The 71,445-nt window shown below is 44.8% G+C and overlaps 6 protein-coding genes across 7 annotated transcripts in view; 4 read left to right on the top strand and 2 right to left on the bottom strand.

Moving 5' to 3' along the window:
• Nucleotides 1-9,850: 9,850 nt before the first annotated feature.
• gda (guanine deaminase) lies at nt 9,851-22,470 on the top strand (the record flags this gene model as incomplete). The annotated part of the gene is made up of 12 exons (XM_080003496.1): nt 9,851-10,022; nt 10,129-10,216; nt 17,773-17,878; nt 19,418-19,445; nt 19,747-19,854; nt 20,279-20,386; nt 20,549-20,646; nt 21,222-21,289; nt 21,670-21,816; nt 21,932-22,050; nt 22,225-22,252; nt 22,397-22,470. The coding sequence occupies exons 1-12, from the start codon at nt 9,861-9,863 to the stop codon at nt 22,468-22,470; spliced, it is 1,134 nt and encodes a 377-aa protein (XP_079859622.1). The 5' UTR covers nt 9,851-9,860.
• A 3,532-nt stretch (nt 22,471-26,002) lies between these two features.
• On the top strand, nt 26,003-30,123 carry LOC307233046 (uncharacterized protein; the record flags this gene model as incomplete). The annotated part of the gene is made up of 4 exons (XM_080004258.1): nt 26,003-26,024; nt 26,870-27,036; nt 27,138-28,198; nt 29,627-30,123. The coding sequence occupies 4 exons, from the start codon at nt 26,003-26,005 to the stop codon at nt 30,009-30,011; spliced, it is 1,635 nt and encodes a 544-aa protein (XP_079860384.1). The 3' UTR covers nt 30,012-30,123.
• Nucleotides 30,124-32,870: 2,747 nt separating this feature from the next.
• zfand5a (zinc finger, AN1-type domain 5a) lies at nt 32,871-41,159 on the bottom strand. 2 transcript variants are annotated; one of them, XM_080003544.1, is made up of 6 exons: nt 41,006-41,159; nt 36,877-37,038; nt 36,112-36,214; nt 35,907-35,992; nt 35,273-35,401; nt 32,871-35,112 (listed from the first exon to the last, which is right to left on the bottom strand). In XM_080003544.1, exons 2-6 carry the CDS (start codon nt 37,034-37,036, stop codon nt 34,964-34,966), a joined length of 627 nt encoding a protein of 208 aa, XP_079859670.1. In that variant the 5' UTR covers nt 37,037-37,038; nt 41,006-41,159; the 3' UTR covers nt 32,871-34,963. The 2 variants fall into 2 exon arrangements, with proteins under 2 accessions (XP_079859670.1, XP_079859671.1); XM_080003545.1 differs by having other exon boundaries at nt 35,060-35,167.
• Nucleotides 41,160-50,608: 9,449 nt separating this feature from the next.
• tmc1 (transmembrane channel-like 1) lies at nt 50,609-58,248 on the top strand (the record flags this gene model as incomplete). The annotated part of the gene is made up of 21 exons (XM_080004259.1): nt 50,609-50,645; nt 50,850-50,905; nt 52,712-52,809; nt 52,995-53,159; nt 53,236-53,421; nt 53,561-53,651; nt 53,735-53,816; nt 53,955-54,061; nt 54,148-54,246; nt 54,346-54,488; nt 54,574-54,718; nt 54,844-55,038; nt 55,126-55,305; nt 55,394-55,550; nt 55,665-55,792; nt 55,980-56,047; nt 56,227-56,466; nt 56,565-56,690; nt 56,798-56,876; nt 57,725-57,857; nt 58,049-58,248. 21 exons carry the CDS (start codon nt 50,609-50,611, stop codon nt 58,246-58,248), a joined length of 2,715 nt encoding a protein of 904 aa, XP_079860385.1.
• A 2,120-nt stretch (nt 58,249-60,368) lies between these two features.
• tmc2b (transmembrane channel-like 2b) lies at nt 60,369-70,640 on the top strand (the record flags this gene model as incomplete). Its single annotated transcript, XM_080004260.1, has 22 exons — nt 60,369-60,408; nt 61,179-61,310; nt 61,621-61,659; nt 62,324-62,523; nt 62,656-62,792; nt 63,498-63,641; nt 65,010-65,100; nt 65,228-65,309; nt 65,416-65,522; nt 65,624-65,722; nt 65,925-66,067; nt 66,160-66,307; nt 66,418-66,612; nt 66,759-66,938; nt 67,419-67,577; nt 68,174-68,302; nt 68,932-68,999; nt 69,417-69,656; nt 69,759-69,884; nt 69,984-70,062; nt 70,193-70,322; nt 70,420-70,640. The coding sequence occupies 22 exons, from the start codon at nt 60,369-60,371 to the stop codon at nt 70,638-70,640; spliced, it is 2,889 nt and encodes a 962-aa protein (XP_079860386.1).
• A 221-nt stretch (nt 70,641-70,861) lies between these two features.
• The window catches only part of LOC307232707 (aldehyde dehydrogenase 1A1-like), a 7,089-nt gene continuing 6,505 nt past the window's right edge, over nt 70,862-71,445 (bottom strand). Inside the window, exon 14 of the mRNA XM_080003834.1 lies at nt 70,862-71,445. This exon is cut by the window's right edge and continues 38 nt beyond it. Within this exon, the coding sequence (XP_079859960.1) occupies nt 71,411-71,445 (35 nt within the window). The 3' untranslated portion in view covers nt 70,862-71,410.

Here is a 71,445-nt window from a genome sequence, read left to right on the forward strand (position 1 = left end):
TGAAATGAACGAAATATACAAGTATGCCCAAATAATATCAACATGCTACAGTGGTTAAGCCCGATAACATCAAATACTTAAAATGTCAAACTCAACGCTGACTTCAGGCTGAGTAGAGGCTGAACTCCGGACCTTTACGAGATTTCCATTTTAACCGATAAATGACATTTTAAATGCATTACACTTATCTGGACGCATACCTTTGTGTGTCATTGTTGCATATACGCAATTTTAAACACCGCATACAACAATGCCGAGTTTGGTTTCAAGCTGTACTCCAATCTTTGACTGGCATTGCCTTTATATTGTTCCTGCAAAAGCGAAGCCCTCAAGAGGGAGCATCCAGTCCCGTGCGTGGACAAGGAGGGTGGCGCCACCAGCTTCCGCGCCTCGCGCATCAGGTGGCCCATTGGAAATTGCAGCGCAAGTGAAAATTTGACAGATTCCCACTTCCCCATTATGAAGCATAAGACGAACATGACCGAACATTATCCACATGAGCGGATCGGGGATGATGAGATCACTCGCTCTGCTTTAATTTGGGCTCTTGTGAAATCCTCACATGGCGGGTGCTCCGCATGCTTGTGACCGGAAGCGGGGCGAGCCGGCCTCGACAACGTCGGAATAAACGAATGCAGCCACGTGCAAATGGATGCGATTATACGCTGCTATGGCAACCACTCTGCGACGAGTCCAACCGGAACGCCCACAGGCGACAGCGATCCCCTCCGGTGGAGGGCTGCGATTGAGCGTCCGGCGGCAGGGCGCCGTCAGGGTAGCCGCAATAACGAAAGTACCTCCGATAACAGCCTTCAAAGTAAGGGCTCCAAGCGAGCGTCTGCCTGTCTGGTTATGGTCAGAAACACATACAGTATACATCACTCCATCCAAAAATGAAAAACAAACAAGCCCACAAATCTGTAATGAGATTTTTGAGAAAAAAAAAAAAGAATAAATACACGGTGTATGTGTCTGTGTGTGTATATATGTGTATATATTATTTATAATTGTCTTATTTCTACATCCAATAATTAATAACGCATTTATTGTATTGTGGAAAACATTTTGCTAACGAATGTAGCATGATTTATATGTGATTAAAAATACTTATAAAGACTTAATAAATATAACTTGCAACAATTGATAAAAAAAAAAAGCGTGATCCGTCCATCTGCCCATGGTTTTAACGCCGCTCCAGTCAGACGCGTCCATTGGGCAGGCTTTAATTCTGAAGGGACGGGAGGTTTCATTGTATTACTGCCGTTTATTTGACGAAGGTAGCGCAGGGATAAAAGTAGTGGCCGCCTGCCCCGTCGCCACACTGCGCGGTGAACTCTGCCCAGTTGATTGTGATCTCAGGCATCATGGAAAACAAGACAGAAACCGGCCGCATCACGCACGTCTTCAGGGGAACTTTCGTGCACTCCACCCCGCAGGCAGCGCTGCTCTACCTGGAAGATGCGCTCCTGGGAGTGGACATGGAGGGAAAGGTTTGTTACACGGCAGTTTTTATGATGATGATAATAATAATAATAATAATAATAATAATAATAATCATAATAATACATGAGTAAAGAAAACAACGCCACTGAAAAACATTGGTCAAGTAGACCTGGATATGTCCAGACTCCGTTTTGTCATTGACAATTTGACACAACAAAAAACAATAATAATGGTAATATTATAATGATAGATGTACAATAATAATAAATGTGAATAATGTGTTTAGAAATAATAATCGCAGACATATAACATTTATAAAGTCACCGTTATGGACACAGGCTCATCAAAACCCATCTCAATAGTCTGCCGACAATACAATATTGTATTTTAATGTTTTAAAATGTAAGGTTTTTTTAATAGCCCCTGTGATTTAAACCCATAAAAATCCCCCAGTCACTTTACTTGGATAGGCAAATATACTTGACAAAATTTAATAATTCTGATTCTGATTCTGAAAAATCTAGTCCGCGTTATGTTTGTATTTTATTTTTTACTATATTTGTTAATTTCGGAGTCTGATAACATGAAAATGACTGTTTAACGTCAAGGGATCAGAATTAAAAGCCAGCAATTAATGGATTTGAAACTGGTTTTACCGGTTCCACTGTGAAGGAGGCGCTCTGCAGTATGTGTGCGTACGTTCACTTTTCAAAAATTCACAACATGTATAAAAAAACAAAAACGTAATTCTGTCGGGTCAATTTTGAGTTAATTAAAAAACTGCGATTAATTGCAAAACTATCATGCGATTAATCACGATAAATATTTAAATAGTTTGACATACATACATATTATTTTTTTATTAATATAAATAATATATTATGTTATATTTTTCTATCAGACCTGTTTTAATTATTATTTTTTTTAGTAAGGCACACATTTAGACATTCAACTTTAATTGAACTTTGCTGGAAAAAATGCAAATCTCACACCAATATACCAAATCCACCACCATCATTATTGAGGTTCAGTATGTACTGTATTTTGTGAATTTATTTAATATCTTTGAAAGAAATATGTACAAATGTCAAATAAAATAAATGTATAAAAATTATTTTGCTGCAGACCCCCAGTAGTTCGTTTGAGTGCTTGATGGTTTTGCCCTTTAATTGCTTTTTTCCATCCTGTTATTAGATTGCCTTCATTGGAAGCGGCCAGGAGCTCGACAAGCTGTCTAAGAGCTTTGGATTTAACGTAAAAGGAGTCACTCAACTAGGACCTCTGTGAGTACATGGCAGTAAAAGATTATACTGGATAAAGAGAATATCGCTTTTACATTTTACACTCTTACATGTTCACCACATTGATTTTGTCAGACGAAGCCTCATAAATTCAGATTTTTGCTATTGTTTTACTCTACTTCAAATAATTTAGATACATTTTGATATTTTCTTTTGGACTATGGGTGATCATTTGATGTTATAGTTTAGTGGATTTTAGTGTTATTATATCATCACAAAATTATGGTTATAATGGGAAGTACTTCGGCTTGCTGCTCAACCTATCATACAATTCAACATTTTTTTTTACCAGTATATTTTAACCATATTTAAGTGGTGATCGTACACGGCAAAAGCCCTGGGAAAACGGCAGCCCCCAGTTGCACACTCCTGAAGCCCTCCAGTTGGGAAACGCATCCAAAGCACTGGAAGTTTTGGTCTGTCCTCCATCTCCGGTATTTCCTTTACAATCATTGCCCACAGTCAATGCCCTGGATGAGCAGGAGTTCCCCCCCTCTGAGAGGTGCTCTTCACCGCCGCTAACCTCCTCCTCTGTGACCATGCCTGGGTGGTCTGTTCATCGCCAAGGGAGGCACACACGCTGTGACTCGCTCTCACCTGGTGGCCGAGCATCACACGGGACCTCCGCCTTGTTCCTCTGTCGGTGTGTACCCTGGGACATCCACCAAGGCGACTGTTCACCCGTGCTTGTCGTTGGGTCAATTTCACCACCTTCTACAATAAGACGGATCTTTATAAGAATGCTTGCCTCGATCCAAACCATTCAGTCACTTGTCTGTTATCTATGAACATTGGACTTTCCGCACTCCTGCAATGCATTAACCATCTGAGGGTCAGTGAGTCTATATCCTAAGCATGAAAATTTCACGCATGCCTACACTATTCCTGTAATAATAACAGACATAACAACAGACATAACCCTCATAAACACCACTGGCCTATGTCCTGTACAAGTTATTATAACCCTGAAAATGTAATAATCATAACACCCAAACACGTTCCAGGCTGTTATCTTGAGATTAAGCCCGACGATGACTGGGAAAGTGTTATTTGACCCACTTGCCTTTTTATTCTGAAATGGTCTGGGGTTGATGTATTAAACAAACATCCAAGGCCTGCGTAAAAAAATTCAATTATATCATGTGAGAACCCTTGTATCATAGACTGACCCCAATATACTGGTTCTAGCTTAAAAAGAGTATGCATAATTCTGAAGTTTCCCCTACATAACAGAATATACAGAGTTGGAAGAGGGGGTAGTGTAGATATTTATGTGAAATCATGTTTGCTGTCACTCTACCTCATTCTTTCAAATGTATTGCTCTGAAAGTTAACTTATCTAGGAGGGATGGGAATGATTAGTCGACTAATCGATTAGTTGACTTGGGCAGCGACGTCGACTATTTTTTCTGTTGATTATTGATTTATTTTATTTTTACAGAACTTGATTATTGAGATGGAGAGGAAACTTGGTCCCTAAGTAGCTCACAGATAGCACACCTTAGATTGCGCACCTTGCTGCTTGCACCTGCTGGCGTTTGTCCTGTACCACGAGCCTGCATCTCTGAGACAAGTAGATTTGTTCCACACTGGTGCGTGGCCCCAAGGCCAAGACCAGTCCTCCCTGACTGCACTTGGTCCACAATGCCCCTGTGCTTGAGCGCCACCTTTGCCTGCTCAGTTTTTTTCTGATGGGGTCCATTTCCTCCCAGTAGCCAGGATGGGTGTAGCTTGGGCTACAAATAGATCACTGGACTTTGTTAGTCTTACTTGAGTGCACTTGTACTCCTCTGAGAGACTGGAAATGGGAAGCTCTAGGGACTCCATTGCCATGGAGCCCTATGCCGCTGATGCACCTGGGAAGACCAAGCCACTTACTTGCATATGAGCTGATCAGTCTCTCCAGCTTTTCCACCTTTAAGATTGGAGCTTCGTATAGGGTTAGTGGCCACATGGGGCATGGAAGTAGCCCTAATTGCATACACCAGAGTTTTAACTTGCCAGGGAGTGTGGTTCTGTCGATTCTCTCCAGGCCACTGATGGCTTCCTTCCTGCGCTGATTTACTTGCTCTGTGTCTTTGAGGGATGTGTTGTACCACCAATCTAGGCTCTTTACAGGCTTCTCTGAGACTGTTAGAATAATTTCATGCATCGCCAATGTAAAATTGTTGGTCTGACCGCTTCCCCTTGACAATGCTTCTGAACCTGCTTGGCTTGATCTTCATCTGAGCCAGCTCAATGTTCTCTTGAAGCGTTCTCAACAGCTGTACAGTACAAGCCTTATGCGCTGTCCTCCAACCACCTATCGAGATGCTCTAATGATCACCTCCATGGCCATGGTGAAGGCCAGTGTGGAGATGGTCCAGCCGGCAATGATTCCCACTTCCAGATGTTGCCACGCTGTGGTGCAGTCTGCTGTTGTCAACCATAGCTGCACGTCCTGGAAGTAGGCATTGATGAGGCTTGTAAGGGCCGCTGGGACCCTGAAAAAGTCAAAAGTAGACCAGAAGAGTCCTTTGACCTTTGATGACTGTAATAAGTGTTTTTTCTCTATCATGTTTCAATTGATTGGCAAGAAATTTACCTGATTTGGCATTGAATTCAAAATAATTTGCTCTTCGTCGCATAAGGAATAGTGTCTTTTGATGGATGATAGTATCAAGTTGAGATGTAATTGTCCTGATCTCATTTCGGATTTACTCAGAAGATGAGTGGGCTTGTTGGGAGTGCAACTCCATGAGTCGCTTTTCGAGTTTATTTTGGCATTCTTGTCCTTTCTTTTTCTTGTGAGTGGAGAATGAAATAATACTCCCTCTTAGAACTGCCTTAGCTGTTTCCCAACGTAGGCATGTCGATATTTCTGGGGAGGCATTCAGTTCAATGAAGGAAGTCCATTCTCTTGAAAATAAATGGTTAAATTCTTTATCTGTCAAAAGTGAGGTGCTAAACAGAACTGTCACTGCTACCACCTTGGTTGTGAATTATTTTGTTCCTTCTGTTGACAAAGGGACAAATATTGTGCTGCCGTTTTTTGTCGATCTATCAAAAGCATTTGACGATGTTGACCATGCTATTCTCCTCCAGAGGTTATTTGTTATTGGCTTTGGTTATAATTCCTGTAAATTGTTTCAGGACTACCTGTCTAAACAGCAGTGTTTTACCTCTGTCAAAAGCAGTTCCACAAGGTTCAATATTCGGTCCTATCTTGTTCACAATTTATATCAACAATATTACATCCTTTGAAACAAGTTGCAATGCCCATCTTTGTGTGGATGATACCGTTCTGTATTGCTTTGCTGATGCACACTCAGCCACTGAAATCCTACAGCAAGACAAATTGCAAGTCACACTTTTTAATCTTGAATTAGTCCTGAATTCAAACAAGATTAAATTGATGCTATTCTCTAGAGCCAGAGATATTGTGGACAATAGTTTTCATATTACCGTCCTGAATGGACACAATATTGAGAGGGTCTCAGAGTATAAATATCTTGGTATCTGGCTGGATCATTAAGTTACTTTAAAATTTCACATTGACACACTTGTCAGCAAGCTGCAACAAAGAATGTCATATTTGTACGGAAACAAAGCAAATTTTCCGATGTTCAGTAGAAAGTTAGTTAATTGGGGCTGTCTTCAAGATTCAAGATTCAAGATTTTTATTTGTCACATACATATACATACTTCCATACATATATGCAGTGAAATGTAATGCAACGCACCCGGTGATAGCACACAAGAAGTCCTAGGAAAAAGTACTAAAATAAAATAAAATAAAAAGTAGAAAATTACTTTCTAATAGACCGAATAACTGACTCCTAAAACGTAATACAGTAAGTGGAATACTTATAGAATAAGATAAAAAATATATAGAATAAAATACAATAAAAAATAAGTTGAAATAAAATGGAATAGGTTGAAGGAATATGGCTATGTATATACAGATATGTGCATTTAAAGTGGCATGTGAATTAAAGTGGCATGTGAATGTGAATAGTGTGAGGTAGTGTTTGGGATAATACAGCACAGTATACAACAGTACGGAGCAGCAATACGGCATCACGAACAACCCTGAACAGTGATACAGTATGCGGTACAGTATGCTACATACAGTACAGTAGGTAGTGGAGCCTAGTGCATGGCTCAGTTAGGACCCCTGGTGAGGTCAGCATTGACAGTTCTGATGGCTTGAGGGAAGAAACTCCGTCTCAGTCTCTCTGTTCTCGCTGCGTGACTGCGGAGGCGCTTGCCTGACCGCAGCAGCTGAAACAGTCCGTTGTTGGGGTGATGAGGATCCTTCATGATCCTACGGGCTCTGCTACTACACCTCCTGGTGTATAACTCCTGCAAGGGGGGGAGGGTAGTTCCAGTGGTACGTTCAGCTGAACGCACCACCCTCTGCAGGGCCCGCCTGTCCTGGGCAGTACAGTTCCCAAACCAGGCAGTGATGTTGCCTGTCAGGATGCTCTCCACTGCTCCAGAGTAGAAGGACTTGAGGATCCTCACCGAGACCCGGAATTTCCTCAGCTGCCTGAGGTGGTAGAGACGCTGCCTCGCCTTTCTCACCAGAGTGTCTGTATGAACAGTCCATGTTAAGTCCTCTGTGATGTGGACTCCCAGATATCTGAAGCTGCTCACCCTATCGACAGAAGTCCCATTAATCCACAACGGCGCGTGCGTCCTCGATTGTGATCCACGCCTAAAGTCCACAATCAGCTCCTTGGTTTTGCTGACGTTCAGGTGGAGGCTGTTGTCCTGGCACCAGAGTGACAGGTCAGCCACCTCCTCGCGGTAGGCCTTCTCATTGCAGTCGGTGATCAGGCCCACGACCACGGTGTCGTCAGCAAACTTGATGATGGTGTTGGAGCTGGACCTGGCCACACAGTCATGTGTGTACAGGGAGTACAGTAGGGGGCTGAGGACGCAGCCCTGGGGGGATCCTGTATTCAGGGTGAGGGAGCTTGACATGTACTTCCCCACCTTGACCACCTGGGGGCGGCCTGTGAGGAAGTCCAGGATCCAGGTGCACAGCGGAGCATTCAATCCTAGCTCCAACAACTTGACAGCCAGTCTGGTGGGAACTATGGTGTTGAAAGCTGAACTATAATCAATGAACAGCATTCTCACATAGGCCCCCTTCTGGCCATCCAGGTGCGTGAGCGTGGTGTGCAGTACCTGAGAGACCGCGTCATCCGTGGATCTGTTCTGCCGGTACGCGAACTGCAACGGGTCCAAGGTGCGGGGGAGGGAGGCGCAGATGTAATCCTTAATCAGCCTCTCGAAACACTTCATGACCACCGAGGTGAGGGCCACCGGACGGTAGTCATTCAGGCAGGTTGGAGAGGCGATCTTCGGGACAGGAACGACGGTGGACCTCTTGAAACAGGATGGGACCACTGATTCAGCCAGGGAGATGTTGAATATTGTGGTGAACACCGGAGCTAGCTGGTTAGCACAGGTCTTCAGTACTCGCCCAGATATGCCATCTGGACCCGCAGCTGGACTTCTTGTCTGTTTTGGATTATGGTGAAATTATTTAATGACATGCCTCTGCCTCCACTCTTAAATCCCTAGATTCAGTTTATCACTCCGCCCTAAGATTTATTACCAGTGACAGTTATTCCATTCACCATAGCATCTTATATGAAAAGGTTGGGTGGGCATCTCTAACAGTTAGATGTGACAGCCATTGGTTTTCGTTTACTTATAAAGTCCATAACGGGAACTTCATCATATATCAGTTCAATATTAAATTGGTCCTATAGTCATGATTAAACTCACTCAAATAATTTGCTAATGCCCATGGATCAGGCTTGTTGTTCCAGCACATTCCACAGATGCACGATCAGATCGGACTCTAACCCCAGCCATCCACAGAGTGTAGAAAAAACGTGATTCATCAGACCAGGCCACCTTCTTCCATTGCTCCATGGTCCAGTTATGACGCTCACAGCATGGGCACACTGACCGGCCTGCGGCTACGCAGCCCCATACGCAGCAAGCTGTGATGCACTGTGTGTTCTGACACCGTTCTGTTATATCCAGCATGAACTTTTTCAGCAGTTTGTGCTACAGTAGCTCTTCAGACAGGTTGGACTTCACTCCCCACACGCCTATGACCTTGTCACCGGTTCACCAGTTGTCCTTTCTTGGATCACTTTTGGTAGGTACTAACCACTGCATACCGGGAACACCCCACAAGACCTGCCATTTTGGAGATGCCCTGACCCAGTCGTCTAGTCATCACAATTTGGTCCTTGTCAATGTCGCTCAGATCCTTACGCTTGACCATTTTTTCTGCTTCCAACACATCCATTTCAACAACTGATTGTTCACTTGCTGCCTTATATATCCCACCCCATAACAGGCGCCATTGGAACAAGATGATCAATGATATTCACTTCACCTGTCGGTGGTTTTAATGAGAAGAAGATTCTTTATTTATCACACACTGCAACACATGCAATCATGTGGCGACCAACACACACACACACACACACACACATGCTTTCAAATGGTGGCCGGTGAAATTAATTCCCTGCTTTAACTCATCCTAGCTTGTCCTTCCTCCGGTGGGCAGCCAGGAGCAGTGGGCAGCATACAGCGCCGCACCCAGGGACCAATTACAAGTGTCCATTGCTGGTCAGACAACGATGTTCTACACGTTTTAGGTGGGGGTCCTTACTGATGTTACAAGAAGGAAACCCCATGTGAGCACGGGGAGAACATGCAAACTCCACACAGAAAGGTCCCTAATTGGGAAATAACCCAACGGAGCGCAGTTGCCAAAGGCGCCCCAGGCGGGAATCAACCCCAGGACCTTCTTGCTGTGAGGCAGCAGTGCCATGCATAATGGGAAATTCATAATAATTCTACCAAAGTGAAATTGAAAGCATTAGTACTGTAAGCACCAAAACTGGATTTGCTAGATGTCAGCAATGATGTTGTCAACAACATTGCTGACATTTCTGACATCTAGCAAATTCAATTTGTTGGGACAATGATGTTGTCAACAACATCATTGTTACAAAACAAAAGTCATCACTGTATTTCCCAATGCATCATACTAATAAACAGATGTGTCAAAATATATTGTGTAATTGCAGTGAGTTCTTCATGCCTGGAATGGTGGATACCCACATCCACGCCTCCCAGTACAGCTACGCCGGCACGGCTCTGGACCTGCCACTGCTCCAGTGGCTCGACACCTACACCTTCCCAGTGGAGTCCCACTTCCAGGACCTGGAGTTCGCCCACAAGGTCTACTCACAAGTTGTGGTGAGACGTACAGCATAATTACTGTGTTGTATTTTGTGTTAGTACATAACACAAAAAGAGGATGGAATGCAGCCCTTATGGCGTTATTCTACGTGTTATATTTCAGAAAAGAACATTAAGAAATGGCACGACTACCGCCTGCTACTTTGCCACCATCCACACCGATGCCTCTCTCCTGCTGGGACAGATTGCAAGTAAGTAAGACGAGCATACAATTGAATTAAGACTTAATTCAAATCTATATTTCCACCATACTGTGCCATGCCAATTGCACACAGAAGGATTTGACTCCATAATCACATTCCGTACATATGTTCATATACTGTATGTACAGTGGGGCAAAAAAGTATTTAGTCAGCCACCAATTGTGCAAGTTCTCCCACTTAAAAAGATGAGAGAGGCCTGTAATTTTCATCATAGGTACACTTCGACTATGAGAGACAGAATGGGGGGAAAGAATCCAGGAAATCACATTGTATGATTTTTTATGAATTAATTGGTGAATTCCTCGGTAAAATAAGTATTTGGTCACCTACAAACAAGCAAGATTTCTGGCTTTCACAGACCTGTAACTTTTTCTTTAAGAGGCTCCTCTGTCCTCCACTCGTTACCTGTATTAATGGCACCTGTTTGAACTCGTTATCAGTATAAAAGACACCTGTCCACAACCTCAAACAGTCACACTCCAAACTCCACTATGGCCAAGACCAAAGAGCTGTCAAAGGACACCAGAAACAAAATTGTAGACCTGCTCCAGGCTGGGTAGACTGAATCTGCAATAGGTAAGCAGCTTGTTGTGAAGAAATCAACTGTGAGAGCAATTATTAGAAAATGGAAGACATACAAGACCACTGATAATCTCCCTCGCTCGGGGCTCCACGCAAGATCTCACCCCGTGGGGTCAAAATGATCACAAGAACGGTGAGCAAACATCCCAGAACCACACAGGGGGACCTAGTGAATGACCTGCAGAGAGCTGAGACCAAAGTAACAAAGGCTACCATCAGTAACACACTACGCCGCCAGGGACTCAAATCCTGCAGTGCCAGACGTGTCCCCCTGCTTAAGCCAGTACATGTCCAGGCCCGTCTGAAGTTTGCTAGAGAGCATTTGGATGATCCAGAAGAGGATTGGGAGAATGTCATATGGTCAGATGAAACCAAAATAGAACTTTTTGGTAAAAACTCAACTTGTCGTGTTTGGAGGAGAAAGAAAGCTGAGTTGCATCCAAAGAACACCATACCTACTGTGAAGCATGGGGGTGGAAACATCATGCTTTGGGGCTGTTTTTCTGCAAAGGGACCAGGACGACTGATCCGTGTAAAGGAAAGAATGAATGGGGCCATGTATCGTGAGATTTCGAGTGAAAACCTCCTTCCATCAGCAAGAGCATTGAAGATGAAACATGGCTGGGTCTTTCAGCATGACAATGATCCCAAACACACCGCCCGGGCAAGGAAGGAGTGGTTTTATAAGAAGCATTTCAAGGTCCTGGAGTGGCCTAGCCAGTCTCCAGATCTCAACCCCATAGAAAATCTTTGGAGGGAGTTGAAAGTCCGTGTTGCCCAGCGACAGCCCCAAAACATCACTGCTCTAGAGGAGATCTGCATGGAGGAATGGGCCAAAATACCAACAACAGTGTGTGAAAACCTTGTGAAGACTTACAGAAAACGTTTGACCTCTGTCATTGCAAACAAAGGGTATATAACAAAGTATTGAGATGAACTTTTGTTATTGACCAAATACTTATTTTCCACCATCATTTGCAAATAAATTCTTTAAAAATCAGACAATGGGATTTTCTGGATTTTTTTTCCTCATTTTGTCTCTCATAGTTGAGGTGTACCTATGATGAAAATAACAGGCCTCTCTCATCTTTTTAAGTGGGAGAACTTGCACAATTGGCGGCTGACTAAATACTTTTTTGCCCCACTGTATGTATATATGTCCAGGGAAACAGGCAGATGTTTGGACGGAAGGTACAGGAATCAGGTTGTAGTACAGGAAAGCTGCAGAACAAAGGGAAGTGGACTGGTATGTATTCTGAGGGACTAAGGAGGGAATGAGATTCAGGCAGGGGAAACCAGGTGAAGGGAAAGGAGTGACAGCCAAGCAAAAGAGGAGGGGGAAGATCTGAAATTACATGGAGGTTACTGACATGGCGTGAGGAGATGACCAAATGAAAGGAGATCGGGAAGGATTCATGACAGGGAGGAAACGTTTTATTCGTGTGAGTGTGAGAGAATGAGGAGAAGGTAGTCCACGAGCATATTTTTCTGCATTTACTAACCCTAACCCTGATATAGGGGAGGATTTTTATTTTTTTTTTCTTAGTGGAGTGATCGTCCATCTTTTTCAGAGTCATGGACAGACCACGGGGACATTCAAACGTTCCAAATTGAAGAACATATGAATGCACCAGTGTTCCTGATTCACTGCAGGTTTCGCCCCCGCACTATGGTGTACTGTTACCTAATAGTCTTTGACTAAAAGGTACAAGATCAATAAACATCAACTTGGACTTTTTTTTTTTTATTACCTCCACAATATATTTTCCATAACATCCCAAGTAAAACGGGTGGGAAACATTTGTCCAACTCGCAAAAAAAAAAAAAAAAAAGGGGTTAATTTGTGATTCCTAGAAGAACAAATGTTAAAAATGACCCTGTCTATTGCATAGGTCTGCAGTTTCAACTCAACCCTCTGCGACCACTATCAATATAAAAACATTCTTGTCGCAGTTTCGCCTGCCACGCTGAGTGGCGTTTTCAGGGCCCTCTGACACAGACGATTGGGTTGAAAACACAAGTTTATTTTAGAGAGTGGGCTGGATGGAACGGGCCCTTGAGTACATGGACTTGTGTCATGACAAGCGCTCCTCTCCTGAGTGTGTGTGGGGATGTTACAGAAATGAAAGGTGAGGAGACCCCTCTTGGAACCCTGAAGGCATAGACACCGGGGGCGTTTACAGATTGTGTTATTTTTCAGTTGACGTGGGTGCAGTTTATCGTGCAGTCCCAGACGTGTGGTCATGTGTATTTCATTGGTTGTGGGGTCGCAGATTTGAGGACCCCATTATCTATTAGCGGTTGAGCATAATGCCACAGTATAGGGAGTGCTATTAATGATGTTATGATTAGTATGAATGCTAGGGTCCCTCTGACCCTACGGAGTCGTTTTAAATGGGTTAAATGGGTTCAATGTGCTTTGCCAGCTCAAGGTTTCTGCTGGGTGCAATCACTGGGTGTGAGTACTTAGCCTTTCTTCCTCGGTGGATGCAGCGCTAATTGCGCTGGTGTCGTTTTGTCCACAGGTTGGCAGAGAGGTCGGTAAGCGAGGGAGACGGTTCTGGTGGTTCAGTTGGTTCCGTTGGGGTCAGCCGTGGTTATATATGGGTTTTAGTTAATAATCAGCACTATTGTCTCTGCTAAATGTGTGTAGCTTGGAGTGGGTGGAACTCAGTGTTATAATCTTGCTGTGTGGTGGCTAAGCTGTGGATCCTGGGTTAGTCACACACACATATTCACATGTCATCAGCAAAGCGCATGCAGAAGGAATCTCTTCCGGAAACTTCTTTCAGTATGCTCCAACCCTCGAGCCCGTCACTTCCTCCTTATCCGTTCGTGACTTTTCAATTTCTCATCCACTTTTCCATCACGTTCTATTTCCCTCACAATACAACAATATTTCCCTCGTCTTTGTCCCAACAGCACTCAAACAACATTCATTTCAGCAATAATGCTTTAACACAAAATACAGTGCACACGAGGAGGAAACACACATTCTACAACTACCAAAGTCTTACCACATCCCAGACAGTCAACGCGAATACAGATTTTCAAAATGGCTCTGCACACCTTAGTTCCTATGGGCCCTGTTGACTGGCCGAGTCATGGGTCAGTCAGACCATGCAACAAACCTCCATACTCTCACAGATTCTGTTTACACACAAAACACAACAGTAATTCATACAACACTTAACACACAGATTCTATTCTCTGCACAGGAATGTTACCACTGTATCTGCATTTTTACTGTATGTTTGGCTGGTACTGAAAAGGTTTTTGGTTCTATGACAATTCCGCTGCTGGGAGATTGTTGATAAAAACAAACTGTGAATGGTGCCAGTGAGCAGATAACAGTTGGCTCTGCACTCTTGGTTGGAAGGAGAAATAAAGAGAGAGAATCTTTATTAGTCACGCGACACACCACACTACAACACATACACACACATGCTTTGGATGGTGGCCGGTGGTGGTCTCTGCATTTGACCCATCCTGGCTTGTCATTCCTCCGTGGGGGCAGCCAGAAGCAGTGGGCAGCATTCGCCGACTCGCCCGGGGACCTGGTTCCATATGTCTATCGCTGGTCAGACGATGATGTGTGCATGGTTCTTTTTGGTGGGGGTCCTTACTGATGTTAGGTGGAGGAAACCCCATAACCCGCCAGAGCGCGGTGCCAACAGCGCCCCAGGCGCGAATCAAACCCAGGACCTTCTTGCTGTGAGGAAGCAGTGCAATGCACATGGCCTGTACTCACTATATTCTAAGAATTGTATCACTATAGCTAGAGCACTATGATATCATCTTGTGTTCCTCTGACCTTGCCACATGCCACAAAAACTCACTTATTTGACTCTTTTGGCACGACAAGGGCATAGTTAAAAGACCACTGACTGTGGACCTGAGCGTTCTTGCTGGTTCATGTATAATTAACATTTATTTTATATACTGAGGTGCACGGCCATTTATAGCTTTATTTACAAGTAGCAGAATTTAAAAATCAATCCTGGTTTTAACAGGGAGCCAATGTAGAGATCTAAGAACAGGTGTGATGTGTTCAATGTTTTATTTTCTGTGACGTCAGTGGGGGCGAGTAGTGTGGCTTGATTGAGTGGGGAACAGCATTGGATTTTTTATGTTTGGCATGTCAAGCAGACGCACATGATAACGCAAAAATCTTTGTGGTGTCATTTGTGTTGGTTTACCAGTTTGTAGGATCAGTTCTAATTTAGAAGAGAAATATGCCATTCGTCCATGAACTGATCCGCTGATCCATAAACTGAGTAAACGGGTCTATAGTCAGGGAAACCGAGTGTGGGTGCGACGGTAAGGGAATGTTTCAGATCAGTGAAGGCCACCCGTGTGTGTGTGTGTGTGTGTGTGTGTGTGTGTGTGTGTGTGTGTGTGTGTGTGTGGGTGTGTGTGTGTGTGTGTGTGTGTGTGTGTGTCTGTGTGTGTCTGTGTGTGTGTGTGAACATGCACCTAATCAGGTTGTGCAGAGCCATGGCTTGGGTCGTTCCCTGGGGTCCCCTCCTCCCGGCGTCAATTCTGATGATGTCCAGATTCCCCTATTTGACCCCAGTTGCATGCGGTTGTCTCTTTGGCGCTGTGGGACAGGCGCGGGCCCAGTGTCCTTCCTCGCCGCAGCGATAGCAGGTGCTGCTGCCTAGGTTGTGACCTCCTCGGCCTCGGGTGAGTGCGACGGCTTCCACGGAATCCCCCGCCTCGTTGGGTCTGGCCTGAGGTGTTTTGCTGAGGCTGTGTTGGCCCTTGCTGACCTTGAGTGATGGCCGGAGCGAGCATGGTCGTCTGGGTCTGGGCCTCACATTGTTTCTTTTGATCTTGTTTGCGGTCTTTGTCCCTCAGGTGTGTCTCATAGGCGTGTTCAGTGTGGAGGATGGTGTCGCCGCGCGAGGGTCGCCGTCTTCCAGGTGACAAACGAGCGTTTCAACATGTCCCCAAGTGGGTGCATGAGTCCGTGTATGAACGCGGACCGTAGATGAGTCTCATATGGTGTCAGAGGAGGTTCTTTTTTTGCCGTCTTTAGGCGGGTGGGGTGGAGGTGGAGGTAGCCATATCTGTCGTCGTCGCTCTTGAGGTCGATCTCTCTGTTTATGACGTTAGGCTCGTTGTGGTGGATGGGGTGGCTTGAGTAGCCACACCTGATGGATTTGGAGGTTGACGCCATACGGGAGGATGGGAGTCCAGGATCAGATCCAGTATTTTCACCGGTTACAGGGATACAAAGAAGTATATTGATTAGCAGTATACGGTGATGGTGCTGATGCTTTCTGCTTTCTTTGTCCCTTTTCCTGGCCCTGTCTCTCTCCCTGATTCCCGTCTCTGTGTCCCTTTTCCCCTCCCCTATTAGCTTTCTCTACCCACTCTCCAAAAGCCCACCAATCGGCCTTGTACTTCCTCTTTTTCTTTTCTCTGTCTTGTAATCTAACTATCAGTTGCTGTCGCTGATTTAGACTAAAGCTTCCTCCTGAGGGAAAACCTAAGTGTTCCCATTCGACCAAACTTCTCACTGTTCTGTCATCTTGTCCCTTCATACATTTGTAACATTCCTTCGATTCCCTTACTTGTACTGTTACTTGTTCTGTAGCGTTTTACTATTACTGGTACCCATGGTGTTATTAGGCTACTTTAAATTATAAAATGTTATAAAAATGTATTTATTTATTGATTTATTTCTTTATTAATTTATTTAATGATTGCCTTATAACCTAGGGATTTCCTTTGTGTCAGTTGGTGTTTTCTCCCTTTTTTATCTATTTCATGTACCTATTTACCGTCTCAATTGATAAATCACATTCTATTCACATACTTAACAGTCTCAATAGAACTGTGGAAACCACATTTCATTTCACGTACTTTACGGTCTTAATAGAAGTAAACATAGTCGTCACTATATTTCCAGGTTTCTTCTAAAACTTGGTTAAAATGAGAATAAAACACTTCACTTTAGGAAAATCCATTGGTATTTGGATCATAAAATAAATCCTGATTTTAGATCTAATTTTAGAATAAGAAACCTTCTTTCAAACACTCAACATCTATCTTACCCCGCTATCAGGAACCTAGATCGAGGCGGCACCCCAGAGTCCCACCGAAGAACGGTCCTCCAAACGAGGATTTTAGCCTATGCTGGCTCCGTCGTCAGTGTTCCTCCCGGACGCAGCTCCTAGATCCTGTTCCATGACGCCAAATTGTTACATAAATTAATGGGTCGCTTTAATCCGCAGTTTGTCAATCGGTGGTCTTAAATAAAGTGGCAGACAGACATTGGTTTTACTTGTACAAGGGTCGGATCAGAGATGTGCTAAGGCGCAGCTCTCTGAGTCGAACAGTTTATTTTCAGGGAGTCAGAGAATATATGGTCAGTTCAATGTCACAGATACAAAGAATATACTGTCAGCTTGACCTCACAGGTGCAGAAAATAATTGGTCAGGCAGATGATAAGGCAAGCTTTGGGGACGGGGCAAGCTTTTTGGCAGGAACCCAAGGGAGGACACAATCTAAAAGGTTTGTGAAATAATTAACCCTGTGTGCTGAAATAAAAGTGTGTGACTGAAGGCTACACAAAGTTGAGTTCTTCATTATGTGTGTGCATATGTGCTTATGTGATTACATGGATTTAGATATATTGTTGCAGGGGTTTTACCTGTTACTCGTTAGACCAATCAACGAGCAACAGGTATACAGCCACTCTGATCCTGGGCCCAATTACCTCGACCCAGGACAGGCGTGGCTGCTCAAATTCTGGTCCACCATTCTGAGGACCATGAAACACGCCCCACCGCCCCTCGTTTCCCAAATTTGCGTAGTATCACATGTCGGGACCTTCTGCCTTCAATCCATAGTCCATCGTCTGTATTATCTCTGCAAAGGTTTAAGGTTTGTGAAAAGGCATTAATCATTTACTTGTCCTTCTCTTACTAATAGTTTTTTGTCCTTGTCCCAGACGAGCTAGGGCAGCGTGCTTTGGTGGGGAAGGTGTGTATGGACATAAACACGGCGGTGAAGGACTACAAAGAGACGGTCCAGGAGTCCCAGGATGAAACCTGTCGGTCGGTCAAGTCACGTTTATATATCCACTGTGTTTTAAAACAAGATCTGTAAACATACATCAATGTAGACCATACTATAATAATAAATATAGCTGAAGGCAGCAATACACTCCATTTAGTCGTGTTTGATACGTAATACTTATAATACTCTATGTATTTGGTATACTGTGGAGGGCTCTGTGTGGGGACAGAGTACACACAGTGTAGGTTTATCCCAGTAAACATTATTAAAACACAAATTAATATAATTTAACATTTATTTGGATCAGCAGTTAGTAAAAGAAAAAAAACGCTTTTCTGAAGGAAGGTACCGGAAGTAGCCGAGCTAAGGGACCAAAAGTGTTTGGGCCCTGAAACGCCAATCGCAGCGTGGCAGAATACACACACTCTGTGACATAATATATCAGCTTCAGAGAGGACGGCTATTATTATTAATATTATTCTCCTGGCCATTATCACATGTCTCACATGTAAAAATGTCCGGTGCTCAAACCGTCAAACCCACGGACACAAATTAATACGATTTGTATTCGGGGCAGTCTACAGACGCCGTGGTCAAATTTTGATCTAAATCAGACTATATTTGTAGGAGTAGTTAGTAATAAACTGTTTTTTTCGGAGATGACGTACGGGAAATAGACGAGCAAAGGTACAGGGGCGGTGGAGTGGGGCACTTTGTGACATCATCATCATCATCCAGGATGATATTGTGCAGGGTGTGGCTCTGGGGGGCATTTCACATGGGACACGGTGCGCGCTGCCCTGGAATCTGGACTCCATTGGTGTGTGTTGGTTGCTCCACATAGGATCTGTGCGGGGTCGAGACAAGAGACAGCAGAAAGTGATGCTGCATTCCATGGGAACCCGGCAAAGTGTAATTTGTGTCGGTATGAAGTTATGCTGCATTTCATGGGAACTCAGAAAACTAATTTGTGTCGGTAGTTCCAATGTCTTTTATCGTGGCGCTTTTCCACCGCATGGTACTGGCTCAACTCCGGCAGAAGAAAGATTAGCTGCGACTAAACTGGACCCTGTGTATTGCTGCCTGCAACTATATTTATTATTATTATTATTATTATTATTATTATTATTATTATTATTATTATTATTATTATTAATAATAATAATAATAAAAAATATAATAATAATAATAATAATAATAATAATAAAAATTATAATAATAATAATAATAATAATAATTGTAATCACAAAAGTAACCATATGTTATTATTTATTATGTGTTACTGTTATAATTTGTGTTGTTATTATTAGTATTTTTATTATTGATAAGGCATTACTATGTGCGATCTGATATATTCATATTAATAACTCACTGACAAGCCTTTGGAATGGTCAACAACTGATGTCCTTTGCTATGTAAACATTTGTTTGGTGATCGCCTTAGCCAGTGGTTAATTATCTAATGGTTATGTTGTGGTACAAGGTCAGGTCAAGATGGAATTACTGTTTGTGAGGTTGTGTGTGTGTGGTGGAGCGGGTTGGATGTTGGGTTATAACCATCGTCTGTTTCCTTCCTAGGTTCGTAGGGGAGCTTTTAAAGAAGAAGGTAAGATAAAGTATCTCTATTAAGTTGGTGTAACGTTTTAACTTTTCGTGTCTTCATGTTGGAAGAAAAAAAATTCTGAATAGTGTTGGAAAAAAAAAAAAGACCAATATTCGCAAGACGTCAAAAAGGTCAAGGCAGGGCTGCGGTGTCGCAACTGTTTTTTCCTTGTGGAGCCGACCTCATAACTTTGCCTGCCTGTTTCACGAAATGTGGCTGAAGCGTCGACCTTTCATCATTAAAATTGGAAGGATTGAAATACCTCGTTGACAGTGTGTTGATGAACCTGTGAACGTGTCGGCAGTATCCCCGGGTGAAGCCAGTGGTGACCCCGCGCTTCGCCGTGTCCTGCTCTGGTGCCCTGCTGGGAAAGCTCGGGGAGGTCGCTAAGAACAACAACCTGCACATTCAGGTGAGCTCAGAGAAGCCCCCGGTTGCTTGGCAACCCTGTCAGGTGACGGCTCCCCCCGCCCCCCTTCCCAAGGGTCTGTAGGTGTTTTGTTTCCAGAAAGCTTTCGTTGATTATCCAGTAAAACAGGGTGATTAAACTGGCTGTTCTGGGGCCAAATGTGGCCCTTTGAAAAAGATCAACTGTGAATATATTAAAGAAAAACCAACTGGAATAAATGTCCTCCAATGAAAAGAGAAAAGAGAAATATATTTTTTGGTGTTTGTGCATTATCTTTTTCATTGCTTTACACTTTTTAAATCCCGCCGAAAAGTCTGAACAAATATCCCCCCAGAGACATGTTTTTGCTGATTTTCTGCCCAGACTCAGGTGACGTTCCTCAAATCTATGGCTGAATCCATTTTTATTCGCATGTGTTTATATTCAGAGCCACATCAGCGAGACCACGGAGGAGGTGGCGCTGGTCAAGCAGATGTTTCCCGACTCTGAGTCCTACACTGACGTCTACCGCAAACACAACCTGCTCACTGACAAGGTTGTGGGACATTACACACACATGGACACACACACACGCACGCACGCACACACAAACACACACACACACACACACACAGACACACACACACAGACACACATACACACACACGCACGCACACTCCCTCTTTTCGTCATGGTTGCTGATATGGATGTTCCACAGACAGTGATGGCTCACGGCTGCCACCTCAGCGACGATGAGCTGATCCTGTTCAGGGAGACGGGCGCTTCCCTGTCCCACTGTCCAAACTCTAACCTTTCGTAAGTCATTTATTTTGGGTTTCCTACTCTTTTCCTTATCTCTTGAACAAACACCTGGAGTTCACTGCGTTCGGCCCAGTCTCGTCTCCAAAGCTCGTCTCTGTCCACACACCACGTGCGCAAATATTAAGATTGCGGCAAAACTCCCGCGACCCTGTCGAGTCGATAGTCATGCGGATTTAAGTGAAGATCTGCAAATATAGAATCTGCAAATATATTGGGAATCACCCCGTATAATGGGGAATCAGAATATTTTAATTTGATCCGGTATTGAGGGAAAAGCTAGAGCAGATGCAGTCACAGTCGCCGAAGAACGTGGTCCCATTGTACAGGTTGTCATTCCCAATCAGAATCCCAATCATTCCCAATTGACTCCTAATCATCAAAATTAGGGCTAAAAGGTTTAAAAAAAGCTTAAAAACAAATAAATAGATAAAACCTGTAATTTTTCCTTTAAGCTTTACACCACTTAATAACACCATGCATACGCTGCTCTACATAATGAATGTGAAAAACAATGTGAAACTAACATCCCTCTCTTTCTCTCTTTCCTTTTCTGCCACCCCCTCGCCCAGGTTATGCAGTGGAATGTTGGACGTCCGTAAAGTTCTCAGTTACAACGTCAAGCTGGGGCTGGGGACAGGTGGGAACATTTCAAGCAAATCACTGAGTTCTATATCCACAGCGGTGTAGAAAAACATGACTTTTGAGTTCAAGTTTCAAAGGCCACCTCCAGTGTTTTTGTCTGGGGCTCCTTGTTGCAACACATCGCTTTCGCCGCCGTTATATTTTTTTCCATTACTGCATCTCCAAATCCCTCATAAGTAGGTTGTCCTAAGCTTTTCAATCGCACGTACATATAGTTTTTATGAAAATGTCCATAGTTCCTGTATCATGACATTACCTACAGTTGTTTGAGCAAATATCTTCTCAATTTCGAGAAGACATATTTCGATTTACCGTGTGTGTGACTTTGACCCCCCCCCCCCCCCCTCCGGTTCCTGCCTCATGCTGCGGGTTCAGACGTGGCCGGCGGATATTCAAGCTCCATGCTGGACGCCTTGAGGAGAACCCTGGACACGTCCAAGGCCTTGACCATCCAGGACCCGGGCTACCACACGCTCACTTTCGAGGAGGTCTTCAGGCTGGCCACACTGGGCGGCAGCCAAGGTGTGGAGTCGATGCAAAGTCAATCTCGGGCTTCTGAGCTTTTTTTTTTAGTTTGTTTTTTTTTAGTTTTTTTCGGTGCGATCAGAGCTTCTTATGAGTGCTCTCTGCTCTGCAGCGCTGTCTCTGGACGCCCAGACGGGGAACTTCGAAGTGGGCAAAGACTTTGACGCCCTGAGAGTGAACGTCGCCGTGCAGGATGGACCCATCGACCTGATCCACATCGAGAAGCCGATGGTACGGTCCGAAACATCCTCCGTGTACACACACACACACACACACACACACACACACACACACACACACACACACAAGTGGACAAAAACAACACACGCCCACATAACACCTCCAAGTCAGCTGCTCTTGAATGCCTGCTCACCCCGTGCGACTCACTCAACGCTTTCTCTTCAGGTGATTTTGGAGAAGTTCTTGAATTTGGGTGAGTGGATTTGTCACTCTCTGTTCCTGCTGGGTTTTTTTGTGTGATATCACATGTCCATTTATATTCGATTTTTTGACGTTGACGTTTTATATTCGTTTTTTTGACGATTTTTTGACGTTCTGATTTCCTCCTCCGTGACAGGCGATGACCGTAACATAGTGGAGGTGTACGTGGCCGGCAGGAAGGTGGTCCCTTTCACAGAGTCTGCAGAGTGACACAGTGACTGCACAGATACAGCCGTCTATGAGCAGCAGGATATTTTGTTAGCAGGTTTTATAGTCAATATATTATTATTATTGCTGTTTTTGTTATTAGGGGTCCAGCCCACATGTTATTGTTCGATTATTTTCCTTTCCTTTTTTCGGACTAAAACTGTCTGGAACAGAACAACGGCAGCAGCTACAAACACGGTCGCAAACATCCCGTGGTTCAAGTTTCAACCAAATCGATCCACATACGGAGCATGAATGAGTGGGAAAAACCGACGAAATCTGACTTAAAGAAGCCCTGTAGTCGTGTGTCACCGACACGCCCGACGTTTGAAAACGAATGGTGCAAGATGGGATTTACAGTAAGACGCTTTGTGACATCATCGTACTCTTTACTATAAATGTGAACATTATGGCTCGGAATGTAGCACTCCTTCCAACCCGAGCCCGGTGCAGCCTCGTCCCCGCAAAAGGAGAGCAATTAAAGAAAGAATCCGTGGTAGGAGAGAGTCCCTCTGTCCGCTCCAACCGTCCCCGCATCTAATCACAGAGCGCGGATTCGGGAACCTTGGAAACCTGTAATATGTACCCAACATGACTTAACTGGACCCTGTGTGTTGTTATTATTATTATCGTTATTATTATAATTATTACTATAATAATAACAATAATAAGATAAAATAAGATGAAAAAATTATTTATCCCCATGGGGAAATTCTGGATTATTATATTATTATTGTTATTATAGTGGCTGTTGTTGTTGTTGTTGTTGTTGTTGTTTATTTTAGGGCATTTCCACTTTGGACCTCTGTGGACAATCGTCTTGTTTTTCGGAATACGTGACAGTGCTGCGTCGCTAAGCACTGTACAACAGAAACAGAGGATGAAGTTTAAGAAGCACTGACATGGAATGTGACCGATCCAATCCACAAGGGTTCGATGATGCCATTTTTTACGCTCGAACAGCTATAAAAATGCATGTGGGCTTCGGCCGTCGATTTTTACACTTCACACTGGATTTAGAACTTCGGAATGATTGTCAGTGCGTGTGAAATCAGTCAACGCCGCGTGCGTGTGAAATCAGTCAACGCCACAAAGCACATGATGCTTATTAATTCCATAAGAGGCAGTCACACGTATTAGATGGCAGTGTCTGGTTTAACTTCTTATTCATCATAGGGGTAAAAAAAAACAATATTTCATTTGGTTATATTTGGAAATGTGTTCGATCGTGCAATGTAAATAGGTTATTCTAACTTCAGAAGATTTGATAAGGTTCCATCCGCGTGTGTGTGTGTGTGTGTGTGTGTGTGTGTGTGTGTGTGTGTGTGCATGCTTGTGTGTGTGTGTGTCATGTGCTCATAAAGTGCATCTAGCCAGTAAAAGTACAATAGTCTAAAGTGCTTCGGAACTCGTTCTGTAGGGCTACAAGTGATAGTCAAAAGGGTTATATAAATTATGATTTCCTTTATTCTACCAAAATAAAGTCTTATTATCTTTGTTACTACTCTTCATTGAATATTTACACGATTACTGGGATGGTTTACAACCATCTTGGGGAAAAAAATGGTTTCCAATGTTTAGATGCACAAGATTATTTCATTATTATTTGTTACAAGTTACATTTTTGTCCAAATCCACATCATTTGTTTTGATATCTTAATTCTACTCTGGTTAAACATAGTGGAAAGAATCTTCCCCCCAAGAAATGATGTTTCTGCTTTTAGAAAAATGTTATTTTTGTTAAATAATCAGTCAATGTAGAAATGTTAAATTCAGAATGCTGAATTTGTGTCCCACAGCGTGTATATTTTCACATCATGGGGATGGATACACATGTTAAAAAGGGAAAAAAGAATATCAAGCCATATTCTAACAAAGATTGTATTTTACACGTATGTCTGAAACATTTCATTTTGCATTGGTCAACCATGTCTTCTGCTGTTTTTCCATCTGCTGCAATGTTCTTAAATCTTTGTCTTGTACGTCTAGGTAAATGGATGGTTGAAATAAACAAAAAATGTGTTCAACTTGTATGTCTTCATCTTTGCATAATTCCATTTTTACACTGGTCATTCGTCTGCCCACTCACAATTCCAGGCCTGACTGAAGCACTGACAGCTGTTTTTTTTTTTTGTCTGTTTATTTGTTTGTTTGTTTTTTTGTTTTTGTTTTTCTATTCTTTATGTGTGTGACAGCTACAAGAGGAAAATGTCTGAAGAAAGTGGAATCACTCATGTTCTTTGACACGATCCTCTTTCACTACCTCTAGAGGGCGCCAGCCCTCATTTATGACTGATGACGTCACCAGCCGAATTACTACTATGTAATGTAGTACTACCAGTGCTACTATGCCTAAAGTTGGTTTTCCTTTGAAACAAGCATTTTATTCCTTTTCAGGAATATTACAAATACATCATCAGATCATATAGTCTTGGTTTGCGGATTCTGACAACTGTATACGTTGCGTTATGACGAGCCCGTCGCAAGTGCAACGTTCGCAATGTTTCAAACCGAACACGAGTGCTCCTGAACGCACCCTTCCGTCGCGGTGCAGAGGTTTCAAAGTGAACGCCAGCGCCCTTGAACGCACTCCCCGCGGAGGTGCGTTCAAGAGCGTCCCACACCGGAGTCGAGCGTTACACACACGCAGCCCAAATCCAGGAAACGGGTCTCGCTGGTGTGAGGAGCTGTTCAACACACACTTCACTTCACTTCACTTCATTTTCACTTCGCTTCACTTCCTTACCCAAGTTGCCTCTTGTCGTAACTCCCAAATCGTCCCGAATTGGCTTGACAGGTAGGAATGATTTAAAATCAGATCAGCTACAAATTATGAACGCAACAAATACCATCATTATAATCATTATAATATGCAGCGCGTGTGTGTGTCTGTGTCTATTAGTTCACACAGTTATTAAATACTTAAATATACGTATATAAACAGGGAATCCACACGTTGATGGTTATTTTCATTGAGCATAAAAATGCACCACGGTAGGAAATCAACAGATTAGTCAGTCTGTGCATGATGACAGATTAATTCGTTATTTATAAGTCCATTTGCTGCAATTTAAACGCAGGTTAACTCACTTATTTGGTTACTGACTATTATTAACATTAGAAAAGCGCCGCGTGTGTGTGTGTCACTACTTGAGGTGTTTTTCAACATCCATAAATTAAAAAAAAAAACAAATATCAAATAGTCAGCCTTCTAACTACACCCCCATCTCCTCCAGCTTGGACCTGACCGCCTCCACCCATCCATCCGTTTATCCTTCCGCCCATCCATCCTTCCATCGTCCATCCACCCATCCACCCAGCGATGCCCTTGTTCCGGGCCTACGGGAAGCCCGGAGCAGGGCTTGCAGCCAGGCAGCCGAGGATGAGGAGGAGGAACTGGGGGACGCTGGATGACGACGCCCTCGTCCCCTCGCTGAGCCGGCTCTGTCTGCTCAGCCTGGCTGACAACATGAAGGGGCTGTGGGTGAAGGACTACGAGGACAAGTACCTGGACCGCTACAGCTTCCGCCACATCATGGGGCCTTTCAACATACTGCGTGGGTTGACGGAATTCATTAAAACATCCGTATCAACTGATACAGATTAACCTAAAAAGTACCAGAAGCTCTGCCAGACTTTTACCTAGAAGTATGGACTCCATCATAGCAATGTAATGGATACAACTATCATAACATAATTGTAGTCCAAAGGTAATGGTTGATTTTTCTCCATTATCTATGTTTGTTATGGCTTTTGCAATACAGTACCCTATTTTAACCTGGTATCAGACTGATATCCACTACTAGTGCATTGCTGCAACCCTATCAGTGGATAATAACTGTCTGGCACACCCTTGAATTCCAGGGCGAGTGGGTTTCTCCTTCTTTTTGTGTAGATCTTCCTCTATTGGGAATCAAGGGGGGTGGGGGGGGGACTGAATCAGCCTGTTATGTAACTTCCCTGTTATTCATTTTGGTTCCTTTGCCCGCTCAGGTTTTTATTTTCCACAAATTTCATCACAGTCCAAATTCCATTTATTTTCCTTTGAGCTTGTAAGAGTGTGATTGAGCTGGGTTTTGTAGAGATGATGTTCGGCGTCTAGCTCGGCACATCAGAGACATCCAACTGACTTCCAGAAGAGATCTGGCTCAAGGAAACCTCATCAAACTGCTACCAAAAATTCAGTTTTGGGGTGGCGGTGGCGCAGATATGACTTGTTTTCAGTGAACCTTTCAATGTCCATGCCTTTTGTTTGGCTATTATTTGCACCGTTATGTACTTACCACATTATTTCCTTTGCTTTGAGACGGCAAAAGTTTGACAAAAGATAGATATACACTATATCTCAACTGATTGTGTCCTGACTCTTTTCTCCTTTCTCTTTCCACCCTTCTCCCTCCAGCGGGGGAGCTCGTGGAGGAGCTGACGTATCTGCTTTGTTCCAGGAAGCAGATATCCAGAGCGTCGCTGCATCTCCTGCTGGTCCCTCAGCTCCGAGGCTTGTCTCTGCGCGGCTTCCCCGGCCTCGCCACCCCCAACGTGTGTTCGCTCGTCGCCGCCCGCTGCCAGGTCAGACCGGAATCTGGTTCTCTTCCTCTGTGCTCTCTGGGATGACACGTAAAGAACTATCGCTCAGCATTATTCAGCATTACCGCTCTTCTTGTCCTCAGTCTCTGTCCAGGCTGGACCTCTCCGGGGCCCAGCATCTGCCCTCGCAGGTCCAGTGCGATCTGCTGGGCGGCCTCCCCAACCTGCGCTCCCTCTCCCTGGCCTCCACCCTCTGCGACCGGCGGGTCATCCAGGCGCTCCCGCTTTGTTGCCCGGCGCTACGCCACGTGGATGTGTCCCGCTGCCACTTGTTGTCTCCGCCGGCGCTGCTTCCTCTGGCGGGCCGGGCTTCCTCCCCCCGGTCTCCGCTGCCCCTGAGCACCCTCCTGGCCACGGATATAGGGTTTGGAGAGGCAGAGGGGGACGCGGTGGCGGCCGCCGCCTACCTCCTGCTGGCCCTGCCTTCCCTGGAGAAGGTGGCGATGGAAGGCCTCGCCCAGGCGTTCGCTCTCATCCGCCGCCGAGAATTTGGTGAAACGGACGAGTTCACGCGCAGAGAGGGAGCGCCGTGTTTGGAGGAGGTGTGGAGGGAGACGTGGCAGGAGAAGGAGGACAGAGGAAGGAATGAGGAGAATGATGACGACACGGCAGCAGAGGACGAAGAAGATGCAGATGGAGATTTCAGCGGAGTCCAAGAGCAAACTTTGCCTCGACGGGGACTGTTGGGAAGAGGCGTGACAGAGGCGGGCGAGGACCAACTGACGCTGCGACTGAAGGATGTGCAAGGCCTGTCTCCTGCTTCTCTGGAGGCTGTAGGACCGCTGTGTCCCCACGTACGGTCCATATCCTTGGACGTGGACACCGATGATGTCGGCCTGGTAGCCACGGGCCTCGGGGCCTGGCGTGGCCAGCTGTGTGGCCTGGCCATATGCTACCCGGGGCCTGCCGTGGATCTCCTGCCCTCGCTGCGAGTGACCGGGTCCACCCTGGTCTCGCTGACCCTGGAGGGGGTGAAAACCAGCCCCCGCACTCCTCTGCTGGAGGTCATCCGGGCCTGTCCCGCACTCCGGGAGCTGGTTTTCTCGGGTGAGCCCCCAACCCCCGCCTTCCTGAGGGCGCTTCCTGTAATGGAGGATGACGGGAACCTTCCCACTTTGCCTCACCTCACCTCCCTCACACTCGCGTAAGTCAAGCGTTGAAATTTCTCATCCGCAAAAAAATGCCTGTCGGGCTCTAGAGCTGAATTCATAACTTACAACTTGGCTTTGTTTTTTTGTTGGTTTGGGGGGGGGGGGGGGGGTCGAAATACTATAATACCAACTTCATGTCTTTTTTTCACGTTTATATAACAGCCTGCAAGATTCAATGATTTGAATCTGCGATTTTTATCAATTAGTATTTTATATCAATTTCGTATTTTGTATCTCTGTGCTGGGTGCTGCTCTGGAGCCCCTAGAACTGGTTGTGGAGGGAAGGATGTTACATAAGCGGCTCAGCATAATGGACAACACTGCACACACCCCCCACACAGCCTACTGGTCAGACAACAGAGTGTCTTCAGCCAGAGGCTCCTTCAGCTCGGCTGTAATAAGCACTGTTACAGGAGGTCATTCTTGTCCACCTCAATAGCCACCTACAATGACTCCCCTCTGTGCCATGAAAGGAAACTCCTCCTCTGAATGGCAATGCACCAGGCACATTTTTATTTCACAATTAACTTCCACTTTTAAGCTTTACCTTTCACTAAGTTCAATTCTATTTTATTCTATTTATTTCTATTATTATTGTTTCAAATTTGTATTTATTTAGTTAGTGTGTGTGTGTGTGTGTGTGTGTGTGTGTGTGTGTGTGTGTGTGTGTGTGTGTGTGTGTGTGTGTGTGTGTGTGTGTGTGTGTGTGATTTCTGCTGCAACACTGGTATTTCCCTTTGGGGATTAATAAAGTACCTTTAATATTATCTTATCTTCTTCAAATCCTAAAAGAGACACCCTGAAGCCATTTCCATGCTTTACCTTCCACTTCATGTGTGACAATTTCTAATACACAAGAGACAGTAAAAAATCAATTTAAATTATGACCTTGCGTTTGTAGAACTGCACATGACGAGAAGACATCCAAAATGATAGACTGCAGTTTCAGAGCAAAAGGTTAAGTGTTTGCACACTGTGGCAGTTTCGCCTACCACACGCCACCCGATTGGCGTTTTCAGGGACCTTCGGCACAGAGACACAGGCGACGGTGTTGTAGAGACATCAGTTTATTGTAGAGTGGAGGCCAGTTGGAATAAGCCCAGGAGCAGATGGACATGGGTCACGACGAGGGCTCCTCTCCTGATTGAGTGTGGGGATGGGGGTTTTACCTGCTGCCCGTGAGACCAACCAGCGAGCAACAGGTATGCAGCCACACTGATCCTGGATCCACCAATTACCTAGACCCAGGTCAGGTGTGGCTGCTCAAACCACACCATTCCCACACCACACATATATTAACAAACAATTACTTAATGTTGAATTTGATCACAATAATGAAATTAAGCCGTCAGTTGTGATTGAATGACTACATTGATGTAACGAAGTAAAATTAACCGCGTTTGTAATTCTTGTGTGTGCAGTTTTGATTACGACCACAGCCAGATGAAGTCCACGGCGTCCTGGCCGTCCCTAGAGACGGTGCTGAGGAGCCTCCTGTCCGGGTCTCCCCTGCTGGACAGCCTCTCCCTGGTGGCCGTGCCCTGCCACCTGGACTCTGTCCTGGGGGGCGTTTTCCGCGGGATCTTCCACCGTGGACCGGGCTCGGCCCACCTCCCTCCCCCTCCGCTCGGACAGGTGAAGCACCTCGTCCTGGCCCGGAGCGACGTCACCATGCGGACAGTGAAGGGTGTCCTGGCGCGATGCAGGCGGATCCAGTTCCTGGACCTGAGCTGCTGCTGGTACATCAGCCGGCAGGAGTGCACGGAGCTTCAAGTTTCCAGCCGCGTCACGCTGGTCTGGACGTAGCGGAGAGACCGCGGCGGGAAGCTACACGTTGCACTTCAACAACATGGCAGGGAAATCAAAACTCCATTTTGAAACATCGGGGGGAAAAAACAAAAATGCCAAAGATACTGTATGGCCTCCTTTATTCCTTGGCTTATTTTCTTTATAATCAAAATACAAAATACAGCAAATGCAGATTTGTTTTCTTTTTTTTCATCAGAAATGGAGTTAGGCCAGAACAGATTTTTTTAGCAGGGTCTTTAGATTCAAATTCTAGGAACGTTATGTATGTTTTGAATCATTTTGAAGGACAGAGCACTTCCAACTATTATCAGATGTTATCGTACAAATTGTATATATCGTATTAAAATGAACCGTATCAGCAAATCTGCTGAATTATTCCCATCAATGAAGTTTGACAACCCAGACTTTGCAACAACATGATATATTCTATTGCATGGGTATCTAAATGAACTTAATTCAGATTTTCAACTTTCACTTGTCGATGGGGTAGTGAATTAAAAACAAACCTGTTTTTCACAGTCGTTTCAACTTGTGTTCGATTTCAGACATGTTATATGCAAACAAACTATGCAAACAACTCCCTCATAAAGTATGAGGGAGTTGTTTAAGAGCAACTGGTTCCCACAGTGGACCTGACTACTTGATATCATATATTATCTTATAAATATAATATATTCTGTAATGGTTTTACATTTACTAAGTTGTCATAGACTGTATTCCACGTGATGCACAAATTTGGTTTATGCCTTATCCACAGTCCAATAATACATTCATGTACATCTTTTTGTTTAGAAGTGTGAGTAAATAAATATATTCTATGTGGACTCGTCGTGGCCGCCAAAACAACATTCTCAGCAGCAGAGATTTACAATTAACAATTAATAACAGTAAAACACAATTTACAATGTTTTTTGGGGGGGTATTTTGTCAGCGTTCAAGCCTCTTTGTGCGCCATTCCCCGAAAAGGTGGGCGGCCGGAGTCTAGAGAGCAAACCCAGGTCAGGATGAAAGGCAGACGCCGGGCGATCGCGTCATTACACACTTTAAAGGAGTTGAATCAGTAACGCAGGGCGCGGTCGAGCCCCGGAGGTTTTAACAGCTTCCCTTGTTGTTTACCAGCCCATCGAGGCGTAAGTGGAAGAAGGCGGCTTCCGGTGTGACCGCCCACACTTCCTGTTTACCCCGAGGCTCCTCGTACAGATCGATCAGTTCCATGGAGGGTGCGGGACTGGTTCTCTGGCCGCCATTGGCTGTACGGTATACAGTGTGTGTTTCTTTCAGTTCTCCCTGTTGTTCTCCGGTGTCTGCCGCTAGGTGGCGCGCTTGCCAGGGGGAGTATTTAGCGTCGGGCCGATCCGGTTGTACACTGGGTGGTGAGGCCTCATGACGCCATGCCAAGTCGGCTTAATCTCCACCACTCCTTCTGATCTCTGTCTGTCTGCCTGACGCTCTCTCTCTCTCTCTCTCTCTCTCTCTCTCTCTCTCTCTCTCTCTCTCTCTCTCTCTCTCTCTCTCTCTCTCTGGTCAAACCGGGTCGCACTGGATGTTTTTCTTTTTTATTCCGTCTCACTAGCCGCAGTTTTCCAGGTCAGGAACAAGAATTATCCTAAAATTAGAGCCCGGATCTTCTCCCTCTTTCTTCCTTGTAAAAAAACAGACACTCGAGAACAGCCCGTAGTCATTTGTAGTTCACGTTCACTTGATTTGCTCTGACGTACACAAAGGGAATTGTTCTTTGCCGTTTTGTTTTGCACGTCAAATGAAAGCCTAAATAACAAACAGCCACCATGTTGCTAATGTGGACACTTTACTGCCAGTTACTCTGTCTTAATACACTAAACAGTGATTTTATATATGTGTGTGTGTGTGCATGTGTGTGTAGTAGTTAGTCTTACTTATACTATATTAAGCATAACATACTAAGTTATTCCAGTAATATGAAGACATCATAGCAAGGGGAACGCTCTGGTTCTGCTTTAATCATCTAACAGGGGGGTATTATGTCCAACACTTTTCTAGTAACAATAAAAGGGACGTTGCTCAATCAGGTTTTCCGCTGTTAACGCGTGCATTTTGTGCACACCGGCCACGTCAGGTGTCAGGACACCACCCTCACCTAGTCACAGTCCCAGGATCACAGACGGGCACGGCCGCCGCGTCTTCGGACAGCGGCCTCGGCTAAATCTGACATTCATGCATCTGGCGGCGACATCCTGCCACTCACTGTCGCTCTGATGCCATAGATCTACTGGTAGACAGGAATGGAAATAAGAGGGGAAATACGACAGAGAAATAGATTCAAATGCATTAGGAGAATTATTAATCGCTCCAATGGGCCCGGTGAGAGAGGCTGTGTTTGTGTGGATATATTAATGTACAAACAAAATATCATGAGGGATAAAAATCCAAACCATGCAGTTTTTTGTTCCATTAGGTTTCGCAAGTTTTTACACATTTCAGGGCAAACTGCTTCTTGACATTTTTGTCCGGAAGACGTTTCTGAACAGACACCCACGGTGCACGCACCTCAGCTGTCAAGAGCAGCTGTCTGCGTGACGCCATCTGCCCAAATACTCTCCGCTGGTGGAAAAGCACATGGTCTCCCGAAACATAAATGGTACGTTCTGTACTTCGAGCCCGGACTGACAAATCTTGCTCCTGTCAGAACGTCTCAGGTGAGCGAGGTGAGACTGGGTGGTGGTGGTGAGGGGAGGGGGGCAACAAGTCTGTGCTTGGGCTGTGTACAACACAAGCCCGTGGCACAGATTAAATATGTAAACTCGGTTGTATTAAATAACCTCAACTGCTAGGAATCCACGCTAATAAGAAATGAGTCCACGGTAGGTCATGTAATGTCTCTCTGTACATAGTTTTATTTACATGATACAATTCTGTTGTAATGCTGGATAGCAAGATTATATGTAATACATAAATATCAACACAGTTTGTTGTTTTTCTTTTTTTTGTACAAATTTGCATATAACTAAGAATCAAAAGGTAAAACTCAAACGGATACATAACATTTTTTGTTTTCTCGCTTTAAATGAAAAAAACTCACATCCTTACAGGGGGGTAAAGGGGGTTAACACAAGTCACAAACGTACACACATCTCGATGTGTCAGGCAGCCATGAAAATAAAACTTCTCGCTCGCAGGCGCACGCACAGACACACACGTGCGCGCGCGCACACACATCTCTAGAGTGTTCTACAGCCAAACACATGGACCAATAGCTGATAGAGAGATGACAAGTGAAGTTACATCTTATCCTGGTATCTATTAGTTTTCAGAAATCTAGCTCTGGCATGCTCCTGTAGTTCTGTAAACATGTGCTGTTAAAACCGGGTAGTTTCACAGACAAAAAGGGGACTACACACCCATCTAAAAATCATACCCACACACGCACACACACACACACACACACACCTGTGTTTCACAAACCTTTTGTTAGCGCATACACAAAACAAAGAATAAAATAAAATACATTGCATGGCTCACATACCCTATTTCCACAAATGCACTGAATACATGTGCTAACATCAGTACTATGCTAATGGAAGAGGAAAAACGAAAAAAAAAAAAAAAAAGGGAAATGAAACAGAATTTCAATTTAAAAACAAAAAATTGTCTCTCAGTAGGTACAAATGACCAAAACACTACGTGAGTGATGCCTAGTTCATTCAGATGACCCTTTACACACTATTGTAGGTGACATTTTACCCATGCATGTATTGCATTTGTCCATGCCTCACATAATGTACTATCTACCCATACAACAGACCTGCTGGGGTTGGGGGAAGGCACCCCTTTCTCCCCAAGCCTCACCCTGGAAACTGCGCAAGGATCAGCAGACATGGCCCTCATCCTACCTGAGCTTCGGGGATTACAATCTGAGCTCAGACTAGTCGGGGACCTCCCTCACCCATTCTATCCATCGCAAAGTCTATGGTTTCGGAGAGCGAAAGGTGGAGAAAATATTTTGTCCCCTGTGTTCTTCTGTACCTCTGAACCTTGAACGGAAAATTACCGCGTCACATTTCAAACCCTCTGAAAAAAATAAAAATAAAAAGAAAGGCAACACTTCCTGTGCTGTTTGGAGAGTTGCTGAGGCCGACGACCAGAGAGCGCCACGTTCCCGCTCGGTGGAATAAGCTGATGAAAACGAGTTGAGAGAGGGAAGACAGCAAAGCTTGACATTGCAGCCGTGAGGTAGGTAAAGCTAGGAAGGACAGAGATAGAGACGACTTAGCTAAGCCCCTTGTGCACTAGTGGGACTTAGGTATATGGTTCTCCAAATGTTCTGCATGCTTCCAACGCTAGCAGGATGCAGAAATAGAGCTTTTGTTGAATGAGAACTGAGATGGTTGCCGTGTGATCTGAACGCGTGGAAAGACCTGCTGGCCTCTTGACGTGTGACAAGGTCGAAGTAAAAATGTCCGCCGACAGTTTGGCACAAAATGGCGCCTGATTTAGGTGAGAGAGGAGCACAGCGCATCCTGGACAGTTACCCTGGGCTGCTCATAAGACATACACATACACACACATATATACATATACATATACATACATATACATATATATATATATATATATATAATCTTAATGAAAGGACTGAACAGCGGCAAAGACACACCACAGAAAAAAAAGTAGGATAAAACAAAATAAAATAAAATAAAATAAAATAAAATAAAAAAAGAGAAAAGTGATCATTCATGCATCGCCCTCAGACAGGATCTTTTCTCTTTTTCTTCACTTTTTGTTTATTTTCTCGAGGCTGTTGTTTTCAAAGAGTCCTTTTTTTTTTTTTTTTTTATCCTCTCCTGCCCACAAATGCCAGTGTTCATGTCAAAAGGTTCACACTCGCACTTCAGTCTTTGTCAAAAGTTTTGTCATCGTCACTGTTGTTGTTGCCGCCGTTGTCTCGGTGTTATCGTCCCGGGAGGGTGGTTCTATATTCTCTGGATCTTGTCAGCCACCACCACAGGGTTCTCCTTGCGGATCTTGGCGGCGGCCTCGGCTTTGTAATCGTAGGGACAGTTGTGCTTGTCGGAGTACCGGTGGAGGCCACAGAACAGGTTGCCACAGCGACAATCGAACCCTGGCGGCACAAGTTTGTCACGTCAGAAGGTTGGACGGTGCAAGCGGACAGTGAACTGAGCCAAGGGGTTATGAGGAAAAATAAATAAATAAATAAATAAATAAATAAAAAACTTGGGAGTTTGATGGCTGAAGATATATCATAACGTAAGGCTGCTTACCTGTGAGGCCAACCCTTTTGCGGCACATGAAACATCTGTTTTTCTTGGGTTTTGGGGTGTCTCCCTTGCTGTCCTCACCGCTAGAAGAAGCAACAGTGCTGGGGCTAGAAGCGGTAGGCTGGCTAACAACTACATAGAAAGAAAGGAGGGGAGGCAAAGTTAGTGAAAGGGAAAAAAATAACACTAATGAGTTGTGTTCTGCTTGAGTGAATGCATTTTTCTTCCTGTGTTTTTTTTTTTTTAACTAATTTCTGTGAGTGATATTGAGTCTAGCACTAATGTGCTTGGCTGTAACTCTGGGTGCTTTTAGTTAAACCCATTGCACATGGCAGAACACAGTGCGCCGATCTGAGAGAGAGCTCTGACAGGCAACTCATATCTAAGAATGCCCTCTGGTGGAGAGGTATTTTTAAACAGGCTTATTTTTAGTTACCCTCTGTCTTCAAGGCACCATGCAAAACCTGCAGTTGGATCTACAGTATGCAGCATTGCATTAAAAATAAACCCTCTCTGGCTCGCACAGTAGCAAGGTTTGCCTTAAGTCACCCGTGTCTGTGCACGTGTGTTACTCGCGTGTGTAAATATTCTATTTGAGTGCAGTCTGTGTGTGATTCAAAATGTGTGTGTGTGTTACCAGGCTCTAAGGTTTCGGGTTTGTCCTCTCTGGAGATGCTCATCTCTGTCATTTGTTGAGTCACAGGGAGAGATCCTTGAATAGTTCTGAGGGCGGGCGTGGAGGGAGAGGTGTGCATGAGTCGGGGACGATAAGAGGTAGCAGCTCACTCACAAAACAAATAAGAAGCAAAGCATCGAATCAGACAGGCATATAGAGCACCGACCTAGACATGTCTGGCGAAGATGCCGGAGTGGTATCAACCTTGGCTAGACTGGCTTCTAGTCTCTGGATGGCTGAGGCCTCTGAGGTGGGACTGCCAGCAGAACCTGGGAGAGAGGACATTTCAAACCATTAGACGGGTGAAATATCACTTTAGGACAGAGACAACACGAAAAAGGAAAATTGTCATGAAAGCACTAAGAAGCAGATTGAGAAAGATGACAGCGATATGACATCATTTTCCATAATCGTAAATGTCTTGTTGCAAATGAACTTGACTTGTCACAGGGAATATAATGTCTTGTTTGGGAAAAAAAAGTTGACAGGTCATAAATTGACAAAACAGTTTGGCTATGGAGAGCAGCACCCGACCTCATGTAGCGTCATAAAAAAAGCAGCTGCCTCCCATTACAGGGAGAGGAAAAACAGAGGAGGGTGGGGGTGGGGGGGTGCTGGGAATATAAGTCTATATCCACCACGTGCTCGCCCTTCGCACCGCCATCCATAAATACATGGCACTGGGTGACTTTATTTATTAGCTGCAAAAATAGGATTTTCCAAGATTTCCTTTTTTTAAATGCCCATGGTTTCTATCTTCTGAGCGTATTCAAAGATGCTGTATAGAAAATACCACAAAGTAAAGAATCAAAATTACACTATTATCTGTTAAAGAGAAACACCCTCTAATTAAGACTAAAAGGCTGAGAGTATATATGATTTATGAATTAAGGAATGAGACAGCGGTGATTCTGAGTGTGTGTTTTCTTACCCATGGGGCTGAGGGGGCTCATGCGGTCGCTGCTTTGCTGTCGTGTCAGGTGTTCCTTGTAGCATACCGAGCACATGCCATTGGTCCTGGGGTTACCATAGAAACCACAGCCAGTGGCACAAAGCATGGGCACCGGGCTCTGGTTAGTCTCTTGGGCCATTGCTAACACAAAAAGAGAACACATGGGAAAACTCATTAGATAGTATTAGTATTAGGGAGTGTATACATGCCTGTATCTTGGTAAAATTATATTTTTGCCCACACAGGAAAATGGTATTCCGCTCAACCTAGCTCAGAGAGCGCTTGTGGCTGACAGACAAGACAACAAGATAAGAGCAGCGACCCTTCCAACATGGAAATGTAGCAGGAACTTGCTGTTTGTTAGTCAGAACACAGTAACAAATGAGGGCACTTCTCTGCAGGACCACTAGAGAACAAACCCTTGTTCTGTTCAGCACCTTGGCAGAAGCTGGGTTGTGTTGCCCCAAAACCCGCCACCACCCCTCCACGGTTCTGACAGCAGTTAGCATGGCTCTCATTTCTATTCTTATTTGGTTTCCATTGCTTCATGGCATGGAAATAAGGTTGGATATACAGAGGACAGTTATCAGAACCACATCAAGGGAGAAGAGAAAAACACAAAAGAAGGCTGTGAGCTCGAACGTCACCAACCCCAGCTTTTTGTGACGGTGCATGCATCATGATTACCACAAATAACGCTGAGTGACACTCCCCAAAGGGGTCAGAGTTCCTTCCTGTCTACAAACAAAAGAAAAAAAAAAAAAAAAAAAAAAAAAAAAAAAAACCTCATTCACAGCCATTAAGTTATTTTACTTACTCACTCACTCAAAAACAGCACAGATTTAGAGTTACAGCCAGAGCACAGAAAACACATCAGGACAAATGTGGAGGACAAAGCGTACAGACAGGTTTCAGACAGAGCTTGGGGTGTAGCGCGTTTACAAAAAGGCAAGCCTTGCCGGTTCTTACCACACAAGGAATGGAGGTAATTCAAAACTTTCCCAATCCCCCCCCGCCCCCACCACATGCGCGCGCACAAACATACATGTTCCCAGAACACGAGTGCGTTGGCCGTAGGTTGGGGAAACGTGACAGAGTCCTGTGACGTCGTACCCCATGCTTGCTGAAACACAGAACACAGGGCCAGGAAGTTGTGCAATGGGAGACGTCAGGACTCAGGCAATCGTACAAAACACCTAGTTTTGTACACAACACACCTAGATGAACACACAGCCACATAAGCACACTGTCTTCTTTGCCGATAAAACAAAGGGCACAGGACACCAACATGATTACACACATGAAAAGAGAACAGACAACAAGGCGCACACTCAGCAGTGATCTCACATTACACTTGTATGCCGCACACAGCTGCATAGGTCCCGGCCACTTCGAGGCCGGTTTCACAGACAACGACAACGACAACAACAACAACAACAACAACAGGGCAGTAAAAAAAACCAAAAAAACAGGCAAACTGAATGTTACGGGAGAGGCCGGGCAGTTTGCTCACAAACACTGTTGGTTCACTCAAGGTGTCCTGCCCTTGTCAATAGACAAACAAGGTCTGTTAAAATCTTGAGGACCACCCCCTGTGAGTGGGTCCGACCACTGGGTGTCAACAAAGGGTTTCCTTGGAAAAGCCCACAAAGCCCTTCTCTCCCACTGCGTCACGTGTCTTTCTGCTGAGAAATGCAAAGCAGGTGCTCTGGGACAACGTGTGGTCATGCTACAGACTTGGCCGTATTTATTTTTCATGACAACAGGAAATAAGGGCGGTGTCGTCTATTCTTACTTTAGAGATGGCATGCATTATGCATCTTAATTTGTCCTTTTGTGGGGTTGTTGTGGAAAATCTCTCTCACATGGGGCTTAAAAATATGACATGGCCTGGAGTCTAAAAACAAGACTTGACAAGGAGGGCGGTGGGCACTGTCTACTAGCCTGGCCACGGCTCGGGGTTGTCCTCAGCACACAATGGAACAATGGGGCAGAACGGCTCAGCTGTCACAGGCTGATGTCAGGGTCCACCTGTCAATCACGCGCCTCCTCAACCTTCAGCACTATACGTACTGTGTACTCGGTACTGGCAGCGGGCAAAAAGACCCAAATAATCGACACACACGTTGCTGGCCCCGTGTGTTCCCAGAAATACTATAGAGGGAAGTTAGGGGCTTTCTGCTCTGGGGGAGTATAAACTGAGGTAATCATTCACCACGAGGCCTCGCAGGACCAACTGACAAAATAGTAGGATTTCAGGAATAAATCATTAACAATGGTTTATTGATTGGAAGGTGGACTATATATCCTGTGTATTTATATACATAAACATGATCATACGCTTATATGGGGCATTACAACGCATCACAAAATAAAAACATGACGTTGTCATATAGTGGATGGTTGCTAAAAGGAAAGGGATGGATTAGTCACCGGTAGTTTAATCCGTAAACTACAGAAAAAGACATTCTCCCTGTAAGAAACCAAAGGCTGAGCTCGTATTTCAAGCTACAGCTAAAAACTACTGAGTCACAGCAACAGACAACAGAATGGCCACCTCCAAACAATGGACTAAAGAACCGTGTTACCGTTATTAATATGTGCGTTCAAAACGATATAATGTCCCGGGACAACAGATGAGAATAGACAGGGAGGACAATATATACATATATTGAGAAATGTGTTAACAGTCTCGACTGGGATCTTTTTTTGTATCTCCCTTTGTTTCCTCCTTTGTCTGCCATTTCTCCCAATTCCTGTTTGGACGCCGTTCCACAGCTTTTTCCTTCTCCCTTTAGCGACGCTGTTTTCAGAAAAACATCTTAAAAAAAAAAAAAACAACAACAACAAAAACAAGGCCAACGACGAGTGTTTCCCACACTTTGGCGTTTTCAACGAATCGACCGATTCGATTTCGTCGAAAAACACCGAGTAGAGCTCATATTCCGGCTCCCGACCACGGTCCACACCACTCGACTGCCCGGGTCGATATTTCGCTACTAACGCCGTGTTTACAGTCTCGTTGAAGTACATTTTCGTGTCCGGGGAACGTGTCTCGGTGCGGGTTCGTGCACGGTCGTACAGACAATAAGCACCATAAAGCATAAAGTCTGTGGTCGCTCGCAGTGGCTGTGGGTACGTGTCGTACTGTATATCATACGTGGGATGTCTCAGTACACGGTGACAATGAATGAGTAGGTCCAAATTATTACCATCCCCAATCATCCCCGATGTCTGAAGTTTATTACGTTACTATTACAACGCAAGGCATCGTTGCTGTGGGTTTTCTCCGTATGGGGTCGGTTTTTAAACACCGCCTCTCGGAGCGAAACGGTGTTTTTACCATTATAAATTCACGATTTGTCTCGCTTTGGTCCCCATCCCCCAGCTCGGGGCCATGCAGAGAGATAACAGCCGCTGGCAGTAATGCGAGGCGGGCGAACGACCCGCTCGTTGCGAACCGTTCGCCGTTCACCCGCCTACATACGTGGAAAAAAAAAACCATTTTGACAGAATTAAACCCTCTCGTGAGAACGCCATCCACACCCGGGAGCCGGTCGACCGCTGTGGCCGTCGTCCACCGTTCACTCGGGTGCGTTACACCGAAGCGAGAACTCCGCGGTTCTTATTTTTTTTTTTTTTTTGGTTTTGTTGTGTTTTGCCGAGTGACTCGTCAAGAACCGAGTCCGGGGGAAGAAAAACAACACACACACACACACACACACACACACACACACACACACACGCACACACACGCACACACACACACACACACACACACACACACAAAAAGAGCCGAAGCTCTCGCCGCTAGGGGGCGCCCCGCCTCGTTTCCCGACCAGACCAGTCACGTTCGCAGGCTTGTGATATTTTCGGGAGGTAGAGGCAACTCCCGACAAGCGAAACGGTTGTTTACCACAAACAAAACAAAAAAAAACAAAAAAAAACAGAAATAAAAAATAACAAGCCTGACATTTGAATCGGCGGTTTAATCGACCAAAAGGAAGGAAGAAAAAAAAAAAAAAGATGAGTCCTGCTTTGTCGGGATCTTTTTGTTTAATCCCGGTGTCCGTCCCACTAAACCTTCCTCGTCCGCGTAAACCCTCACCTGGAGAAGAGGAACAAAATGTCGTTGGCGCCGTTGGGTTCTCTGAGTATCTTGAGGGGCCGGTGGGGGAATAAAACGTCCTTCCTCCTCGGTGTATCCGCCGACTCCGAATAGATGGCTGGAATTAACGTCGCCCGCTATCGCTCTCGCCCCTTCTCTCGCTCTCTCTGTCCTTCCAGCTGGCTGTTTGTTTCCTTCTTTAGTAAGGGGCGTGGTGGGTGACGTCACAAACCGGGGCGGACGCGGGTGACGTCGCCGGTGCGGAGACGCGTCGCCGTTGGCCGGCCGCGCCGCCCCTCCTCCGGTTTAGAGCGCACAGCGGGGCGTGGGCGGCGCTTTATTACACACCACGCTCGTAATCTGCCCACAAGTACACGACTATTTTATTGAGTAATTCGCACAAATGAGTCGTAGATATAACGCTGACATGGCTCGTCTTAAAAAGAAGGCCAACAACAAAAAAACAAGTTCTTACATGTCCGTATCTCTCATCGAGTTGATTTTGAAAAACGCTGTAGGGAGCACGAAGCAAAATATGTTTATCTGGAAAGTACATTTTTAACTCACAAGGAATTCTTAGTAAAGGTTGGGACATCAATGTACCCACAACATCATAAGGACAGGTAGAACGAAAAAACCCCAAGTCTGGAGCATCAGAGTTAAGAAAGACTGAAGATGGAAACCACCAGGGATATCGGAGGAACAAAACAAGTATAGACTTCCTACCTCGAAAGTAATACTAGCCCCATCAATAAGGCTTCTTCATCTGGCGGCGGGGTGCATTCCCTTGTGTTGATGAAAAAGCAAACACATCAGGGCGGCGACAGCGGGGCAACAAACAGATCTGGATGTGTCCATATTGTGGCCAAGACTGAGAGATACATGTTTTTTCACCTGTTTTCTTTTCTTTTCTTTTTTTTTACGGTAATAAACAATCGGTTTAAGAGGCCATATCACTTTATGGTCCGATTGACAAATTGCGTCATTTTGAAAACACATCAAAAAGACTTCTTAGATAATGTACTGTAACTAGATCAGTGGGGGGTTTTTCACTTTGAAGAGCGCCAGACCTCTGTGTAACATGTAAACATGTTTCTTCCAAACAGTCATATTAGGGGCCATGTTTATAGGCCCTGCTGGTTTGGCCTCGAGGGCCTAACAAGCTCCAACATATTCCCCCAATATGTCAACGTTATACACATCCCCAAGCACTACTGGATGTGCCTGGTAGAAAATAAACACTGGTATTGAGTGTGTGTGTGTGTGTGTGTGTGTGTGTGTGTGTGTGTGTGTGTGTGTGTGTGTGTGTGTGTGTGTGTGTGTGTGTGTGTGTGTGTGTGTTTTTCAAAGGGAACTTGTTGACATCAATCATTAGATTCATGGAAAACCAGAACCTAGAAGATGGCTGTTGAGACAGTCCGTCCCGGCGCACTACAATATTGTGTTTATCCGTGGTAGGGAGAGAGAAGGCCGAGCTAAGCCCAATCAAAAGTATTTGAAACTAATTCACTGCTGCCTTTCCATTTAAAACAGTCACATAAAAAAAAAAACAAGTGGAAAAGACGGAAGCAGAAGAAGGCGGGAGTGGTAGAAAGCAATTCTGAAAAACACTGTTTACAGGAATATCAGAAACCAATAGACCTGCCCCGAATAACAAAGGCGGTTAACCTTGTCGAACATTGTGATGCATAGATTCGGTTCCACCCCTCGCAAAATTACCATACTACCAACCGTCTTAGGGTTAGAATAAAATAATAGAAAACTAAGGTGAAGTAGGTGTTCGTATGCTTGTGTGTGACATTTTCTTGACTATGCTGTGGTTCCCTTATTGACTTGTGTGCTACCTGTGTGAAAAATGACATCGCACTTTGTCCCAATGCCCCTCTTCATTCCAAATAATCTTGCTATTTCATACCAATGATTCCCGTCCATAGAGAGACATTACAATAACAATGACAAATCATAATGAATACTGATACCATGATTCCCCACAAAGATTCGATCAAACTGCGATATACTCACGTATCATCCTAATGTAACAAAAGACAAAGCTGTGTTGAATGCTCAACACAATTTGCATATCATTTGCATACAGTGTGTAATGGGGCGGAGTTTGAAATCCCAGCGCACTCTGATAGATGTGGAAATTGAATCAAACCATATAATCAAATCAATGCCTTTTGACATCAGAATGCTTATCCCCCTGTCTCCTTTTTAACGTGAGAACAGTCTTAAGGCAGGACATGAATTGGACACCTTGGTCAATTGCAAAAAGGCTATAGCAAAAAAACAACATATAGGCCTGTTGTGTGCTACGCATGTCCTAAATGTCTTTTGTGGCGGCCCCGTTGGACAGCCAGTGTATCTTGTGGAAAGACAATGAACTTGAGACAAACACGCTTTCCACGTACTCACGGAAAACCACCAAAGAAACCAAACCACCTTTCCCTTAAATTGGAGTCTTCGCACGAAACATGTTCTGGTCATGCCGCCCTTAAAAAAAGACAGGCGCAAAGCGGGTCCATGTGCATGTGAAATGTTTGTCCTCCTTAGTATGTCAAGGTTCATGTTTTCAATGAAAGCGAGGGAGGAGTTACAGAGGAGTATGTGGGTGGGAGGTGTCGGGTATCACTGCCCACCCTCAGCTTCTTTTCTCTGTTATGGTTTGGCTTGTATATACTGTATGTAGTGTATGTATGTTTATGTGTGTGTGTGTGTGTGTGTTTGTGTTTGGGGATGAGGATGAGGCTCCCCGTACCTTTTCCACAGCCTGCCATGTCCCACGTGAGTTAGTTGTCAATACAGCCATGACGACAAAAGCGTCCAATTTTCAGCCTCACATTCGTGGTGTGAATGTGTCGATTGTGTCGGAGGGTGTCTGTGTTTGTGTAATGTGCTGGTCGAAAATGGCATTTGAGAATCTGTGACAGTCTGTCCGTAGTTACTAGGCAGATATTGGCCATGCAGCACACACACACACACACACACACACACACACGTGCAAGCATGCACACACACACACACACACACCCACACACACACACACACACACACACACACACACACACACACACACACACACACCACACAGGGGCACAGCTTGTCTGTGTGTGGCGACAGTATGGGGAGACACTGTTGATAAAAAGGGGGCTGGTTGAAATGGCAGCTTAAAACCATTTACATAAGCTGTGTGCAGACTTGATAAGCTCTGCTCTGAGCTCGTCCAACAATGCTGTTTTTAAACCTGATCCCCACCCCGTTCTGTCCACACTCTGCTCCATGTGCGAGGCCGAAAGCACTCAGTTGTATGTATGCATGTGTGTGTGTGTGTGTGTGTGTGTGTGTGGGTGCGCGCGTGTGAATGAGTGTGTGGCGGCAGGTTGAGAAACCAACATTTTCCTGAATAGAGAGGCGGTGTCTGTTATGATTAGGAGGCTACAAGAGAGGGCTTTGTTTCTACTGCCGGCTGTTTCCACTTCTGCTCGCTGCTGTTGGTGCTTTTCCTTTGAAGAACCTACCAGGTAAAAAGGCTGGAGCCCGAGCATGTGAGCTCCAAGAACAGAGTGCGATTGTGTCAGCAAGTGTGACTGAGTGACACCTATCCAGACAAGTAGAGATATACACATATACACTAGGCCGTTGTTGGAAATGGATAGAGAGAGAGCGAGAGAGCGAGAGAGAGAGAGAGAGAGGGACCAGAGTGTGAAAGAAAGAAAAAAGAAGCATGATTTGCTGATTCACCGGTGACTCCCTCACTTCTGTAATCCATGGGTCTGCCCGCATGTGGTATGGAGCCGCACGTCTTGTGAGTTCTAACTGCTGTGGTTTGTGGTCAGGGAGGAGTCCGGCACTTCCCCATTATCTGTCTGTCTGTCTGTCTGTCTCTCTCTCTCCCTCTCTCTGTGCCCTCATCATCCGCACCACACACACACACACACACACACATCTAAATGGGGGAGGATATATCACACGAGGTTCACTGCAATAACTTCAGTGTGTATGTACACGCATGGGCTTTTCTACCTATGTGCTTATAGTAGGTCGCTTTGGATTAAATGTTGTGCAAAATGAATGCCTGTAAATGTACTAGGGCTTTCACGAACTAGTCAACTAGTTGACAACTGTAAGCGAGGTCGGCAGCAGTCGACTCGTCGTGGACGACATTTTTTTTGTCAATGTCACCAGATTTACAATACACAATTATTTTATTATTACAATAATTTAACTAAATGTGTATTTACATGTATATCTTAATTCGGCTATGCTCCCCTAATTTATTTCATTAACGAAATACAATTGCCAAAATTTCTGGGGTTCCAGTGTAGCCAGCGGATATCCAGGCCAAGACTTCCTCTTCCGTCGCTGCTTACTGTCTGAGCAGCAACTTGAGACGCGAGAATGGAGTTGGAGCTGAGACACGACGTCTACGATCAGAGAGAAAAAAAAAAAAAAGCGAATAAAAAGCGAAATCGTCGTCGGACCGATAGACCGAGATTGCCTAGAATGCTGACCTCACCAGGGGTCCTCACTGAGCCATACACATAGGCTCTACTACCCACTGTACTATATGTAGCATACTGTACCGCATACTGTGTCACTGTTCAGGGTTGTTTGTGATGCCGTATTGCTGCGCCGTACTGTTGTATACTGTGCTGTATTATCCCAAACACTACCTCACTCTATTCACATGCCACTTTAATGCACATATCTGTATATACATAATTGCCTAGTCCATATACATAAGCATATTCCCTCTATCTATTCCATTTTATTTTTATTGTGTTTTATTTTATTCTATATATTTTCATTTTATTCTATAAGTATTCGACTTACTGTATTACGTTTTAGGAGTCAGTTAGTTGGTCTATTGGAAAGAAATTTTTCCTAGGACATATTGTGCGTTATCACCGGGTGCGCTGCATTACATTTCACTGCATATAAGGATGAAAGTATGTATATGTAAGTGACGAATAAAAAATCTTGACCCTTGAATGTCGAATCTTGAATCTTGAACTCCTCTCCCTGCGTCTTTCTCACACATTCGGTAAAAGACGACTAGTCGACTACTATTGTGTGTGTGTGTGTGTGTGTGTGGGGGGGGACCTGGGTGGAGGAAAAATCAGTAGTCGTGAAACCCCTAAAATGACCAAGCTGTTGTAGTTCATGTTTCTCCAAAGCTGCAATGCGTTTGTAAGTGTCTGACAAGCTGGTGACAAACGTGGTTTTTTTTGGGGAGGGGGGGTTTCCTGAGAAAGAAGTGCGTGCGTGCGTGCGTGTACGTGTGTGTGTGTGTGTGTGTGTGTGTGTGTGTGTGTGTGTGTGTGTGCGCGCCCAGCAGATGCCCTGTGCCCTGGTCCGTTCCCTCCGCTCCAGAGTCAGACTGGCTGCTCTTTGTTGCTGCTCCCTCGTGCAGACGTCGCCGGCCACGTGCGTCTCTGTCTGCACAGAGAGGCCCCGCCCCCCCGTCGGCGGGATCCGTCAGTCACGGCCGCCAAACCACGCCCACGGCGCGCAAACCACGCCCCCCCCCCGGCCGGGGCGCCTCGCCCTCGAAGCGATGACGTCACTTTCCTCCAGCCTCCTGCCGTGAACGAGCCGCACACGCCGTCATACAGATAAACGACAAAATCTGCTTTTTTTTTTTGGTCGTCCTAATCCACTGAGTCCTTGCGGTGGTTTGTATGGGGTTTATTTACTTTCTTTTTTTTTTTTTTGCATTCGAAAGAGAAGACAAAAAAGGAAAAACAATTGAACATAATAAAGGGACAAAACATAAGTACAGACGATGCCCATAAACGCCCAGTAGATGCCACCAACCCGTTTTTTTTTGGGGGGTAAGGGGCGGAATCTTGTGCCTGCTGCATTTGGGAGAGGCGGAACACACTACACCCAACCCATCCTCCCCTCACGCATTTTCCCTGCTGAGTTTATGTTTTAAATCCAACTGTCGTGCGTTAGTGTAACTTTATGGATGGATGGGTGTGTGTGTAATGTTAATCAGTTGTGAAGCTTGATGCGGCTCTTAAATGCCCCCGATACGAAATGTTTTGCTATCATCATTCTATCATCTAGTGTGCCTTTCATACACTCTCGTCCGCACAAAGGTATAGTTTGTCATGCAGATTTAACACTCTTGAATTTAATTTCCAACGAATTCCTCTCTCTGTGTAGGTCTTTGTCTTTGGCAAGCAGGTGCACCGTCATTACGCGGAAGGAAATCCTCTTATCTACCTAATTTCTCTGCTACTCCCCGGACTCCAGCTCAAAAGCGGGTGACATCAACGCTCTCTATCGCTTTCCCGCCCTCTCCCCCTCTCCCGCCAGGCCCCCGCTGCTACGTTGTGGTGTGCAGTTTCCTGAAGGAGGTTTCTGTCCTCCTCTGCTTCCATACTAGGGCAACGAGACGCTCGATGCGTCCTCCCCTTCCAACCGGAAAGCGGAATTCACTCCCGCCGTCCATTCCTCCGTGTTATTCGGTACCGAGCGTGTTTGGAACCGCGGAGATCTCCCCCGAAACGGGGGTGTTTGAATTGAAATGCCGCGATGACATTTCACTGCATATATGTATGACTGTATGTATATGTATGTGACAAACAACCTCTTGAATCTTGAATCAGGGGTCAAATTGCTTTTTAACGTCAAAGCAAAACTTGATTGATCCTTATATCTGTTCATTATACAACAGTCAACAGTAAAATTCTCAAGGCGGCCAACCAACACTCACGTTGAGGCCAAGCCGCACACGATAAAGATCGTTTCTGACATTCCTAGTGAAAAGGTGTGATTATCTCATTCTGGATCCCTCTGGTAGAAGCGTGTTCGTGGTCTGAGTCATACCCGATAAACATACCTCTCTCCCTCTCTCCCAACCTGACGAAAACACTGCAGCTGTGCCCCTGGGGCTCTAACTCCCTGCTGCTTGTTGGGTTAGTGTCAACGGCTCTCCCGCCGAAGAGGAGTATGGAAGTATGTTTTCCGTTTGGGAGTTGACTATCTGTAACTCCTCAGTCAATCTCGGTGGCGGATACTCAGTCTGCGTTTCTGGCTCAACCGGTTGAGGCTTGAAGCTAAGAACTGAACAATAATCAATGATCAACGATCAACCAATTGACACTATTCAGCCCTCGGCGTTGGACTGTCCAAGAGAAGAAAGTACATTTAAATCCATCCAATGCCGAAAGGCGAGGACTTGAATGGAAAATGATAAGCGGAAGACCATGAAACCCTCCAATTCGATGAGATCATCGTAATCATAACAATAAAAGAGATTCACAATGTACTCCTTTATGTCTTTGCGGACACTGTGTGGACGTAACGCGCAGTGATCCAAACAGTGTCTTCCTCATATGTCATGAATCACCCTTTTAAAGTCACATTAATAACAACTTCAAAACCTACTATGGCTGTTGACGTCGGTCTCCAAAAGGTTCCGGGAGAGGTTCAAGATGCGGTACAGTTCACTTAACAGGTTTGCTCCCGCTTGTTTTTCCTGGTGCTCTGTTTTTGTTGTGTGTCGTCTGCTCTTTGTTTGTGGCAGATGGGGCCATCTGTGTCGGGTCTGTTTTGTTTTTTTTGCTGTTTTTTACTGACTGCCGTTTTTTGCACGGTTCATCAGAAGCTTATCACGTCGAGCGATGGAGTGAATCGTAGTCTACCAACCTCAGAATGTACACAAAAGGACACGTGCATCACGGTACATAGTAATTGTAACGAGGCGGGTCGGTGAGCTGTAGTTGTCGAGGCTATACCCAGGTTCAGGTTCAGGTTGCCTTGACTACGTCTCTCACCTTTATATTCATGGCCCACCCCCCCCATCTGTGATCTCTGCTCCTCTCTCTGTATCTCCGACCAGAAATCACTCACTCACTCACTCACTCACACACACACACACAGGTTTCCGCAAATGTTTTGAATCTGTAAATGCACACACCCACACGTACATAAATAACTGGACAGGTCAACTAAAACACACACGCACGCACGCACACACACACACACACACACACACACACACACACACACACACACACACACACACACACACACACACACACACACACACACACACACACACACACACACACACACACACACACACTAATGTGCTCAGTGTAACTGACGCATCACTTCCTGCGGAGTGGATTGTAGCTCAACAGCGCCCTCTGTCGGTTTCGCCAGACAAATAATACAAGCTTCCTGTCTCCTCACCTCATAATGAAATCACTTGCTTGCAGTATGAGTGTGTTATTCACTAATTGTCGAAACTGGATCTGCCGTTCTGCATATTATTTGCATCATTTGTGTATTTTTGTGTTTGAGCATTAGAGTTGAGTTTTTGCCGTCTGAAGTTAAGGGATGGTTCACTGTCGTGATCATCATGATCTATTTAATTTTAATTGCAGTGGAATAGAACCGGGTCTCTGATGTGAATACAGCCTGAGTTGGGACAAATTACAAATGTATAAACTTTTAGGAAAGATCTCAATGTACAGGCCCGGGGACCAGATCCAGCCCGCGAGACAATGTAATGTGGCCCGCTACATGGTGATAATATATTGAAAAATCTGGCCCCAAATTTTTTTTTAAAACACAATGCTTAATTAATCCACACAAATGTACTCAATGTTTTTAAAATGTATATTTACAGAATTAAATAGATCATAAGAGAGCTGTTTCTAATTCAATTACAAGGCGATTCGCTAATGTGCGGAAGAAGAAGAAGAAAAAAACAGGCGAACACGGCCCCCCTAGAGGAAGACAACCTGGCCAGAAGCCCCCTGATCCTTTGAGTTTAGGATCACTGTTTTTGGAGCTACAGAGTCAAGGGGGTGGCATGAACATTGGTTTTCCAAGAATTCCCGGCTTGGTTTTAGACTAGCAAATGTTCCACCTTTTAGACGAGATGACCCAGGGAAAATATGGAAAACTGTCAAACCCCAGTCTGTGAAGAATGGAAGTGGAAGTGTTGTGAGGAAGGGAAGCGATTTTGCAGTGAAAATTATAAATATTGCCCTGTCATTTCTCCTCTCTCTCTCTCTCTCTCTCTCTCTCTCAAACACACACACCCAGACTGCTATGTAAAGGCACTCATAACTCCTTTGAAATATTCATAGGTCGTGAAATTGCGTGGCTCTAGGGTTTCCATGCAGTCATTGTCCCTGTTTCAGGTCAATGGGTGGCAGAGAAAAAGTGAACTTCTCATGCGGGTTACTCATCATGTACAACCCTCTCTTTAACACACACATACACACTCTAACACACACACAAACACACACACACACATACACACACACACACTTCACACAAACAGCCTTCCACCCGAACTTAGGCACATGCGTACACACACGCGCAGACACACACTTGCACACACACACACACACACACACACACACACACACACACACACACAAATATGTAGAAATATACACGCCTCATAGCCATGCTAATGAATGTTGAGACGGGTAGGGAAGAGCTGCATCCTTTTTTGCTTTGAGGAAACGTAGTGAAAGCAGGAGGAGACCGCAGCTATCACTGCACACAGCTTCCTGGATCCTGGGTCTGCTGTAGTAGGATGCACCAGGATTTTCCCAGGATATAGAGAAGATGCCCCAGGACCATCTGATTACCACCGAGAATGACAGTAAGACCCCCCAACTTTATGGATGTTCAGGAAACACTTTTATTCTCGTATTCTCTCCCGTTGCTAAAAAGGGTGATTTGGATGCCATTCACTGAGTGAATCACATATTATGTGGTGAACAGTGTTTCAGAGGAGATCACATGTGTGGAGACAGATTTTGGATTCTTTGCGCATTGTTATTGATGCCGATGACCTCTGCACCAGCTTTGGCCTATGGTGGCATGGTGGCTCAGTGGTTAGCGCCGCTGCCTCACACCAAGGTTCTGAGTTCAAACTGTGTGTTCTACCCTACCCTTGGCTGCCGATACCCCTGACCAAGGCATTGGCTCCAAAAACTGGACTTGGTCCCCAGGTGTCGTGCTGTGCTCCCTGTCGGGGTGGGTCAAAAGCAGAGGACCCATTTCTCCATGGGGATCAATGAAGGGGTTGTTCTTCTATATCAATTTTAAGTTGTCATGTGAATCTAACGGGTTTAAGATCAGCTTAGCAATGTCCCCCAAGGAGGAGTTTTTTCCCATTTCAAATGTAAATAAAAGACAAACTGTAGACATGCTGAGTCAGTATTCTACTTGCATTCTATTCGCTCAGCCCTGTGCTGTGGTTGATGGGTGCAGCCTCTGGGTGCTGCCCCCTCTGGTCCTTGGCTGCCACCCCCTCCTTCCTGCTCAGGGGCTGCCACCCCCTCCTTCCTGCTCATGGGCTTAGTGGTCCTGTCGCAACGCATTCGGTCTTTGTTTGTTGCCTTTGTGCTCTCTGCTGCGCATGGCTGTAATGAGCTGAGCGCCCCCCACTCGGGTTACAACGTGAACACACGTTAAATGGCCGTCCGTCCCTAAATATCTCTTTGACCGGTCAGTGGTCTCCTTTGTCCTCCTCTTTATCCCCCCTTCATTGCATGACAAAAGCACAGGGTCAACAATTAAGGGCGGCGAGGTTCAGCCGGGTCATTGACAGGGGTGAAGCCATTCTCAAGTTAAGAGAAAAGATGTGACAGGTACATAGGTGAGCGATTAACCCAGGGTGGGGTATTTGACACAGGTAATGTCGGAGAGTTGAGGAAATACACATTCCCTACCAAATTACTGATAACCTAACATAATGATGATGACTACGGTAAAACATCAACCATAACTTTAATACCACTTTATACTAGCACTGCTACTGCTACTTCTACAACTATAACTACTACTACTACTACTACTATACTACTACTACTACTACTACTACTACCACTACTACTACTACTACTACTAATAATAATAATAATAATAATGATAATAATAATAATAATGAAGATATACTCTCTCTACAGTTGACATTGAACTGAAAGGTAAGTGCCAAATGAATATGTTATTATTATTATTATTATTATTATTATTATTATTATTATTATTATTATTATTATTATTATTATTATTGTTATTATTATTTTTGTTGTTATTCATCTTTGTGGTATAAGTCATTACTCACCTTTCCTTTGTTTAAATAGTCTCAGCTGTTTGGAAGTAAATAGGTAGGTAAATAGGAATATATATACTGTATATAAAATAGAAAAAATTACAGATGATTGAATAACTTAAAGAACTGCTTGTCCTTTGATGTGTGCGAGTGTGCCTTTACGGGGCGGGCTTGGGGCTGCGGGCTGGGGGCTGGGGCATGGGGGGTGATGGCAGGTGGCATTGTGGTCCAGCATTCCCACCTTCATCATTGTCCCTCCATCCCTCTATCATCCAGACCCCCTGCTGAATAGCCCCGCGGCTGCAAACCCTCCCTCTCCGCACACACCCCTTCATTTTCAGCTCACGCCCATCGCACATCCTGTGCATTGGCCTTTGTGCCCCCATCACAACCTGTGTCCTCAGTTACTGCAGGATTAACAACACCCACGTAAAAGCATGCATCGGAGACAGAGGGAGGGAAGGGGGGATGGAGAGAGAGAAAGGGAGCGAACAAGAATAGTTAGGGTGTTATGTAATCTACTGAATGAGAAATAAGTAACTATATTGTTAAATCGAAGGTAACCTCAGAGCACACCACATCAAAATGTGACTTCTCTGTTCTTACAGGTGAAGCGCATGACTCTGGTGGTAAACGTGCGAGTGGAAGAAGAAGAAGGGAGCGGGGCAGAGAAACTGAGCGAGGGAAAATGGGGAAAGGGAGAAAAGTAGGGAGGAAGGGAAGATCCAGACAGGGATGGAGGGAGGAGGAATCAGAGGAGAGGACAGGGAGAAGGAGAAGAGAGAGAGAGCAGCAAGCTAGAGCGGCAACAGCGCGGGAGGCGGAGGAAAAGGAGGCCAAAGGCAGCAGCGACAGGGCGGCCAAAAGCACGAAGAATCTCAAAAACGAAAGGGCCAGAAAAACGGAGAGGGGGGTTGAGGAGGGAGACGCCAAGGAGAAACACGCCAGCGGAGGTGGCAAAACCGGAGAGAACAAAGAGGCTGGTGCTAAACACGCAGAAAAGGACAAGACGAAGAAAGTCAAGGAGAAAAAGGAGTCGAAAGTAGCGGAGACAAGGTACAGTAACCTCCAGTCTCACGTGACGAACACCCAGTCTGTATTCTCCTAGTTACTTCCCCCTTATTCTCCTCAGCTCTGAGCAAGGGTCAAGTGAGGAAGATGAGCCAGAAGAAGAAGGGGGTGAGAAGGAAATAAGGCCGGAGAATCTGACGCCGGAGGAACTGGAGAGGCTGAAGGTGGCCGTGGATGACAGGAAGAAACTAATCCAGATTTTGAGGGGAAAGTCCTGGGCCATGGGGAAGAAACTCACCATGCTGAGGTTAGAGGATTCACCAGCTATTCCCCACAAGGGCCTCAGATTCTTCTATTGTAAACGGAGTCACATGTAATGGCGCTATAACTTCCTTTCATTGGGTAAGCGGGATTTCTTTGGAATCAAAGCATCTCCCCTCTTGCAGGGAATCGCTGCAGTTTATAGAGAAATATGAGGGGGCTTTGGGGAAAGGGAAAGGCAGAAGGTTCTACGCATACAAGGTTATGATGACCAAGGTAAGGAAACTCTGACCTGCTGTAGTTGAGGATAATTCATGATGAGAACCACAATACATTTGTAATTCCACTTTTTCCTTCAGAAATGGATGAAGTTTCAACGGGACTTTGAAAACTTCAAAACTGCCTGCATTCCATGGGAGATGAAAATCAAGGAGATTGAGAGTAAATTGGGAATACATATTTATATATCCCACTTTTTTCAGATTTTTAATGGGGGCGAAATCTTAAGCCCTCACATTTTGGCTGGTATTTCAATTAGCTGGAATGCAAACTTTGGGCCAATTGCCTTTTGGTTTTCAGGTCATTTCGGCTCGTCTGTGGCCTCCTATTTTATCTTCTTGAGGTGGATGTACGGCATCAACATGATTTTGTTCGGTCTGACCTTCGGCCTCGTCATGGTGCCGGAGGTATAAGATTTATTTCATAGATATGTTAGAGGTCCACTGTGGTTGAACTTTAGTCGCCCTCACTTCTTCCCATTTACTGTTCACAGGCATTGATGGGGAGACCGTATGGCAGCATGCCTAGAAAGACCGTCCCTAGACCGGAGGAAAGAACTGCCATGGACTTTGCTGTTTTATGGGACTTTGGGGTCAGTCACCTTATCTGTGCAGCTTATTGCTTGTGTGGCTCCTTATATCAGAGTTGTTATTCCATGTGTTAATACCATAACCCACATTTGATTGTACAGGGATACGCTCAATACTCAGTCCTCTTCTATGGTTACTACAATAGCCAGCGTGCCATTGGCTGGCTGAAGTTTCGCATGCCCTTGTCCTACTTCCTGGTCGGTGTGGGAACAGTGGCCTATAGCTACATGGTGGTCATCAGAACGTGAGTAACTTTCAACTTAATCAAATGATTAATGCACTGAATTAGAAATTCTTTACGCTTTATCTGAAATGCATTTGGATTACAGAATGGCACGTAATGCAAATGAAACTGGTGGGGGGGATGACAACAGCTTCAACTTCAGCTGGAAGGTGTTCACCAGCTGGGACTACCTGATAGGGAACCCTGAGACGGCGGACAACAAGTTTGCTTCCATCACCACCAGCTTTAAGGTGGATACACATTCAAATGTCTTCATGCACACACAAACAAGTATTGCAACTGCATACAAGCAACTATTATAAACTGTATATGACCAACCCCAATTCCCCTTCCTTCCTCTCATCCCCCTTCGCAGGAGGCCATCTTGGAGGAGCAGGAGAGCAGGAAAGACGACAACATCCACCTGACCCGCTTCCTTCGGGTTCTGGCCAACTTCCTGGTCATGTGCTGTCTGGCAGGAAGCGGCTACCTTATCTACTTTGTTGTGCGGCGCTCCCAAAAGTTTGCCCTCGACGGATTCGAGAACCACACCTGGTGGGAGAGGAACGAGGTGGGAAAAAATCTGTGATACCAAGGGATAGATGAATAGAAGTTCCTGCAGGAAGTGCTGTGAGTCTGAGGTCCTTGTGCTTCTCAGGTCAACATGGTCATGTCATTACTGGGGATGTTCTGTCCCATGCTGTTTGACGTCATCAGTGCGTTGGAGAACTACCACCCCCGCGTGGCTCTGCAGTGGCAGCTGGGACGCATATTTGCTTTGTTCTTGGGGAACCTCTACACCTTCATCATAGCCCTCATGGATGCAATAAACCTCAAAGTGAGTAGATGAAGTTCCGACATTTCTGAAAGTCGGCTGCTTTGGAGTAAAATGAACCGGAGGTCATTGGTGCATGTTTACATCATAGAGGGAAGAGGAGGAAGTAATCAAGTTTAACATGACCATTTGGGAGGCCAGTCTGTATAATGGTACGGTATTGACCAATAGCACTGCTCCACCTTTCACTGTCGAGCCCTCTGATGTTCCCAGAGGACCCTGCTGGGAGACCATGGTGGGCCAGGTCAGTGTCTGTGTGGCTCTAATCAGTCAATACAGTATGTGCACTCTTAAGTTTACAATTCTCTTCATGTTTTCAAGTATCAATGTGCAGCTTACACTGAAACAAATTCCTCTGTAAGAGTTTGTCCGGCTCATCATATCCGATACGATGACGACCTACATCACGCTGCTCATCGGCGATTTCTTGAGAGCCGTCTTTGTGCGATTTCTTAACTACTGCTGGTGCTGGGACCTGGAGGCTGGCTTTGTGAGTCATCATTGATTGAGGCTTAAAATCCTACATAGGGTTGTAAAACTGGAATGTGTTTCAATCTGAAGTTCAAAACTAGCATAGTAGATAATATAGAAGTACCATAGAAAACTATAGATAGTATAGAAAGTTTATCTGGAGAAGACTGTTTGCCTCATTGTATCATTGTCGTCCATTGTTAAAGCCTTCCTACTCTGAATTTGATGTCAGTGGAAATGTCCTGGGCTTGATCTTCAATCAAGGAATGATATGGTAGGAGGCATTACCATTTTGTGTTCCCAAAAAGTGCTGACTGTCAGTCGTCTGTCAGTGTGATCTATTTAGCCTTGAGTCAATCAGAACAAATGTTAGACTTCCAACAGTGATGAGAAATGGTGTCAATATCTAATAACTGCCAGTGTTTTCGGTCGTTCTGCCCCTCTCCTCACCAGGATGGGTGCATTCTATGCTCCTTGCCTTCCTGCGCTGAACGTCCTGCGTCTTCACGTGTCCATGTACCTGCAGTGCTGGGCTGTGATGTGCTGCAACGTGCCGCAGGAGAGGGTCTTCAAGGCCTCGGGCTCTAACAACTTCTACATGGCCATGCTGCTGGTCATTCTCTTTCTCTCCACACTGCCCGCCATCTACACCATTGTCACCATCCCCCCATCTTTTGACTGTGGGCCCTTTAGGTAATTCCCTTCATGGCAAAGTAGACGGATATGAGTTTTACAAATCCATTTGAGTTGACCTTAAGCTGCTGCCATTTAGATCCGTGTCTTCACTGCAGTGGGAAGAGTCGCATGTTTGACGTGATCCAGGAGACGTTGGAAGCAGATTTTCCGCCCTGGTTTGGTAAAGTTTTCAGCCATGCCTCCAACCCTGGCCTGGTGCTGCCTTTTCTGCTTCTCATGGTGTGAGTTAACATTCGAAAATATATATACTGTATGTGTTTTTACCAAGACACAAGATCAGTTTCAAGTTCAAGGTTCCTCAGTCGTAATAATATGTTTTATCTGTCAGGTTGGCCATATATTATTTGCAGTCCACATCCAAAAGCTACAAAGCAGCCAACCTGGAACTAAAGAGGAAACTGCAGATGGTAACGCCTACACTTTATTTGATTTTGTTTTTATTCTAGCCCGGGCATTCCCAACCTGGGGTTCCTGACCCCCACAAGGGGTCGCCAGATATCGCGAGGGGGTTGCGAAGCCTTGGACAATTTGAGGAATCTGCTTCCTGATAGTCAGATATTTGATAAAAGTGGTAATTCTAATATCAAATGGAACTTAATCTATGACTATAGCTTATTATATATTGCATCCCCTCAAAAAACTTCTGATTATGATCTGATTATGAAAATAGTACAAAAACATCTTCTGACCACTAATACATATATATAATACATATATATATATATATATATATATATATATATATATATATATATATATATATATATATATATATATACACACACACACACACATACACACATACATATATATAAATATATATAGAGGGGTCTCAGACTGAATCATGTTTGATATCGTGGGTCTCTAAGGAAAAAAGGTGAGGAACCCCTGTTCTAGTCTGTTGGCAGTAACACTATGACCAAGGCTCCACCAGAGAGCAGCAGAGTAACATTTAGTAATTGTATCCAAGTGCATAGGTAAAGTAAAGAGAGAACAATTGAAATAGTGGGAAATGTTTCTGGTAAATAAATTAGGATATGTGGTATTTATAATTTTTATCTCACACAAACAATAACTTTCCATCTACAGAAATCTTAGAAGGCATGTTAGAATAAGGATAGCCTTCCATGTAAGAATTTTTATAGAAAATGTAATTTAATAATTTCTACTTTCACAATATCTGATGCCCCTAGTCACTCTGCTGAAATGCAAGTTGTTCTTTGCACGTCTGCTGCACCAACTGCATTGCTTTTAGCAAAATGAGGAGAATAAAAAGAAGAACAAGCGTGCGGCACTGAAAGCTGCTATGGACCTGGAGGAAGCCAGGAAGGCTTCATCACCGTCTGCAGAGCAAGAGGGAAACACCACTTCACAACAGGTGCAAAACGGTATGAAGAATAATTCAGATCTCTGAAAGCTGATTGAAAGTAGTTCTTCTAACCATTAATCAACTATTCCTATTCGTCGAATGTTTCTGATGGGCTTGATAAGAGACCATGTCAAATGCACAGCTCTGTGTTTCTGTCCTTTCCCTTATCCTCCCACCTGGCTTCTCACCAACCCTCCGTTTCCTGGACAGATAGAGAAAGGCTGCACCAGGGAAGGAACAGAGACCACCCTCCTTCTCTCCGAGATCAAGACGGGCAAAGTGATCATACAAAAGCCCCGGCCGCCAGGAACCATCACCACGCAAACAATGGAGCGTCTGGACACCTGTCTGGTGTCCCTCGGCAAGCCGAGCCCAGGATGCAAAGGATACCCGGCGCACAGAGACACTGAGGCTTGAGATACTGGGACGGGAGCTCAAAACAAAGCACTTTAGTGAGGCGTTCATGCTTAGACTCACACTGGGAATTGAGAGCATTGGGGCATTAAGCTCTGGTTAAAGTGAGGACACTTACACCCAGAGGTCCTGTAGAGTGTAACTCAATAGATTCCTTTTCTAGTAGTTCCTTCCGAAATACCAAGTGTAGTAAAATTCAGTTTAGCCACTGTTGATACACTGCCTTTTTGTACAATGCTATTTGATGATGGATATTACTTCTTAGAATTCTTTGGACAAATGCATTTCTGTGTTTTCAAATTTTGGAAAATAAATAGCTTCATTGATCTATCTTGAGGCTTATTTTGTGTTGCATAGAAGGTATTCTGGCTTGATTATGATTGTACTTACAACTTTTTTCACTTTCAAATCCAACGATGTCGAAGTATCCTCGACACAGAATCTGAGTCAAGTGAGACTTTAATGATCCCCATTGGGAAACTCATCCTCTGACCTATTCTATCTAGAGCAGTGGACAGCCGCAGCATGGCACTAGTGGACCAACTCCAGTTCTAGTGCCAGTGCCTTGGTTAAGGGCATAGGCAGGAGTTTGAACCTTACATACATGTCTTTTACGCTGGAAGGAAACCAGGGCACCTGGAGGAAACACACGAGAATGCCACACAGAAAGTCGGGATAGACCTTCTCGCTGTGAATTCAACAGTGCCTCCATGCCACATTAATCATGGTCAGTAAAGCGTCATACGCTGAACCCTTTCCTTTGACTTGTAAAAATGGCCACAGCATTAAACTATTCATTAGACATGGAGAACACTCAACGCAACCGGCTGATCTTAGCCGGAAAACTCACATATCTCTGAAAGAATAGACACAGTCACAAATTTGTGACAAACTCATTCATTTTCGTTTCGCGCTTCAAACATAATTAAATGTCTCAAATCTGTGTGGCATATGCAAACCCTTCAGATTTCAGCTGACAGTGTAATGTTCCATAGTCAATCTTATTCCTATTGACAAACGACAGCCTCAATATGTATCCTGTCCCAATTTTCTTATTTTGATCTCCCTTGCACTTGCTGGGCTCTTAGCCGTCCTGTCAATCACCCTGCCGTTCAGGCTTTTAATAAGTGGGATCTGATAACCTGATAATAGTGCTGTAGTAGTAGTGCATTTAACTCTCTCAAACGTCATCAATGTTAATTCCTGTTCATCACAGAATTATGAATCATTTAAATGGAATGTCTGTATAGTTATCCGATTTAAAGCAGAATATTCCGTGTGCCAAACCTGCAGGTGGATAAGAAGATAACAGAAGATAACGCCATTCATTCAGTGACAGGGAATCAGCTCGAGTTCCATCACTGCTCATGATCAATTTATGGCCAGTAAGGTAATCATCAAGTATTCATTCCGTAGTCATTTGAGATCCAATGAAAGAAGTTTTTATGCTTTTAAAAAATGTGATTACCAAGCGAGGAGACCATAGTGAATACGTCTATTGCTTGTAATGAGCGGAGAAAACCCTCAGTAAATGTTTTGGGAAGTTCCGGTTTGGCTCTCATCCACTTAATGGAAGTCTAATGATGCCGTGATCTGTAACCGCCCGCAGCTCGTGCAGGTGAATCCAACATCCTGATGCCCGGCGCTACACCTTTTTCCTCTGGAGTCAGGCTCTGGCTCCATCCCAGGCGCCGCACCGCCCCCCGACCATATTGTAATGATGTGACCGACAACCCGACCTGTCGGTTCTCCATTACCGGATATCGCCGTAGCTTTGCGCGCCAGCAGGCATCTCTTATTCACCGCCGCTCAACGAGGAGAGAAGTGAGACATCACAGCATCGCGGGCACTGATTTGATTACTTGGGCCGCATCCCGGCGACCCAAGTAAAGGTCTCGAGATAAGGTCTACGGAAAAACAAAGCATGTTGATACCGCCGGAGCAACGGGAGGTCAGACCCCTTTTCGGCTAATGGACTCATGGACCTACTGTGAGCATGAAATGATATACAAGGGGAGGAAAGGATAGACTGGGGTGTTGGCAGGGAACAGCCATCCAGAGGAAAGAGTGCGGGCGGAGGGAGGAGGACGTGGAGGACCTCACCCCTCCGCCCCTCATGCCGTACAGCAGCTTGTGTTTCAGGGCCACGCCCTCAGGCCAGTGCCTTAAAACCACCTGGAAGTGCGTTGCCCCCCACCCCCCACCCCTCTCCCCCGTCTCCTGTTTCCATGCATTATTCACCAGGTCAGATCTGACATTTGACTATAACCACACAGCAAGAGTGAAGGCTGCAGCGTTGCACAATGCGGTTGTTTCCACGAGCGTCCTTGCCTTTACGCTCCCTCCCCGCTGCGTATGATCATGTTTTGGGCCGATGACTCCCTGTTTTCCCTCAGTATTACGTTTGGATATTTAGCTACCACTGAGCTGCATCTCAAACCAAACAGGATGGAGAGTGTTCAAATGCAACTTGTTACATTTTTTACTTACTTAAAGCTTAATTGGACTCTAAAGCGTCCCCTCCTTTATTTTTGCATTTGCAACAAGGTGTCCTGTTTCTAGGACGCCCTTTAATGACGTAATTGTAATTGCAAAAAAGTTTTCCTTCTTTATTAATGAAATTGCTTCACATTTTATTGACAATTTGACAGTTTGTCTTCATTGTCTGAAGGTAAGATGCCGCTTCTCCCTCTTGGCCGCCTGATTGACACTTCACGGACTGTTTCATTCATTGGCGGTTGTCAAGGAGCCCGTCTTTGAAACAGCCCAAACAGAGATGCACCTGTTGTGTGTGTGTGTGCGTGCGTGCGTGCGTGCATGCGTGCGTGTGAGAGAGAGAGAGAGGGAGTACCTGGTGTTTTTGTCACAGTACCTGACTTGTGTGGGCTTCCAGGAGTGTGAGGCTCCTTCTGATCTCCCGTCTCAGAAGGAGCGCCGCATGGAGGGGAGGACGAGTGCGAGCAGAGCCTAAAAGGACCAGAGGAGAAAACACGGCAAACTGAAGTCGGTCAGATGCCTCCCAAGAAACGGAATGATCTCGCCATCAAATTGGAGGAAGGTGGGACGGATCTTCCTTCAAATCGTGATTGTATTTTGAACATTGACAAAGTTCTCGCGGTTGAAGTTTAAGTATGTGTCAGTGTATTTGGGGATGCTCAGGTTGGCAGCCCAGGTTGGGAATCAATGGACGAGAAGAATAAATCTGCAGTTTCTTCTTTAGTTCCAGGTTGGCTTCTTTGCAGCTTCTGGATGTGGACTGAAAATAATATTTGGCCAACCTGACAGATTAAACATATTATTACTAGGGACCTTGAAATTGACCTTGTGTCTTGGAAAAATACATCCTCTTTTTTTTTTACGTTCTCTAGTTGGGATGGAGATCGACGCTGAGTTGGAGAGTAGTGAAGGTAAGTCTGTCAAGGTCTGCTACGGTCCGTCTATTAGACAGCATCAGGATGTCAAATTAACTTTTAAATACAGTCAAAATGAAGAAAAACTTATCACACCCAAATGGAACAATTGAACAATACCAAATACAATATCCAAAACATGCTTTGTGCTAAATCAAAATCTGTAATGAATGTGTGTGGAAATACATTTTTTATTATTATTTCTAGCATAAAACAGCGTGACACTCCAGCTACATTTTTTAAAAAGCATTTTAATATCATTTAACCACTTAAAACCTAGGCCTTTTTGAAGTATTTATTTTGCCTAACATACGCAAAGGAAATGGTGTCTCCACAACTAAAAGGCCTATATGGATGGTTCTGGCTTCCCTGGATAGGTGAGAAGCTATAGGGACTATGTGAATATGGATACATTATCAATACATAACATGTTCCTTTCCAGACTAAATGAAGATGGGACAAAGATCCCAAAGGACAAACAAAGGAGAAAGTCATATTTTCATTCTGGCCTATAAATATTCCAAATGAGGAGGCAAAACACCATCATAACTCCGATCATTTTAACAGCGACTGTACCGAATTTCAGCCCGATATCAGCCTAACAATTCAAACAGAGTGTGTTGTGTGTGTGTGTAACATGTGCATATTGTGTACGTATCAGATGAGGCCAGAAGGAGAGCCAGGAACAGGAAAGCCAAAGCCAAAGCCTCGCCGCGCAGAAGCAAACAGGTCAGCGAGGAAGACGAGGAGGAGGAAGAGGACGAAGCCCCGAGGAAGCGAGGGCGACGGAAGAAAGCCAGGGTGCAGGACAGTGAGGAAGAGGAGGAGGAGGAGGAGGAGGAGGAGGAGGACAGCAGAAGCGTAAAAAGCAGGAGCTCCAAAGCTTCCAACAGGAAGAAGAAGGCCGCCAAGGAGGAGGAGGAGGAGGAGGAGAGCGAGGAAGAGAGCGAGGAGGAGCGAGGGAAGAAGAAGATGAAGAAGAAGACCACCCAGAGCAAGGGCAGGAAAACGGCGGGCAAGAAGGAGAAGGAGGAGCAGAACAAGTCCAAGAAAGGAGACGCAAAGCGGAAAGGAGGGAAGGATAAAGGGAGCGAGAAGGACAAGAAAAAGAAGAACGGGAAGTTCAGCAGGTGCAGTATCCTCTGAGAGCTCTCGCTCGCCTACCTGCACGTGCCACACACCCTCACCACGCCTCACGTGCACGTCTTACTCGCGCACAGCCCGTTCGCCCAGAGGGGGCTTTGCGCCGATCTCTTCCAGCAGACTTTGGGGAAATTTTCAACGATACGGTTTATCCAAAGAAACATTTATTTATGAATCAATTATTATTAGAACACTAACATGAACAATCTCACAACATTAATTTGAGCCCTATTTGGTGCGCTTTTACTTTGAAACAAAAACGGCTGAGAACTGTCTGGTGAAAATCTTCATATTATGCAACATGTACTATTCTAATACAGAATACATTATATTATACACATACAAATATTATGAAATAGTTATAGTAGAATTGTTGTGTGTATGTATATATATATATATATATATATATATATATATATATATATAGTATATATGGCAGATATATGGCAATACACAGTAAACCTAAAAAATGAATTCTAAACAATACACACCTGTATTAGTAATAAAAAAAAAATGTTAACATGTGTGCAAAGTAAAGGTTGTATTCTAAATTAAGTCAAAGACAGGAAGCCACGCTGCCAGAGAGATAGATCTAAGCCCGTATCTACTTTACCCAAGCTTCTCTGTCACCTTGCTCTCGGAATGTGGTCACGGCATTACTGTGGCACATGACAGCTCTGTCCATTTGACAGCTCCTCCTCCTCCGAGTCTGGCGGCGATTCTCTGTCCGAGGGGGAGATGGCCACCCTCAAAGAAGAGGTTGAGGAGAAGAAAAAACTAATTGCCACCTTACGGAACAAACCCTGGCGCATGAAGAAGAGACTTCAACTGTTAAAGTAAAAAAAAAATGATGTGGCTAAGCTTCCTTCTGAATTCCCTGTATTCCCTGCTCGCTCTTTGAATCCTGTTTGGGGATCATTTCTTTCTGTTTATGCTCTGTGCACCTTTATGCATAAGATTTTTTTAAATTTTTTACCCAAAACAGTACTGCTTGCTTCCTCATTGCTGACTCTCCCGCTTATAGCTTTTGGGGTTTCCATCACTCATGTCCTGTACATGTGATGTTGAACACGTGTTATTAAAGCTTGTTCTTTGCCACTTTGCTGGTTTTATCACCCCCCATGTGCATGAGCAGCATGTGCTCAACACTGCTTTAGATAAACATAAAATACACTGAAACACATGATAACATGGATTGCATGAACCCAAATGGATTAGCAGATTATACAGATTAAAATTATGCATGGGAAGCAGAGCTGCAGCATGATCGTTTACAGTCAAATTTGAGCTGTGACATGCCCCCAAAAAAGTTGGCATCCTCACACAAATCTTGGACATGCATGAACTATCCAGTAAAACATTCGTGTAATTCTGAATTTGTGAGATTGCACAGCGTAATCCTGGTTATGGACCATCGCATTTTAGATTTATTTTCATTTAGTCTATACCCTTATTACAGAGTTCCACAGAATGGGTATCTATTTCCTGCCTGGAAACAACACATTTTAAATCAGGACTGCTGACAAATTAACAAGTCGCTATCTCTCTCTCTCTCTCACACACACACACACACACACACATAAGCAACCAGATGCAGCACGATCCCTTGAATGCAAGGCCAGCAACAAAGTTAACACAACAGCATTTGGACTCAGTGTGTGCACACATGCCAAAGTGTGTGTGTGTGTGTGTGTGTGTGTCAGTGTGTGCGTGTGTGGGCATGGGCGTGTGTGTGCGTGTATGTGTGTGTGTGCGTGTGTGGGTGTGTCCGTACGTGTGTGTGTGTGTGTGTGTGTGTGTGTAGGTTTCCCTATGTCCACATCAGTGTCAGCGCTGTTTCTAAATAAGGAATTAGATACTGTAGGTGAGAGGCGTTGACTTTTTCATGAGCTCGACACTGTTTAATGCATGGCTGTCGTCGCGTCGTTGTTTTGATGAAGGCTCTTCCTAAAGGCTCCTCACCATTACTCACAAGCTTACCCCAAATCTTTCTCCTCTGCCCCTTGTTGTGGTCATCTCATTTAACACCATTTATCGAATGAAAACCTATCCTCTTCTCATTCTCTGCACTTCCAGTTAAAGCTGCACATTCCAATGCAAGGGTCCTATTGCATGCATGGATACAATTTTCCTCTGTTGAGACTGATCGAGAATGAATTTCATTGTTTGAAGATTAATCTTTTCTTCTGTGGTTGACTCACCAGGGAGGCTCAGGAGTTTGTGGAGAAGTTTGAAGGAGCTTTGGGAAAAGGAAAAGGCCGGAAGCTTTACGCTTACAAAGTCATGATGACCAAGGTGACGCGCTCCCGACACATTCCCCTTCGCTCCCCAACTTTAACGTCAAATCCTTGGTCGACAACGATCATGCTATGAATGCGAGGACTGCTGAAATTGACACCCTTTCCTGAACCCCCCCCACCAGAAACTGATCAAGTTTAAGCGTGACTTTGACAACTTCAAAACAGCTTGCATACCCTGGGAGAGGAAGATAAAAGAAGTAGAAAGTGGGTGAAATTGTGATGCGAGCCATAACTTTCAGTATCGATCCGGGTGGTTGACGTGATATTGCCTCCCACACGTTCCAGCGGTGCGTTCTTACTTCCATCGCAGGTCACTTTGGCTCGTCCGTGGCGTCCTACTTCATCTTCCTGAGGTGGATGTACGGTCTCAATCTGGTCCTGTTTGGCTTTATGTTTGGACTCGTGGTGCTGCCAGAGGTTCGGTAGAACGCACGTTAAACTGCCGTACATTTTGTTTTTATTACGTCCCCGTCACGTCTCTCCCCCCGGTGCCTGCCACCTTTCTGATTCTCCTCCAGGTTCTTATGGGTTTACCCTACGGCTCCATCCCCAGGAAAACTGTTCCCCGGGAAGAGCAGGAAAAAGCCATGGACTTCTCTGTGCTCTTTGACTTTGGTGTAAGGACCTGAATTTGTTTATCCATACATTGTTTTTGGCAGCCTTGTGGGTATGGCATGACCCTGGTCACCCCCACCCCATTTTCTCCAGCAGGATGAAGAACGCCATGCTTTTGCATAGCATAAAATACTTATTGTGCTACTTGGGGCTGATGGTACATGATGATGATGTAGGCGCTTGTTTACGTTTCCTCGTCACCAGGGATACTTCAAGTACTCCATTTTATTCTACGGCTTCTATAACGACGAGCGGACCATCGGCCTGCTGAAGTTCAGACTCCCTCTGTCTTACCTGCTCGTGGGCGTAGGCATCTTCGGCTACAGTCTGATGGTGGTCATCAGAACGTACGTCTCACACATGCGTAGTCTGCATGCAGTTTCAGTATGTGTGTGAGCCTAGGAGTCTAGCTTCGTCTCCATCTCCGTTCGGTCCTCAGGATGGCCCGAAACGCCAACGAGGGAGGCGACGGAGCGGACGAGGGCGAGTTCAACTTCAGCTGGAAGATGTTCACCAGCTGGGACTACCTGATCGGAAACCCTGAGACAGCAGACAACAAGTTCGCTTCCATCACCACCAGCTTTAAGGTAGGCAGCTGTACCCGAAAGAGAGAGGGATAACGTGATGTCACGCCGAAATAATAACCTCGGAGTCTCCTTTGTCGCCTTCACCGGCGCACTTTTTCCACCCGCCGCAGGAGTCCATCGTGGATGAGCAGGAGAACCAGAAGGACGAGAACATCCACCTCCGTCGGTTCCTACGGATCCTGGCCAACTTCTTCATCTTGTGCAGCCTGGCGGGCAGCGGCTACCTCATCTACTTTGTGGTGAAACGCTCCCAGGAGTTTGCCGAGATGGACTCGGACAAACTCTCCTGGTTTGAGAAGAACGAGGCAGGTGGCGCAGGGTTGTGTCGTCGCTCCTGGGAGCGTGCAGGCTCTGATCGTCCCACGCCGGACGAATCACGCAAGAGTGACGTCGGTGAGGGTTTGCTTCCGGGGTAACCAGCGACATCCCCGCTGTGGCTCTTCCCTTCCAGGTGGAGTTTGTGATGTCTCTCCTGGGGCTGGTGTGTCCGCCGCTGTTTGAGACCATCGCTGAGCTGGAGGAGTATCACCCCCGCATCGCCCTCAAGTGGCAGCTGGGACGCATCTTCGCCCTCTTCCTGGGAAACCTGTACACCTTCCTCTTCGCCCTGTTCGACGAGGTCACAGCTAAGGTCGGAACGAGGAATAATTCGTTAGTGATTTGTTTGGCTGTGTCTGTGTGTGTGCGTGTGTATCACTTTTTGGTTAAATATTTGAAAATCTTTCTTGAAAATTTGAACTAAGTGTAGGAAATCCCTAGTTAAATATGCAGCTAAATGCTAAATGTTGAAATTATTTAAGCAGTTGAATGTGGAAACAAGTATCAAAAATGTATTATTTAGCAAAATCAATCTAAATGTAAATGCAAAGATACCAATCTTAAACGGCAGCAAGATTTCCATTCAACATTTAGAAATGTATTTATAATGGGAATTTTTGCGCATTTATCCTGAATTTACTCCTTCATTCAAACTTTTTATTGCATGCTGAGCCAGACAAATCACGCCTCACAGTGTTCCTTTTCATGTTAATTACAAGTACTGTGAGAACTATTTGCATATATGTACAATTTTTTAACACTCCGTATTGTATATATCATTTCTATTCTTCAGCTGGAGAGGGAGGTGTCCATTAAGAACGCCACCATCGTGGCTTTGAATGAGTACTATGCAAACTACACCTCCTTCCACAACACCACAGAGGCTCCTCCGCCCATCATCCACCCGGCCGACGCCATCAGAGGACCCTGCTGGGAGACCGCCGTGGGAATAGTCAGTATTCTAAAATACTGGAACTCAGCGATGAAGGATGAAAGCAAACAAAGAAACAGAGATACAGCATCTTAATATTAAGTCTTCTCCCGAAACTCCCTTAAACGCTTAAAAAGCAGTTTTATTTTATCAAGTACCCACATTATATCTTACAATGTCAAACCTTTATTTAAGTGTGTCTAACTAAACATGCCAAACCCATGTAGGGCAAGTGTGTCCCAATTGACATTGACACACACATATCTGGCATACAATTTATTGAATTTGACTCAGCATAATGAAAGAAATGATAGGAATCTCCTCTCGGTTAAAACATTCCTATGTCTATGAAGAGGCCACAAAGCAGATTTTTGCGATTGTTTTCCTCTGGTGGGGCCAAAATGTATAAATAAACAAGCATATTGCAGTGTGTTCTAGTTTATGAACAGTTACTAGAGAAGGGTGCATATCTCCTGCTTTTTCATGGTTACTGGCTAAGTGTGTAATGGGTTTATTATTTTTTTTGTATATTTTCACGATAAACAATACAGTCATTTGCTAAATAATGCAAAAGCATAGAAAAGACTACACATTGAGTTGCTGTCGCCACTTTGTAGGAGTTTGTGAAGCTGATCGTGTCGGACATCCAAGTGACGTACCTGACCATCCTGATCGGGGATTTCATACGAGCTGTCCTGGTTCGCTTCCTCAACTACTGCTGGTGCTGGGACCTGGAGGCCGGATTTGTGAGTATCGGTGTGTGTGCGCGTGTGTGTGTGTGTATGTGTGTGTGTGTATTTGTAGGTAAACATATTTCTGTGTGTTTGTCTTCTTATATATGTCAAGATGCCTATCTATTTCCCCTTATAGTGTATACTGTATGTTGTGTGTTTGCATATGTATAATTGTTTCTGTATGGTTATATTAAAGAAATCATTTGTATTAGTATACACTTTTTTGTGTGCATATCTTATCAAACAAACTACTCAGTACTTTTATTCTTATTATTGTGAACAAGGTATCAAAGTATTTAATATTAAAATCCTTAAGTGATACTGTATGTCTTACCTGTGCGTAGCGTGTCATCTGTGTTCGAGCTGATCCTGTTCTGCTGGCTATACAGTAACATCGTGCAACACAGGTCAACGCTCAACGTTAAGTGATAAAGAAACTGGACACGGCACTGAAAACTTAATTACTGAGTCGGGGGGAGAGAGACAGAGAGACAGAGAGAGACAGAGAGACAGAGAGGGAGGGAGAGATGGAGAGAGACATAGAGAGAGCGAGAGACGGAGGGAGACAGATAGAGAGAGAGAGAGAGTTAAAGTAACCTGAGCATGTTAATAAAGTTGTTTACTGTGTCCTTACCTTCCAGCCCTCATATGGAGAGTTTGACATCAGCGGTAATGTGCTCGGTCTTATCTTCAATCAAGGCATGATATGGTAAGAATTTAAATTCTGCGTCTGCATTATCATTTTCAAGAAGACATGGGGAATTGTAGTGACTAGCTAACTTATACTTGTTCATATGTTGTTCTCTTGTCGTTTACTTGAGCTGAACATCAGCATTACAGAGAACATCGCAATTACAGAGCATTTCTTATGTTAATAACAGGAACAATCTTACATTTAAAGTAACTTCTTACATTTAAGGGAATAAAATGCAAATGCAGCTTTTGAGATAATCGACTACAACAGTGATCGTATCATATACATCCCAGTAAAAACAATATATACTGTATGAAAATGTGTTAGTTTTTAGTTTTGGCCTTTTTTGTGTGTAGACTTTTAGATTTACAGCCTCTAAATCCATTAAATACTACTACATATTTGATGTATTTTGCTGTAACTGCGTTCCAGGATGGGTGCGTTCTATGCGCCAGGGCTGGTGGGTATGAACGTCCTGCGCCTCCTCACCTCCATGTACTACCAGTGCTGGGCCGTGATGAGCTGCAATGTGCCCCACGAGAGGGTCTTCAAGGCCTCGCGCTCCAACAACTTCTACATGGGTCTCCTGCTGCTGGTGCTCTTCCTCAGCCTGCTGCCTGTGGTCTACACCATCATGACCCTGCCGCCTTCCTTCGACTGCGGGCCCTTCAGGTGGGTGGACAGTCTATTGTACGGCTATTGTGATTACATGACAGCTTTGTCTTCACCGCATGAGCCGTACTTTCCATCCATACCCGACACGTCCGTCTCCAGTGGCAGGGAGAAGATGTACGACGTCATCATGGAGACGATAGACAGAGATCTGCCGGCCTTCATAGGGAACATCTTCAACTACGCCACCAACCCTGGACTCATCATGCCAGCGATTCTCCTCATGGTGTAAGAATCTGTTTTGAATCCGTGGTATCCTCTTTATGCAAAGACCCAATGTGATGCATTGGTCGACATGTTTAGCAACTCACAATGTTTGCCCAGCAGGTTGGCCATCTACTACCTGAACACGGTGTCCAAAGGATACCAACAAGCAAATCTAGACCTAAAGAAGAAGATGCAAATGGTGAGTGGTGATTTTGTATTCTGTTGTGTGTGATCTATTGGGATCGGCCAGATCTCCTTTTGCCCTTTATCCTCCACACCTGGTAATGCTAATGTAACTAAACAAATGCTTTATTATCTGTGTGCCGCAGGCTCGGGATGAGGAGAAGAACCGTCGGAACAACAAAGACAGCACCAACCAAGTGATGAAGGACCTGGAGGATCTACTGCCTAATAAGTCTCTAATACCCCCTCCTGTTGAGGAGGAGCCACCCCCGCCAGGTAAAATCCCCTCCCAACCCGCCTACCGACAGTCGCACTTACAGTATATACCTCTGTTTGACAATCTAGATTGTCGCTCTCCCGTCTTGCGTTTCAGACATTGTGAATGAAAAGAGCAGCCGGTCTCCCAAAGTGAAGCCAGGCGCAGCGGCGAATGGGAAAGGGGTTCATCTGCAAAAGGATGTGTCACTGGCCGCCCCCAACCCCAGAGGCGTGGTGACCCGGGCCCCAGGGCCAAGAGGGGGCCCCCCTGCTAACGCCAGGGCCCCCCTCCCGGGGCCCAGTAGAGGTAGGGGTCGGGGCGCTCCAAGGAGATAGGAGACATAATAGCTCCTCGTGGCAGATAGACAAGGAACCCATGTAGATTAAACCTTGTAAAGTTAGGCTTTATGGCCATTTTCAGAACAACTGCATTGCACCATCTTTTTGGTCTTCATTCAAGGAGTTTGTATGTATTGGAATTTCACAGTATCACCCAGCTTAAAAGACACACGGACAAAGAAAGAGGAAAAATGCTGGCTTTTGTACATTTTGGCAGGATTGAAAAAACAAAACACTTTTATTACAAGGTCATAGCAGTACAATGTTAAATCACATACAGCATCATAATCCTGTTTACTACATTCATAAGGAGAGTACAGTGAACATTATTTGCTATCAATAGGGGTCAACGGTTTTATTGATTTCATCCAGAAATCCCATGTGCTGTAAATAATTTGTAAATGTCTTTCTATTTGAGTTTTTGTAACACAGCTTAATAAAATGAGTCAGTGGTAGCAGGGTGTTATCTCATCTCATAACAATGAATATATATAAAATTTCACACATTCCCTACATGAAAACACAATGAATACACAACTGCCAGCTCCACCAGTGGACAACACAACTCTTGATGCACAATGCCGTAGGTAGGACAAGATGTAGTAATATGGATCAGAAGATATTACAGGAAAATATATCACAGCCATATTAAAATCAAAAGACAGAACACAGCCATTGTAATTTGAAAAGTTAATGGAGTGTCTCTGAGGGCGCGGCCTGGTTGTGGACCTGCAGTAGATCTAAGTGGAAATCAACCTGTGTTCATGTTATGAGTTCTTCTGTGAAATTTTGATTGTGATCG

Source organism: Zeus faber (assembly GCF_960531495.2).
Source record: "Zeus faber genome assembly, chromosome: 7".
NCBI classification, from domain to species: domain Eukaryota; kingdom Metazoa; phylum Chordata; class Actinopteri; order Zeiformes; family Zeidae; genus Zeus; species Zeus faber.

Coding starts and splice junctions, on each gene's coding strand:
- zfand5a (XM_080003544.1), bottom strand. CDS start 37,036: ATGGCCCAAGAGACTAACCAGAGCCCGGTGCCCATGCTTTGTGCCACT. Junction 35,402..35,906: donor ACCCGAAACCTTAGAGCCTG/GTAACACACACA, acceptor CTTTCTATGTAG/TTGTTAGCCAGCCTACCGCT. Junction 35,113..35,272: donor CAAAAGGGTTGGCCTCACAG/GTAAGCAGCCTT, acceptor TTGTGCCGCCAG/GGTTCGATTGTCGCTGTGGC.